The following is a 71530-nucleotide window of genomic DNA, read 5'->3' as shown; positions in this document are numbered from 1 at the left end:
AATGCACGCTGAAGTGAGCACCAAAAAAACCTCACCAAAGAGAGACATTTGATATGTGGAGCTAGAAAGGCCCAATTCCACTGAGTGGCCGTGTCAGAATAGAGTTAGACAATTATGTGTGACGCTGCCGAGCACTGAACGGGAGCAACGCTTTGAGCTCTGAGGTGAGGCCACTAGGTCGCTCTGCATCGCAGTCAGCCCTTTATCATGATTAGAACACATCTGTCATATTAGCAGGGAATTATGCAGCGTTACAGTCCTACAGTTTAACAAGGCAGAGCAGGGGGCAACCATGCCTACTGTTACTGTCAACGACTGTATCAAAACCCTGGCATTGTGTGGGGTCAGACCCTACCCCTCCTGTGAAGTCAAGCATAAGTCAACCAGCGCTGTAATGTTGTTTGAAATGCACCACCGCCACCGTGATGCAGGTAGATCTGTGATTTAGAAACGCTAACAGCAACCGTGTCGCCGTTTGCTCGCCTCTTGTCGTGCCAAGGCAAGTTAGCTTTATTTACCTATGAATGGTGATGGTCATTGCGGGGAGCTAATGCGAAAAGCATCAGGAGCAATATGTGTGTGCAGCACACACACACACACACACACACACACAAGAACAGGAACACTTGGGAAAGCGCGTAGAGTGATGTGGCACCACAGCCGTCCCAGCTTGTCTGTCTTAGCCAGCAGAAACAGGTGTAAGCTGTGAAAGTGCTTGATGAACGTTCTCTTTAGTGCCGGTGACTGACTGCCCTTATTCAAACAGTAGACAGCTCCTCTGGCTAAGTACTCTGGAAGCAGATACTGTACATGGCTCACGCAGGCATGCAGTGCAACAAGGCACACACACACACACACACACACAGACACACACACACACACACACACACAGACACACACACACACACACACACACAGACAGATACAAAACGTGCGTGCAAATAAAGACACAAGGACATTTTTAGCATGCTTTACATAAATCAAACAACGCCCAGTTTTGCTCCACTTTGATAAGAGGACGCACCCTGCGTACACGATCGCTGATTGATTTGGTTTGTTGATGATAAGAGACATGAGTGCCCCACCTGTAGCCTCCCCCGTGGTCGTGTATGTGTGGGCGTGTATGTGTGTATATGAGATGCATCCATTCTGATAATTATTACACTGCAAGGATGAATAGGCTCCGAGAGGATACAGCCTCGCACGTGGCAACTTAATCAAGCCGCGCAAGGACAAAAATAGGATTAAATGGGGAGAGAGAAAAGACGTCTCTCTTTTCATGATCTATGAATAGAGTCTGAAACAAAAGGACAGCAGTGGATGGAAGGCCTGCGTGATAAAGACAGACTGTTCCCCTTGGGGCTGAAGGGATGACTGACAGAAGCACAGGGTCGCAATCTGACTTCCCCCTTGACGGAGGAAATAAAGAGTCACATTTAAACAAAGAGCTCGCAGCCTTCATCTTTTGCTGTCCGAAGTTGAGATGCGTAAGAGGAAAATATGCACATAACCGCCAAAAAGCATAGGCAAACACATCAGCAAACGTCCACTTTCCCAGCAGTGCTTCCTTTATTACTTTTGGGTTATTGCTTTTTCCTTTCCTGGCCGGTCTCTGACCTCCCTCTCCACTGAACTTTTATACCGGTTCCTTTTGATCTTTCTTTCATGCTACATGAAGTTATATCCGGAGTACTCAAAGACAAGTTTCCACATGAAAAGTATCTACAAGCATTAATGTCTGCCGAGCTACCTGTACGTGTATCGATGAAATGATAAACGTGATGTGAATGGGAGATGATGAGGGCTTCTTAAAAATGGTCATTGGTGTGGGAAGCTGCACGTCTGATGGCCTCTTGTAACCTTTTAGTTGACACCCCGCCACGTGTCCCTAAGAAACCAATTACTCCCTTGTCTGATGCTTTTCCACAGCTCGATATGCCAACTTTTATCCAAGCAGGCTTTGGTCTAAAGTGGTAGTTATTCTCTCTTTAACTATTTATTTCTCTATTTCTTCTCTTTAATCTTAAATCTCATACATAACAAAATATACGTTTTTTTGCAGACTTTTGTGCTGACTAATGTAATATCCTTTCAAGCACAATTGAATTCATGGAAATAATAGGCAATTAGAAAACACTGAGAAGGTTTGTCAAGTGCAGTAATGTGAACGTAATGTGCATTTGTGTTTGGGGGCAGTGAAGCAACTAAAAAACAACTAACATAGTAACATAACTGGTTCACATGGTCCAGCAGGACATCATGCACAACAGACAGGAGACTACCTGCACAGTATCATCCTGAATACAATAAATACATTATGCATTCTCACGCAATGTGTATTCATGCAGCATGTTATGTAATGCGGTGCAACTCGGCTGCGCTTCATTAATCACAGTTAAAACAAATTCGGTACTGATACAAAGAAAGGGTTTGTCCGGTAGTATTTAACACCAGATACAGAGCTGCACATGACGAAAAGAATACTGTACACACACCAACTTGTGTTGCCTTCAGAAGCTTCTCGTGGTCTGCAGCACGAATCCCTTTGAGAGAAAGAGTCTTCTTGTTCTGCCTTGATGCAACTGAGCTTTTCACTGGGGAAGAACTGTGTGCCTTCTTAACTGTGGTTGTCACAAATTTCACAATTTTGAAGCAGCCAGCAGCGTGTTGTCTGACGGGACAGTCTCTGTAGGTGTGTGGATGATTTTGATACTTATCTGTATAACTTACGTTTTTTATATTTTTTAAGCAGGTGTTTGAAAGAGTTTAAACAGCTGTTGTTGTCCTTTTTAAGGCAACTTGACAGGATTTAATTTCTTCAAGACAATGACTGTATCCTTCCCTGAAAGAGAGGTGGAATAAAATCCTTCATCACACTATGAATTATTTCATCTCAAGATATGGAAACAGATCGTGATGCAATACATTTTCTGGGAAATCAATTGAGAAATTATACTTCATCACGAAACAAATCCTATGTTGCAGTAAAACAGCAATATTGCCCACCAAGGCCTAATAGAGTACACACAGAGATGTTAAAGGCGCAGTATAAACTGTATGGCAAAATCTATAACCAAAGACAAATGTAATAATCTGACGGTATATATTCTTACCCAACCCTCACCTGAAAAAGAATGGTGCCATTTGCTTCACATTTGGTGAAAAATAACAATTGCAGACCATATAATTACATTTTTTTAACCCTCTGACTTCACTGACACTCAACCACCAGATCTTACACAAAGCAGTCATATATTAATGCTGTATGAATGGATGAACTATTAGTAATGACACACAACATCATAGTAATGGGATTCAACTTGTTAAGTCCTCTCGTTTCTCATTCATTCTTTGTTATGTCTCTCTTTTCAGAAGTATTAAACGTAGTTAAGATAATTCTCACATTTATAGAAATAAACCTGCTTCTTATTCAAATACCTCCTGCTTCTTTCCCCTGGAGGTCACGATACGATATTAAACCACTTGAAAATGAATACAGCGATTAACAGACTAATTAACTGTATTAATATGTAAAACAACATATCATTTGCATCATGACATATTCTCAGAGTCATTTGTACCAAATAGGTATTATATTTCTACTTCCAAACCACTAGAAGTACTTTGTGTGTCACTTTGGCAGAGTAACCGGTGCAACAGCCCCAAACCAACATTTCAATCTGTGGGCCGACTCATGCTTCATCAAACTTTAATCACTCCCGAGTGGTGTCGTCCTCTAATCGAACACACTCGGGCCTCTGCTCAGTTTGTCACTGAGGAGATGGGCAAAGTAGGAATGTGATGGTTTACCCTTTTTAAAATGAAATGTTACTACATATTGCAAACAGTTTAAATGATATGACATGATTGGTAAATTTCCTTTTGCCTCTTATGCCATAAACAGCAACATATAGTGTGTTGTTCCAGTCCACATTATAAAACATGGCACAAGAGCTACCTGGGAAAAGACAACTAAATAAATTGTAAATTAGCAATACATGAGATTGCAGTATTTTGTTGTAGTGTGTAGCATGCTGTTTTTCCAATTCCTGACTTAGTACATTTAACCATTAACCACGAACTGAGTCTTCAACTTTACATGGAGGAGAAATGTAGAGAACTTGGTTGTTGCAATGACGATGACTCAGCGGTTTGTTCCGTAGCTTCATAGCAAGAACCCGACTCGACCAGCTGGGGCCTCGCTGTGTGGAGTTTGAGTGCTCTCCTCTTATCTGCGTGGTTTCTTCCTGTTGCTCCTTTTTTCTTTAACAGTCCAATAACACGCAGGTCTTGTGAATTGGAGACTCTTAATTTCCTGTTGTGGGTGTGAACGTGAGTGTGAATGTGTTTGTCTATATGTGTTAGCCCTGCGATAGACTGGTGGTCTGTGCAGAGTCTACAACATCTATAGGCTGCAGCTCCCAGCGACTCTGAAAAGCATTATACACAAGAAGGATTGGTGGATGTTACATGTCAATATTTGTGATTTGATTTTGTCTTAATGAGATGCTGGAGACGAAGGAGCTTAAGGGTCACATCACTCAAACATGTCGAATAAAAGCATCGTGTCATCGACACATTTGCCAGTTAAATTAGAGAATGAATGTCTGAAGAAATGTTTTGTGTTTCTTACCTGAAATGATACCGAAATCATGGATGAGACATTATAAATCTGAAACGAGCAAGACACACTAAATGCTCCTCTTACTTATTACTACCAGCTCTAAAAACTACTTTTTGAATTGCTGACGCTTCAGCAAATTATTCTTCCTTTTAACAAGTATCAAAACCAAAATTACTTATTAAACAGCTTATTTCATTTACTGTCAAGATTAAGCAGCACTTCAATGATGTAATTGGTCTTATTTCTAGTTAACATATACAGTTTTTTATATGTTTTGCATAAAAATATTTACAGAAACTTAAATAACAGCCATCACATAAATTGTAGTGAAGAAAACAAAGTACAGTATTTCCTTTGGTAATACAGCGGAATATAATTGTAAATTAGCAAAGGTTAATATAAGCTCAATTCTATAGTTACCCTCCACTCATGGTTGAATGTAATATTTTTCTTGTTTTTTTATGTTTTGCCAATGTGTAAGATAATTTAACGTTGGTTGGCTGGCATTACATCTTATCATACTCATCTTAGTTTCACAATGATTTGGATTAAATTGTATTCAGGAACATCACAAGTCATGATATTTAAAATTGATACCAAAAGAACTTACATAAATGGAGCTGCGTTTAAAAGAGCCGTATTGTTTCATTATCAGTCTTCTCTCAAAAATACTGAAGATTGGTTCCAACATTTCGATTGAGATAGTTTGAGTGCAGAAAACCGGCCAGTTTGAATTGGAGTGGTGTGCAACCACAGTGCGGTGAGTGGGTTTCCTGTGGCTACTTGATCTGGAATGGCAGTGTAATCTATTTGGATGGCTGCTAATTGTGTATCACTCTTAATTGCAAATTGATGAGTGCTTAGGACACAAAGACACACAATCGACACACACGTGCCTCCCCAAACCAAGAAAACCCAGCTTCCTGCCTGCTTCCTAGCCTGCTTCCTCAGGCTACACCAAGGAAAATGAACCAAATGGCCACTTGTGACCATGTAGCGGCATCGTACGGTGTCAACAATCACGTCTGCGTTATGCAAAAAGTGGGTAAACAACAGACTGAGGGACACAAATTGGCTCAACACCAGCTGTCTAATTAGCTTTGTGCTGCTCTTGAAAAGCAAACAAACAGGGAAAGCAGGGACGGTCGGAAAGCCGGCCAGGCATCGCTTCTAAGTGTTCTGTTCCCCCCAAATCAGACGGGGCGCTCCAGTCCTGCTTGCACAGAGAGAGAGAGGGAGGTTTTAAATAAGACACAGCGATTAGATCATACGTTAAGTCCCCAGAAGGCCTTCGCTCGGTTATTTTGGAAACACTGTAAAGACCCACAAGAGGCTCGGGTAGAATTTACATTTTAATGAAGCCTTAGCTGATTGCTATTACGTGGAGTTCCTCACAACTGCCTAGTTCAAGCTTATACGCGAAGCACACAAGAAAGCGTATATATATACACACATACGCACCCAAAACACTAGCCTGGTGTATATGTGTCCCACACAGGCCCCACTAATTTAACACACTCCTGCTGAGAGGTTGTAGCAGAAACAAATTGTCCTGCAAACATAGGGAGGGAGCAGAAGGGACACCCAGGGGTGAATTACATGAAAAAAACACACTCTCTCCCAGTACGATGTGGCTGGAGAGAAAAAAACATTTGCAACACTTTTCCTACATTCGAAAATGTACGAAATAGAGGCTTTTTGTATTATATAGGACATGAGTTGACTCAGTTAGAAACAGGTAGGGGAAAAAGGAATGAGGTCGTCTTTTATGCGGTAGCATCACAGTGACAGGCACGGGGATGAGGAGCAGGAGCACCTTGACGGGTGTTACTGACAAATTTTGCTCGGCGAAAGGCAACACGTATCATGTCAGAATCGTCAGGACTCGTCACTTCACTGTCATTTAGCACCAGCCTGTGTGGGAGTGAAGACAAATCCACATTCCTGCGTCGTTATTATCAGGCACACTGCAGTCGGAGGAGTGAGTAATGATAAGTCACATACAGTGGTGGCTGCTATTCACGAGTCCTTCACTAAAAAAAAAAAAAATCTGTCATTAATGGCTTTTCCGGTGAGTGGCATCAAACACACCATAAAGCCAGTTTCCTATACACTTCTTTAAAAATGATCAGTTCCTCCCTTGTAAATGGCATGGGCTCCTGGCCCCTCCAGAATAGACGACATCTTATCTGCAGCTCCCCTCTTATCGCTCAGCCCCAGTGGAAACTATTGCCAGGTAGCAGGTAGCAGGTATTTTTTTAAACAAAGAATGACATTATGCTGTTGAAATGGAGAGCCTCTTTCTTTTCATGCCCTCTGTTTTTTCCCTCACTTTCCCTGTCTTGCGTTATAGCATCCAGTGTTCATTGTCCTGTTAAACAAAAGGAAGGGCTGATGCAACAGTCTGTGGCCAGGCTTCTCTCTCTGGAACAACATTAACACAGCAGACACTGACTCTGCACTTGCTGTGGGGTAACACTGCTTGAGCAAACAAAACGCACACGCCAGCCATGCTACCTCGGTCACAGACAAAGCCTGGTGATGAAAGGATCCTGCAGCTTGTTAAAGGGATAAGTGTATCCTGCAAAATGCAGCTCCTTTTTTTTTGTGTACTTTTTGACTTTTAGAAGACTGCTGCAAGAGGGATCAGAACATAATTAAACCTGGATGTAAGAACCTCTTTCATACCAATTTGTGACACAATTTGTTTTATAAAATCCAAGCCCAGTGTTGCCAACTATTTTTAAATGAAAGTAGCGAACAGCACCAGTTCCAATAGTCTCAGCACCGACAGCCCATCTTTTCGGGCCTCCCTCCAAAGCCACTTTCCCAAAATGATTATTGTGAACGTAAACACATCCTAATGAATGTAAACTCTCGCGCAATGAGTACACAGGCAGAGTGCGATCACGCCGGCTGGTACGCTGTCCAATCGCCTTGTACAGTTCTAGATCATGAGTTATTGATTGCTGTCGGGATGTGAAGAGAATTTCAACTAATTTAACTGAAACTGTTTCTAAAATGCATTACCCACGCTCGCTTTAACAATGGCTATATCTGGGTTCATGTTTATATTAATGGTTGTTACACAGAAACCACAAAAAGTGTTTCCAGGTAAGTCACAGTATTAGACTTTGTAATTTCTGCAAAATAACCTTGAAGCAAATGGGAATGTTTGGAACATAAGTAATGATGAATTTTCTTGTGATTTTAAAGGTATTACGCTTAGTATTGTGAAAACATCAACCTATCTTACCTCATTATTATTAGACTGATACAACCATTTAATCGATAGCAGGTTACCATATTGTTACCAAACATAATATTACTGAAAGGTGCAGTGTGTAGGATTTGGCGGCATCCAGCAGTGTGGTTCCAGATTGCGGAGTACAAAACCGTGGTACCGCTCAGAGGTCATCATTATCATAATAACACGACTTTAGGAGCAACGAAAGTCAGACGGCGGTTTGCGGTACCACAGTTTCGAACTCTTTGGCTTATGTTAACGCAGTTTCACAAGCATGTCGGAGAACTACGGTGGCCTTCAGGCAACATAAAAACGCAAAAATGCTCTCTCTAGAGCCAGTGTTTTTGTTAGGAACGTGGCGGATTCCGTGAAGAAGACCCGCTCCTATGTAGATATGAAGAGCTCATTATAAGCTAATGAAAACACAACCATTCTTAGTGTCAAGTGATTATACACTAATGGAAACATAATTTTGAATATATTCAAATTCTGGTAATAGATCCCCCGAAAGGCTACACACTGTACCTTTGACAGTTTTGCCTCGTTGTCATCTTTGAATGTGTTTCCCCATTATTACATTGTTTTTGATCCCTCATTACCCTGTAACATAAATTTCCGTCTAATGTATGTAAGATATGCCCATTGTTACCTGGTCATTACTTTGGAAAATTACATGGCATTACTTAATTTATAACTCTTAATTATGAAACTATTACCCGACTATTACCATGTTATTATGGAGCTGTTATGTAAAGTGCTGCAATCCATTTTGAACACTAGTAATCATAGAATGAGAAGCGATACTCTCAGAGGATGAAGGCCACTTCTTGAATAAATGAGTCAGAAGGTATTTGCATGGCTGAATTGACTGAGAGACATTGAATTGACCTTACATTACAGGGCCACGTCTCTCCTTTCTCCTCTCCCACATGGAACATTAATGCTCCTTTTCTTTCACCGTCTTCCTCTCCTCCCCTCTCCCGTTCTCATTTTCTCCTCCGCTCTCCGTACGGCTCACTCCTTCTCCCTCACCGTCAGACGTTATCTCAAAGACCAGATCACCATGGCAACAATTAGTCACATCGTCATCGCCCACACTCGTATTTGATGGCTGTTTTTATTTTGGAGGGTTTTTCGTCGATGCACCCGCACCTCACTCACTGGCAGAGCTCCAAGTAACCTGTTCTGAAGGAACAATGTTGCCATCTGTTGGATCCGTGTGTTTGCACACAGCGACTGACATTGAAAAACATCCAACATTCCTGTGATGACTCATGACAGGCAATCACATGCCAATTAAGACCTTCGGCTCCAACCGAGAGCCGTGTGGTTCAATTGTATTTTAAAAGTTTGAGACACACTGAAACCACGGAAACCACCCTTTTTAAAAAGGTCAACAAACACCGCAGCATTTCATCTCTTTGTACATAAAAGGAATAGAAAGTAGTTCTCTAGTGTCTGATATGAAATGCAGCCATACACTCATAATAGCTGTACGGTACAAGCCTCAAGTAAAAGTAGAGTATAAGTAGTTTGATGGCAGCTTAGTTTATTAAACATGGAAAATATTTGGGCTTGTGACCAGGACTTACATTTATTCATCAGCCATATTGTATACCTCTAAATGGAAAGAGTGCTCTCTTGCAGCAGGGTACCAGCTAATGTGAGAGATAATGTATTGGCTGAGATTTTGGCTGAGTGCTACGCTTGAAAGCTTGGATCTGTTTTTGCTCTCTGGGGGTGATAATTAAGTTTTTCTTTTTTTCCCCTAAGTCTTACTGTTAAGTGATGTAATATCTCATAGTCACTAATAATTTTCCATGTGGGACAGATCATTGCTCTCATTATTTACTCTGCTCGCTCAAATCCTTGCCAAGAATCAGATGTTAAAATGTTTACCTCGATGATCAGTTTTTCTTCTTCGGAGAGTGCAAAGAAAGATATTCCAAGTACAGGAAGAGCAACAGAGCCAGTTCAGTGTGAGATAATGCATTATTAGAGGTAAATGAACTCAGGTCTGCTTGAGGCATTTTTTTGCACAGCCACCATCAGTAGGGACCCTTTCTAAGACACAAGCCCGAGGCGACATGTTAATTATTATTCTATAGAGCTGTTTAGCGAGATATCTAATTCAACATCTTTATAGTCCGATTTACAATATGGCTTGTCCTCTAAAGATAAATAACTGGCCAGACAATGGCACACGGTGGTCTGTGTTTGCATTCAGGTCTCCACCAAGAAGAGACAGCAGCTTTCCAGCTCTTGGACTGTAGAGCTCTGCTATATGGCTCGCCAGACACTGGGAAATAAAAGAGACAATTGGCCTGCAGATGCTCAGTGGTCTTCTGCAAATGGAGTGAGTGCTGTCTTCATCAGCTCTGCAGCAGCGGAGGAGCTACAGTTTCACGGTACGACTGAATTTCAGTAAAGCTTTCACGTAAAAGTATGTTTTTACAGTTCAAATTATATAAACCAGACATATTTTTGGGCACGCTAAAGGACAGATTCCTAAACGGGTGAGATGCACAGATATAGAATGAAAAGCACATATTTCTTCAATATCTATACAAATGAAATGTCTCTTCTAGATTCTATATCTTTCAGTTCAAAGCACACTCAGCTATTCCTCTTGGATTGCATTGGGATTCAGCCCGAGCCCTTATAAAATAAAAAAGGTTGTAGAATGTTTTCCATTTCATTTACTATCAAGTACACACTGCATTTTTAAAGTTTCCTCACCAAAGTGTTGCTATATTCGGCTCCATATTGTAACACCCCACCATGAGGTAAATGATCTCCCAAAAAAGCCTTGGCTCAAAACTCTGACAGAAAATTTGTGCATTTTCTGCTTTGCAAATTATTGCAAGCACCTCGTTTCCTTTCATTATTTATTCATTGGGAGCAAATGTTTTTCTCTGGCTTGTTCCCCTTCAGAGGAGACAGATACAGGAACTCTAGTACAAAACATAAATAAAGTAAAATAAAAAAGAGCTTCAGAAACACTTTTGTCATGTTGCACACCATACCGTCCCTGCAAATGCCAGATTGAAAGCATTATCTTGACACAGAGGGATAAGAATAGTTTCTGACTTGTTTTTCAATTATTGCTGAGTTTTCCGTGTGAGGCAAAAAGCCTCTGCTTTTTTTTTTTTTCAAGCAGATTTGCATAAAGTTTTATGGAGATTACCGGCACATAAATGCTTCGACTGTTGATCCCCTGCCAGTCAGTGTTATTCAGGGAATCGGGCTCAGATATCTTCAAATATCCTGAATATCAGTACAACATTAAACAACTCAGTGGAAAACACATCAAGGCAGCTTTGAGTTCAGACTGATTTAGCACCCCATAGGTTACAAACATTCATTACTGCGCCTGTTTTTCAAAAAGTATTGAACTGACACTGATCTTTAGGAATATGTTTTCAAAAATCTGTCGAAAATATTGTTTATGTGCTCTTAATGAGCTCTTGGATGAATTTAAATTCTTTAGAACATTCGCTTTCGCCAATTATCTACAGTAACTCCTCGCACTGCAGACCTTACACAACCCCATTTAATTAAGCTGGATCGAGATCTTAACATAGACCGACTGCATTCATTGTTTAAGCCTTTCCCGAACTTTTAAATGTCTGTTGTACGAGACGTCCTCAAGACTGCATTGATCCTCTCTGGTACATTAACCTATCAAATGCAGTAGGCACTGTGCATTATGATTAAGCACATGGAAAACACCCACGTTCCTCACTCAGAGGTCAGAGAGAGGCAGCTACAGTAAACCACAAGGCCCAGCATGGAGTTAATATCGATGAGATGGAGTTCATGCTATGCCATATCTATCAAGGAGCATAGATACCCTGATTAAGTGTGTCCAGCAGTGTCTTGGGGGCCATTAAGCTTATGGTACATCTGGACTATAAAGGTGGGTCTGAGGTATTGCTAGGGACACATGGTTATACGAGGAAGGGGCGCGGACTAGGAAATATCCAGCCATTGAAGTGCGGTGTAATTAAAGTGCAGGGGGGGGGGGGGGGGGGGGCGCTTGTGGCGCTGGCGGGCTCCTTGCCACGTTTCCCATTGACTTTCAACCGGACGAGGAAGGTCACCAGCAAGGTGTTTAGAGCAATCTCCACAAATTGTTGGACTGAGGCTTGATAATCTCCAAGGCTTTAATGGATCTCAGATCTGTTTACCAAGTGAGTGCACCTCACAAAGTCATTTGGCAATTGTTTTACCCTCTAACACAATAATAGAACTGGAATTGGCTTTTTGATCAATGACATCAGTGGTTAAGTTGAAATATTTAATAAGCACGACAACCTTGAGCCTCATAGAATTACTGTGTGCGTTTACGTGTGCGTGTTTGTGTGTGTCTGCGAATTATAGAGAGATAGGTGTGTCCACTGTACTGTACGAACTGTACCGAGGAATTCTAACTTTCACACGGGAGACATTCGTTTTAATTGTATCTTCAATTTCTCATTAAATTCTTCTTCTTCAGTAGTTTGACCTATAGAATGTGTGAACATCTGTCTACATTAATAATAAAGTGCGTAATGAGATAATGTGTCTTTCCTTTGCTGTATGTTTTATTCCAAACTCCCCCAGACAGCTGATCATTGCATGCAAAGTAACTATAATTAGAGAACTCAACTGCTGAGTGTACAGTAGTTTAAAATAGTGAGGAGAGTATGGAGAGTGTTCTGTTCTGTCTTGTCATGTGAAAGAATTATTGAATTTTCGCCGAGCAAAGGAAGCAGTGAGTTCGAGGAGAAAAGGGACCCTGGTCTCTCTGCTCTGAGGGCTGTAATGTTTCCTCTGGTCTACTCTCAGGCATTAATGGTTGAATGGATAGGATTGGACATGCCTGAAGACTCAACCAGCCCTCTAGATTTGCTCCAGGCCAATCTCAACAGCCTGCATCTTAAGCTCAAATAAGCACTGTGGTCACTGCCCTCCCAATAATTTGAACAACTCCCATGTGTAAAGACCCCTCTCTCATTTGTAGCTCATTTAGTTATGCTAAAGGTCTGCTTCGACAGAGACGAACCAAAAGAGAAAGTGGGAGACAGAGGGAGAGGGAGATGACTATCACACAAGCAGCCTTTAATTATTTCCCTTTTTACAGCAACAACTCTGGCAACAAAGATTAGATTCTAATATTAATATTCTAATTCTAATATACTAATATGATTTGTGGAGCCAATAATTAATAGTTACAGAAGATTATTACCTATAAGAATGCTGGAGTTCAGACTCTTAGGCTGACAAAGGGAGAGGGGGACGGAGAAATATGGTTTCATAAGTCTTTAACAAGAAGTACTTATGACTTGTTACGCCGCATTGCAGTTGTAAAATATCCATCCTTTTGAGCCATTTATGACATGATTCTTTTTTTTTTTTTCTTATACCATTTCTTTGTCAACTTAATTTCTCTGCAGGAATATCCATAATTCACAGTGATTTTCCCGGCCTCCTTGTCTTTCTCATGTGAAAAAGTTTGGAGATGGATTCCCCCCCTAAGTTTCACGAAAAAGTGTCAGATTCTCAGGCGAACAATGAGAACACTATTACAAGACTTGGCACAGAAAAGCCTCAAAGGCCTTGGCACAAAAGCCTGTACAAATCGAGAAGATAGAAGTGCAAACTCATTAGCTTACCAGGTTTCCAATCACAGCATTTTTTTATAAGCTGGATGTCTCAGTCTGCAGAGCTCTCATCTGATGAGAGCCATTTTGCAGGACTTCAAAGGATTCAGTCCTGGCTTAGAACTTGTGGCTGATGTTTCCTGCACTGATGTCTTTTGTCACGACATACATGGTGCGATGTGTTTCACCTTAAGTACTCCTCTGTTCTTGTTAATAAATGTCATTGCCATCACCAGAGCACGACATCCTGCTTTCTTCTTTCCTTTCGGTGGGCACAGAAAATGCTGCATTGTTATATATGGCCACTTGTTGTTCTGAGACTGTTTGGTGCTTTTGCGACAGTGTGACAAACTTCCTTCACCACCCTTTCTTTAAGCACTTTTGAGTGTGTGAATCTATCCGTGCCCCATCCAATACAGAGCTAAAAAACAGCCAAGATATTTCCCAAATGGCTTGCAATGCAGCACAGAAACAACACTTGACTCTCTGTTTAAGGGCAGAGCCAATTGGAAACCCGTATGAATCAGCCAGTTTGATCTGGCTTTTAACATGCACTTACTGCGTGGCACATTTCAAAGGGCCAAATCTGAAAGAGCAAAATGTTTTTAAGCTTTGTGAACAGGTAGAGAGTGCTTTATATGTGACATGAAAATACCTGTGACACCACACAACAAAGCAACGTCTGATGACACACAAATCACAAATCCTCCTGTACAATATGCTATTTGTGATACAAGCAAGGCCCTTGTAAACACGTTTGACATATCAAATGTAAGCTCCCTTGATATTTGCGCTGCTCCTTGTTTGCTTTCTGTTAACCCAGCTGGTCCTCTTTGCTCTTGCCGTATCAAGTATTTAATCTTCGGTTTGAATATTATGATTGCATTCAATCCTGGATTCATTTACGTAAGTGACTGGATTCAAAACTGGAGCCGTACGCACATACATTCATTGCACCCCGGCTATCAATGTGCTCCACTTTTAATCGTCCCCCTGGGTACACCATATGGGAGATGTTGAAAGACATACTGCTGTCATTCGTGATTCTGTTTTTTTTTTGTTTTTTTTTGCAATGTGCTGCCTTGCACAATGATGGTGTAGGTAAGATATTACCCTATTATCCCATTAAGGTTCGTACCTCGGAATCTGCAGCGTTCATTTTCAGACAGCTCGTCTCCTGCACCATTTTCGTCCTGCTCTGCGAGATGCTCCTCTGTGATGCTGCACTACCATCTGCTGGGGAGCCAAAAGGCAGAGTCGGTCGCATCACATGCTCGACTCTCCTTCGTCCTCCTTCTCTCTCTCTTTCTCTCTCTCTCTCTTTCTATCTCTACAACAGAGATTGATTTCTCTTTCTGTCACTGATGACATTGTACGACTGCTGTGTTTAAATTAGCGGCAGTCTGATAAAAGAACATAAATGAATCAAATCTCCCTGGACTTAAAATATTACAATTCATTAACAAAACACATTGAAGTGCTGTAGCTGTTACAAAAGCCCCATTGCTGTGGCTTAAAGTTGACAATGACCTGTGACAGCTCCCATTTACTATTAGGCAGTTGTCTGGCAGCGGACTAGAGGAGAGTGCTTGACTCTGTGCACAGCAGAGACAGCCAATAGCCACAGCTGTTTGACTCGTCTAAAAGACAGCACAACACATTATGTAATGCAATTATGCATCAACATTAATAGCAGGCAATTGTGCAGGCAACCAGCCAGCTGGGACGGGTTTATATAACTGCCAACAAAGAAGGCTAACCTTTTCCTGTAAGGAGCAAGTTTGCAGACGTACACACACACACACACACACATGCAGCCACACAAAATCCATAAGTTATCCTTCTGTTCCTGCGCTCTGCCCTGAGACAGTTTAACAAATTGCCATGACATAATTGTTATATTGCTTCCAGTATGTCACATTGTTAATCTGTATAGCTTGGCTTACATTCCGGTGCTGTATATCGAGTTCAATCGTTGGTGAAAGTGCTCTCACACAGATTCATTGAATTAAGCCCGCATGCATAAAGAAGATGGAGAATAGCTTTGGGCACTTTGTATGTACAATTTGCATAATGCCTTTAATTTTAGTGCATCCGCTATTATACCCAAAGGATAGTTCAATCAGCAGACTGTAGACTTGCCCACCGTGTGTGTAATGTACACAGTGGGTAAAGGAACACTTAGACAAATGTGTTAACAACAAGTGTTACATAAATTAACTCGCATTATTAAAAGCGCTGGTGTATTCTTAAGAGAAATGGAGAGGTCACAGCGACATACTGTACGACAAATACAGATGGTTGTTGTAAACAAATAGAGCACAAATCCTCTATAGCCGTAAACGGGGCACATTACGACATCCACCCTGAGATTAGGCTACAGTGTGTGCAGTGAAAATGCATCTTGAATGTGAGATGAAAGCGAATCTTAATTTTCCATTTTGGATGTCGATGCTAAACTTGCTGGTGGCACACATGCATAGAGACACAGAGAGCTTGCTACAGGCTCAAGGTGATGACAGCAGCATCCTGCTACGTCCAATACCGGCTACACTCAACCTCCAGAAGTGTGTCATAGACAAGTAAATATTTCATTATGTGCACCCGTGCACACATTAAACTGAATCGATGCAGGCATGTCTTGGGTTGATATGTACCCTGGTTAGTGCTGTGAATAGTAATCACACCTTAGGTGTAGACAAACAGTCTCTGCTGCCACCTAGAGGTGCCGAGGGCTACTTTACTTTGCTGGTTTGTTCATCGTTGTCTCTATTATGTTTTCTGCTCAAAGACCTGCTACAAGCCCCCCCCCCCCCCCCCCCCCCCCCCCCCCCCTCCTTTTTTCATACAGTTTATGGCAGACTAAAATATATTAATGCATTCTGATACGGTAAATGTACCCAATCACTCATGATAGCATTTAAGAGGGAGTGATTTGAAGTCCCTCGCCGGCAGGGTTTTTATTTTCACTCGGCTCCAGAAGGCAGATGCAGTGTGTGTGCACATGCCGCGGGAAAATGACTTGCAATCTAAACAGCTGTAAATTTCAGCTGTGGCGCGGCCTGACCTGTGTCAAGATTTTACAACTCAGATTGATTGGAATTATATAATGCTCGCTGTGACTGGCCGACTCCACTCAGTGGATCTGTAAAAGGAGAAGCATTGTGCTGGAGCTCGGGGTGTAAAGACGTCATGATAGATAAAGGCGGGTTCACTGGGGGCTGAAAGGACCACTGCCGGCTGAGGCTGAGAAATCTGACTGTGCTAGCGGTTTTGGAACTGCACACAGGGAACATTTTATTTTATTCCCCAGAATATAACGCATGGTGAATCACCTTTATTTCTGGCCCGCCGCTGGTTCTGTAGAGCTTGCACAGTTTACTTCAGATATGCTGTCATTAACACCGACATGAGCAGCCACACTCATCTGCTGTGGACCACTAAGTGTTTCTTCTTCAAAAAAAAAAAAAGAGGAGAAAATGGCAGTTAAGAAGCAGCATTATTACATTTTCGTGATTTTGTTTTAAGATGTGCTCAGGACAAGTTGTTGTCTTTGAAGTGTGCAGGTTAATGTAGTGTAGTGACGGGGTATCTGTTAAAGTAATTGGAAAACCAAGTCCTCAAAGGCTAAACAACGGGCTCTTATAGCAAACAGCAGGCTCCTCTGATTCACGTAGGTCAACCTGCTGAGAGGAGGCTTTGCAAGGTGCTGTTCATTAAAATGCTGTTAACTGGATGGAATTTTTCACTGAGGAGAGCCAATCAGGACCAAGTCCAATCAGGTCCCAGTCCAACTGTGACGTGTTTACTGGAATTAGTGTCCCATAAATCTAACTTTTTTATAAACTTTAGCCATTAAAACTATAACTATTAATTGCTTATGATTACCTCTTGCCAAATTATTTATAAACAGTATCTAAAAAAGGTAAACAAGAAAATTATGGTTTTAAGGGTTCAAACTGTGCAGTCTTTCCATCAAGCAACCACATAGGCTTAAGTATGTCAGTTTGAACGTCCTTTCAGAACTATATTAAACTCAGTATTTCATTTACAAAACTATAACCATTGATAAGAGATCATACAACAAATTGAATGGGACTTGAAAATGACAAAATGATTCATACACCTCCGTTTATTGATTCAAAAAAAAGCTATTGAGTGAAAAGGAATCTGGGATTTAATGAATGGTGAATCGCAAAACTATAACTCATGATTGCGTTAGAAGCATATGTTCGCTTATTAGCACGCTTAACGTGGCATAACTTTCAATCAAATCTTTTTGTCCAACATTCACAGCATGGATTGTATTTTGGGTTAACACTCAGAAATCCTACTTTGTGTTTATGAAGTTACATGATGGAGTCTTCTTGTTGTGTGTCTTTTCATGTATCTTTAGCCGAGTCACAGTTCTTAGATTTCGGTATCCATTTCAATATACTTACTCCCAATCATTAGTTACCTCGCCCACAGAAGTGAAATCTATCGGACTGACACTGGTCTGACTGTGGCAGCTCACATCACAGCAAGAAAAGCCTGAACCTGAAAATCCTTCTTGAGAGAATTATTGTAACTGGAAACCAATCCGATGAGTCACTATGAAATAGCTGGAAAAGTACTTTAGTGAAATCAGGATCTAAATAGAAAAGGGAAATGTTGCTTTACTTATAATGCAGTCGGTGACATTATGTGATTCACTGCTGTAGATCTTTGTCCACCCTCTGAGCTTTACAAACATTCTAGCTTGTCTTGATTAATAAAAGACATAAAATAAAACAAGGCAGAGTAACTGGGGCAAATGAAATGGTGGCATACTTATGGAATGTTTTATAATCATGGGTTATTCCTTACGATCAACAAGGTGGTGGTATATTGAAATGGCTATTGAAACAGATTAACATTATTTAGCACATTTCATTAAAAACTCAAACGAGTTCTGGCCAGACACTTCATCACTAAGGCCACTATACTGGATCTACTCCAGTTTGCATATAAGAGGCTGAGTCGACCCTCTGCTCACTCTGCTTGCATTTACTGAACAGCTTTGGGATACTAAAGGATATGCCTGAGGATTTTAGCTCAACTTTTAACCAAATGAAAATACATATTCTCCTGAAAAGGCTCATTGATCTCAACGTCAATACGTGGTTAGTTCTCTGGATGAGAGACTTTCTTTCCTGCTGTCCACGAAGGCTTCCGACAAGGCTATGTTCTTTCCCCTGCGCTATTCTCTCTCTTGTTACGAGAAATATTTTAGATTGTTTAAGTGTGCTGATGACATGATCTCAGTTTCCTTCTACAGAGAACAGACCTATTAGCTGAAGCTGTCTATCTGGCCCACACCAAGGCACATTAACTATGATGTTGCAGTAGCCAGCTAGAAATCAATGCGGCCAAGACAAAAAATAAAGTTTCTGGACTAAATAAGATCTGAAAACAGAGCCAGTTGCACTTGTTTGCCAAAATGCTGAAACTGTGGAAAACTTGAAATACCTCGGTACAGTTCTGCACTTCCAGGTGAGCTTCTATAGGACATTTTCAAGGGATGCTCACAGCAACATTATCTTTTTAGGAAACTTACCTTCAGCCAGTTTGAGCTCTTGTGCTAAGGGAGGTGCTAAAAAGTCCCTCTGGCAACTAAATGTTTATTTAATGAGTCCTTCATCCAATGTGCCATCAATATTCTTAACTTAGCAATGTGACAGAGAAGATTTAAGCCACAGACATTCACACAAACTGTTTTAACGTGTAATATGACCAGGTCTATGTCTTTGTTTCGCTAACTAGTTGTTATATAGTTATAATAGTTGTTTTTTATGTTGCTATTTCTTGTATTTGGTGAGCAAAGGGCACATTTCCACCCTGACAATAAAGATATATTCTATTTTATTGAGTTTGCTTCACATTAAAATGCATGTGCAAACATCCACCCACTCATTTTGTCCAGGAACTCTACCAGAATTGGGTTTAATGGAGAGTAATGTTGTCGTTGCTCTAACTAATGAGATGAATTTGGTACGGCTGCTTTAAATATTTTGAACACAAGATGCTAAGATGGAGGTACTGCAAGTTTACTAACAACCAATGAAAGGGTGTCTCTGTTATTATATGAACATAATGATGTGGTCTCGTGAACAGCTCTTGCAATTTCAAATGCAATTTCAGTAAAAGAATGGTGGAGATGCAAAATGTTTGGCATGCTATTCTCACAAAACACCACAAGAGGGCAGATGCAGCTAACAGGTTCAAACAGTCAGTGAGGAAACCAAGATATTGAATGTATCCACTGTACCTGTTCGTTGAAAGCAGCTTTAGAAGACAACTTTAACTGCATGTTAAGTTTCTTCTTCAGTGTTTTGATGGAAGACATTAATAACCCCTCATGAATTGCATCCTGTCCTGCAGGGCCGTGGGATTTTGGCTTCAGCAAATCAGCACTGTGGACAGAGACAAACTTCAGTTCAGGACCCTGGACAGTGCCTGACTGGGACTCAACGTTAGATGGAGCTTTCTACTTTCTTACTGCTCAAAGCACAGATACGATTCAGCTCACAAATCACACATAATATCTAATGGATGGTAGGATGATAAATGAGGCCATGATGATTGTAAACTCTATGTTGCTCTACAAACCCACAAAGTCATGTGAAAACACATCTTCAAAGTGTATTTCCTCTTCGCAGCAAAACTAATACATGAGAGGTGGATGTTATAGTTTGGGGTTGTACAGATAAGCAGTCATTTTCTTTGTAGAACAGAACGGTGGTCATACTTTACTGGGTTACCTCCTCGCAGTACATGGCGCACAATGGCCACAGCCTGCTTACTCATGCACGCAGAGACCCGATGAGACAGGACAGGGCAATTTCAAGGAGGGTTAGTTATCTGGGATTTCCTCAAACTGGAGGGGGAGTTAGGGGAAGAAGGAGGATTTCGTAAATGCTCGCCCACTACAGCGAGGACCGCGTCACTATGTACGTCAGACAGGGAGTTAAAAAGTAGGTGGTAGTTGGTCGAGGTTGCAAATCAGCTCCATGAAACGTAGTATACAGCACCAGCATTATTAACACAAGTCATTGATTATTAGTGTTCTCTGGGTCTGCTAGAAAGCATCATAACCTGATGGACTGCTCGATATTCAACCATGATTCGATCTGAGGTCATCCTCTGCTCTGATTGGCTGAGATACGTCCGCTGCGGACGTAATTTAGCAAGCCTAAAGACAAAGTCACGAGCTTGTGACCGCATAGGGTTGAATTTCAATTAAGGACTAATACTCGGCGTGGAATATATAGGCTACAAACATTAAATAACCCTTCTGGTATTGTTGAATTGTTCGAGGATTAGAATTTTTTTTAATTTCTATGAAAAACAAACGGAATAACAGACTGAATAACAAACAGTTCAATGAATAACATATCAAATAATACCCTAAGCCATGGTATAAGACTAAGAAATAAGGAATATATATATGACATCCCCCTCCCCCATTTCTTACTCAAAATGGTATCACCCTCCCGATCACACTCCTGTGCTACGCATGTCAGTAATGGCACACTACACAGAGGTGGGATAATTGATTTTAAACGTTTTCCAACTCACGAGAGTCTATAGTTACTCTGAAAGACGACTGCTAATCGGGGCAGTTAAAAATAATGATCAAAAAATAAAAATATGACATTATACTTATATAGGATGGGGGTTGCATGTCTTCACGAAAGGCAATACAGATGGTGCCATTTTTAGTGCAATATGGGGTGGCGGTAGCTCAAGAAACCATTAAATGTAGATCAAGTAGTCTAAATAAAAAATATTGTTTTATTATTATGTCATCTAATCAAATGTTAACAGATGGGTGACAGTTCCACCCAGAGGACATATTATTGTAGCCTACTATATGACAGTTGAATTGTGTCAATATAACATAATATTCAGAGAGTCACTTTACAGTCAATGGGGCTAACTTCTGCAACAGAAAAGGTAGAAAAGTCCCTTTCCTTGCTGTACAAGTTGACACCTCGGCGTGATCAGTAGTGGAAGGAACCATGGCGGAGAGAGGGGGGGTTGGGGGGGGGGGGGGGAGGTTATAGTCTGAGCCGAGCTGTGAAGGGGGCCGTCCCTGTTGGTGGAGATCAGCCCGAGGAAGGCCCACCTAGTCATCATTTGAAGATATCTCCCATTCAGACGATAGTGTGACTCGACTGTGCGACGGAATCATAAGGGGACAAGTCGACGGCTATTTGTAAATAGGTAACGACTCTTTCTCTTTTCATGCATGCCTACATTAGTATCACCGTTTTTAAGCCTATAGAGGTCACCACCATTTGAGGACCATGCATGTGAGCGTCGTCATCGGAAGACACTGGTTTGCACCGTGCGCTTAAAACAACTGGGCTCCTGACTAACATTCCTTTATATGTTCATTGTCCAGCTTTTCTTAGCATATTGTTTTATCAATTTGTGTCGCGAAATGTAATGTGACGATAATGTTACAAGCCGGGCACCGATGCAAACGTGGGAAACAGTCGACATCGTGAAATGATATGCATGTGGGAATTAAAGCTTTGACCTGCAACACCCAGGGCGGGACTCGCACGGATCGGTGTGAAATGCAATAACACGATTCGAGCTGTTGGTGTGCAGCCTTGTCTTGTTTTATTTAAATGTTTCCCTGCGTGTGATCGGACAGGCTCAGATTGCATCCACTTAACTCCACGCTTAAATCGCAATGTGTGTGGATATGACGGTGTAGATCGTGCTTCCCTTCCCCCAGCAACGTTTTTGTAGCTCCTGCAATACATTTCCTTCCAGTATCATTTAACGTACAGTCCCTCATTTAAAACGGGCTGCTCCCTTTCTTTCCTCAGCCGCAGCCCTACCATCTCGCTGCCACACAGAGAGTAGCGTTACAGGCGAGCAATAATTAATGAGCGCCTCCACAATTAACCATTTCATTGAGATCTGTTTGCCTGTGAATATTTCATGCTTTGACGAGGATGTGCAAAGGGGGTTGAATGCATGAGTGAACAGCGGGTTTTTACTACAGCCTGACGGCTGGAGCGCAGCTGTCAGGATCTACCACAGGAGGCGGTGCTGCCTTCTTGTACTGTAACGTATAATGGACTCTCATTCATAGAGGTTTTGTAGAAATCGATAGAAATGAAATACTTAAAAGCATGGTTATCATCATGAGCTATTAAATGCCACACGGGCATATAAATAAGATGTGTACATACACAGTGACAGCAGTGATGGAGACTGACAAGCAGGTATGGTCCATCTCTCCACAGTTACTCGGCCAAGATGGATGTGTTTATGAAGGGTTTGTCTAAAGCGAAAGAGGGGATGGCAGTGGCCGCGGAGAGGACCAAGGAGGGAGTTGCGGTTGCAGCTGAAAAGACTAAAGAAGGAGTTATGTTTGTAGGTAAGATGATCACACATCTGTTTCCAGGTTATTTGACATGCAACCACTGGCACGTTGAGACTGCTAATGTTCCTCCAATACAGTATGCATGAGCAGCGACAAATCAGCAGAAAGAATGTTTTATAAATCAGCCCCTGCAGCATCCACGTTATGTCCTGAAACAAATGGTTGAATTACACAATAACTTCTTTCATTGGTACAATAAATAGCATAATCCTCCTTCCCTCAGACGTGTAAGCAACCAGCCACCACCACCATCATGTTACAGTTAAATGGCAATATCACACCCTCGTGCATGATTCCCACTGTATAACTACTGTAGTTTTATTGGACTCAATGTGGGGTGTAAGTTAAAATGACTGATATGTTAAAAGTGTACGGCATGATAAGTAACTGAATGCACTCCTCAAAATCCAGAGTATCTTTTTATGACAGCTGTAATTAAATAAATAAATCCGTCTGACAGTTGATCAATATCTGTGTTTTATTTAAGCAGGCTGATGCAGTATATTAAAAAATAATTTTAGCCAATGTATTATTAAACTATCCAGTATTGACGAGTTGTTTTAAAGAAGATGCACTGGGATAAGGAGTTGTTTTGACGTGTGTGATGTAATACGAAGCTCTGAATGTCCTTGTGCCCTTTCGCCTGACTTGACTGGGCTTCAGGCAGAAGATGGGAGTGGGGGTGGGGGTGGGGCAGCAGGATGGTGGGAGCAGCTCTTGCCACATGTCAGTGCATTGGACGGCAGCAGATTGTAAAACAGTCTCAGCCAGCGGTCACCTCCTGGAGACAAACAGACTAAAGGCCTCTGCTTCTGTGCAGTTTAATTTGTAATGGACACCATTGCAGCTATTTGCACAGATCGGTGCCTCTGTTGCACGAGTTCAAAGTGTAATTTCCAAATGTGTGCCTTTAGATTATTGGCCCAATCCATTTCACTTTCTTTAGATCATTATTCAAATTAAAACATGTGACATGAAGGTGGATGGACACCTGGAAAAAGGTTAGCAAGCAGCTGGTCAAAGGAACATTAGAAACTGACAAATTGTCGTCTCGATATCTTTGATCATCTTGTGTTCATAATGAAACATTGAAAAACACCAACTTTCACAGTTGTCATATTCCAGCTTTACGCTTCACTTGTAAAGGCAGTGCTATGCATCATTTAATTATCTGTGTTGCTGGTCAATCATTTAGGGTTATTCTTTAATGGTGTCAAATCGTTGTGAAATAATGGAATTCCAATATCGCGATAGCCAGTGCTAACCGGTTCTATTGTGTAAATAATTAATACTAAGCTCGATGAATTCAAATGTTAAGGACATGATGGCAACCATATTTTAGAGAACCTAGTTTGAGTTGTATACTTTGGTTTTAATATGTCTAGGGCTGCAACTAACTATACCTTTCATTAACAATTCATCTGAATATTATTTCATTCATTATTTGATAAATCATTTGGTCGATAAAATGTCAGAAAATAGTGAAAAGTGCTCATCACACTTTCCTGAGACTGCTTGTTTTGTCCAACCCACAGTCCAAAGCCGAAAGACTTACCGTTTACAGTTCCATAAGATAAAGAAAAGCAGAACATTCCCACGATTAAGAGGCTGGCAGTAGATCGTGTTTGGCATTTCTTCTTGAAAAATTCAAGTCATTTACCACAGAATTAATTCTGATGATCATCAGTTGTTTCATTGTATTTAAAGTGATACAAGCTGTGTGTCTATACTGACGAACCCCTTGTCATTTGTGATCAATCACTTCTTCCACATTGGCCAGCTATGCTTGGAGCTTACAAGCGTAGCTTACAGTTGGTCTGTTAGGGGTAAATGTGGGGGGGAGGACCAGATGACTCACGGGACTCGGGGCTGGTCACGGGCCCTGGAACCTGCCAGCCATTACAGATATTTATTTTCTCAGTTGTTGAGCTGTTCTCAGAGGGCCCAAACTTCCAGTGACACTCCTGCTGGTATAGCTCTACAGTCACCAGTCCGTACCATCGATTCAGTGACGTTGGGTATTCCACGACAAGTTGTCCGACGTGTCTGCATTTAGATGGAACCCGTTCATATTTAGAACCGTGTCCCTGTCACTCATCACCAGAACCAAACATGTCAATCTGCAGTCAAAACACGTGCGTGCTCCTTTTTTCGCCTTCTCCGTGCTGTGTCTCATCATGCCTTTTTGCCTGTGGTACACGGAAAGAGAAAGGAGCGTGTCCATGTCATGTGGCATCTCTGTGCTCCTGCATGCTGCTTGTTGAGCAGAGCGGTGCCCTAGAAAGCTGCGTATGATTCGCTTGAAGGCCCCTCTTGGAGGAGGGGTGAGAGTGATCTGATAGGCCTAGGGCCCACCTTTTGACAGCTGCTGCAGACCGCCCGCCCAGCTGAGCTGAGCAGACAGCCTGCTGTACTAGATACCATTTAATGTCACAACTAACAGCCAGTATTCATAGAGCATTAACAGCATGCACCCTACCACAACAGTCTCAATATATCTCTTACTAACATTTGCTAAACCGTAGCTACAGCCTGAATTTGCATTACAAAATAATAACACTTTCAGTAATCTATTACTATTTATTTGATGCTAATGTGTACTATCAATATTTAGGTGACAAAAATATATTTCACACCCAAGAACTATAGACTTAATCTGGTATTTTATAACCATCAAGGTGACTTAAATGTATTTTTACTTATTATTTTCATTTGTATTTCATTTTCAACACTTAATGAGCTTGAAATGGATTTTCAAAAAAGATTATCAAATCATGTATTGTATTACTGAATATGCAGTGTGGTAGCTGCACTTACCTAGAGCAACTGCTGAAATGGAGGCACATCTTAGATGTATGTTTTGCTTTGAGACTCTCCTTTTGTAGTGCCGGGTCTGTACTTTATCATCATTTCATCTCTCCTCAGTGGGCTTTTAAAGGCCCTCAGGGACCAATAAGGCATGCGACTGCTGCACAGTCGAGAGGATGACGCCGCTTGAGTGATCGGGACCAGTGGGCACTGTGTGATACTCCAAAATAGCTGGATGGAGTAAGGGTAGATGGATGAGATTTGCCAAAGGTCAGAGAATTGATAGGTGGGTTTGGCTTTAAGTCGGCCACAAAGTTTAATAACTCCTCACAATAAAAGTACCAAGCAACCCAAGTTCTGCAGCCATGATTGTTCTACATTACCTACGTTACCCATTACCTACATTACCTCTGGAGCTGTGAATTAAACGACTACATTTAAATTGCGTCAGTGGTATGAAAAATGAGAGGATATACAGGCCAACACAATCTCAGATAGTGTCCCTAAAAGGCAAAATATCAAATGGTACCTGAAGTAACATTTCTAACAAATTCATTTTTTGGTTAATTCAGGTAACAAGGCCAAAGACGGCGTGGGCTCAGGTGAGTTTTCTCTTTGCTTGTCAAACGCAAACTTCATTATTGACACAGTTGGTTAAAAGCTCAGTTTCATTACTGTGACCAGCCACTTACTGCTAACTGGGAAATGGCAAATTCATTGTGGTGATGGGGGAGGGTTTGTGTGTTGAAGGGGTCAAAGTGTAAGTGGTCATCATGTACAATATTCAATTGAGAAACAAAAGAGGCCAGACACGATGTGCATGCTTTTAATCTGTCTGCTGAATCGGTTGAGATAATGTTCGTGTGTGTGTGTGTGTGTGTGTGTGTGTGTGTGTGTGTGTGTGTGTGTGTGTGTGTGTGTGTGTGTGTGTGTGTGTGTGTGTGTGTGTGTGTGTGTGTGTGTGTGTGTGTGTGTGTGTGTGTGTGTGTGTGTGTGTGTGTGTGTATGATGTTTGTGTGTCTCTGCAGTGGCTGAGAAGACCACTGGAGCCGTCGGGAACATTGTCGCTGCCACTGGCCTGGGGAAAAAGGACGAATTCCCTGCTGACATGAATGTATGTACACTGTTGCAGTCGCCATCAGCTCCCTGACAGCACACACAGTGAGGTGTAACACACTGGTTTCTTAAGTACGGTCCTGTTACTAGACAAAGTGTGGCAGTGTTCACGCACACATACAGGAAATCAGTAGCCCGTAATTGTGAAATGACATCAGAGGTGATTGTATATGTATTTATGGTCAGTATTGCATTTGTTTGTTTTATTAGTTTTGGGTATATACAACCAGAATCTACAGATGTTTTTTTTTTTATACATTTTAATAGATTTAAAAATTGCTTGTTAAAGATATCACATTTCTAATGGTGTAAAACTCTGGAAAACAGCAAAACCCCAACGTTTAAGTCGATGGAACCAGTGAGCGTTTGGCAGTTTGTTTGATGAAACTCTGTCACATCTCTCAAATCGTTCAAATTTTTGTTGTTGATCGACTATTCAATTAATTGAGTTATTGCTTCATCAATAGCTTGAATATTTAGTTTAAATATAGTTTTGGAAATTCATAAGATACAGATATCACAAAGATTTGGAAAAAAATTAAGCAGCAGCAACTGATGGATTGCCCCTTTTAATAGCATGCATATAATGAAATGACTGCAAACTGCCTTGTATACGATATGCATATTTTATACAGCAGCTAATTGTTATTCTGGTTTGAGCCTACTTAACTGACCTTTGTTCCAGATACAAGAATCACTTACAGTTGGCAACTTGCCGTAAGTTATGTTCATTAAAGTCTGGATGGGATTGTGGTTGTAGCGGAGCCAGATTTTAGAGCAGGGATAAACACGGGCTGATGAATTTGCGTGTCACTTCAACATGGACTTACTGGTCCGCATCTGTTTTATTCCTCTGCTGTCAGCACAGACGTTTGCTGCCACCAAAGGAAACATGATCACGTTTTTGTACTTAAGTTTAAAAACACGTTTCTCAATGCTTAACGCTGGCTCCACAGCGTGATTCTGCTTTCCTCAACATTCACGCTGCACGGGTGACCTGCTGGTTGATGACAGCTTTTATACAGTTAAAATCGTAAGAAATGCAATTAGCGTCAAGGCTTTGTTTTACTCTTGTTTTATTGGAGGACGCTTGAGGGTTCCCGAGGGTGAGTTGTTGTTCCACACTGTCCGCTCTGCACACGGAGCTGCCTTCAGTCTATAAAATACAGCTTCAATTCAAACAAGTTTTTTTTCACAGAAGTGGAACAGATTTGACTTGGAAAAATCTACGCATAGTCATGCTTGAAAATTTGAGTGATACACATTCTATTGATTGTTTTCCGCTTGTTAAACAACCTGGTCGTGCGCCGTAAGCACGGCGACATTTCGTCTTTCGCTGTCAGTGACACAGGGAGGTCCTTGTACTGTCCTTCATCCCTCAGAGTTGGACGCTTTCCACTGACTCACTAATCTAGTAAATCTGACAGCCTGCTCTAATAGGCTTCTCGGAGGCACTATCTGAGTGATAAAACTACTCATTCCAACACCCTGACAACAGATTGTTAAACTGTTGACACTCTTATCACATGTGCCGATCTGCTGTTCAGCTCTAGCTTGTGCTGGGCTGTACATCCTCTCTGTGACGAAATTCTGTACTTAAAATTGCACTCACTGATCCATTCGTACAATCTTTTTAAGAGAAGCGTATGCTGAATTGTCTTAACATTGAGGCTTCTCTTGTGCTGGAGTCGAGACTGAATTCAAATGTGACCAATCAGACACAAGACGTAGCTTTCTCTTCTGCTGTAATCCCACGAACACCCTTTTTCATGTTCACTTTTTCTCAGTCAATGATCCGTCTGATTAGGTGTGACTTTATGGTGGTTTCCCATTGTGCAGCATTTAAAGCCGTGCTCATCATGTCGGTCGGCTTACAGCAATAACACCGGCTTGATACGGTACACAGGATTACGGTCTGTTCGTCTCTGGCCTAATTGACTTGATTAGTGCTGTGTTTAAAAATAAATGTGTGCTGACCCACTAGCTTTGTTTTAAGGGCTCAAAGTAGGAGCTGCATTAAAGATGGCGCGCTGCCTGCATCAGAAAGCTCTCAGGAGGAGTGTCAAGATATCAATCAATAGCAGCGTCACTTCAAATAGAAAAAGATAAGACTGGTGGTGTTCTATGTTTTTCTTGTAAATGAAAACTAACAATGAATTAGCTATACTAACAAGCATGTCCTTTTATCCAATTTCCTAGTCCTCTGTGCCTCCATTGTTGTCCAAAAATTATTAAAATCCCCTCATTGAGCCACATGGTTGCATTTGGTGACATGTTCCTTTATTATAATTAATTTAAATAGTCTCCTGTGTGCTGGGAGACGGGCGTCGTCAGTTTTTGTCTTTTCTTGCCCCCAATTGTTTTGCCTCTCTATTACCAATACATCAGAGTCTGAGAACTTCAGTTTTCTGAACAAGGAATAACAAGCGAACGTGGCTAAGAGTCACCATCATGCTAGCAGCTCAGTGAGACGGTACTTGGGTACAGCGGTGTTTGTTTGAGCTCAATGTCATTCGCATGCTAACAATGTCAATGCTAACGGAAACATCTTTAGCTCCTGCATTAGCGTATTATCGGTTGACATTGGTTGGTACTAGCTCATGGAAGTACATGTCGTATTTTGTTTTACATAAAGAAACGATAATTGGATTTTGATCAAAGAATACAAAGAAAAGCAATTTGTGTTGCATACATTGTTAAATGGTTGCACAATATGAGCGGACATGCGATCTAAAAGGGTTCAGAAGGCCTTTTTCATTTCATCTCAACTGCCGGTGCAATGTTCATCATGCTTAGTTTATCATGTTTGCATTTGCTATTTTGCACTAAACACAGCTGAGGTTGATAGAAAACCATAAACTGTTGTTCTGAAGGTATTTCCACCATCATCTTTGAACTATCTGGATGAAAGAATATTCTGTCCCCTGCAAGTAAAACTACTGTGACTGTCCAAAGATGGTGGTCGAAAAAATGACAGATTTCCTGCTCAACTTGTGCGACGTGAACCAAATTTAACAATAGCCATGTTTGATTTTTACGTTCGTTATGATCATTTTGGTGCAGTAGCTTTGGAGGGAGGCCTGAAGGGACGCGCGCTGTCAGTGTTTGCGGACTTTGAAAGTTTCTTGCTAGATACACACATAGTACTGCTACTATCTACTATCATTACCAGCACTGGACTGGGTTTTTCAGTTGGATAATTAAAAAAACAAATCTAGCGTACTCTTGCTGGTTTCTCCAATGCTACCAAGAAATATATATATATAATGTTTATATGCTCATCGTCCTACTCTTTGTGTGTCTGCAGCCTGAGGAGTACGGGCAGGAGGCCATGGAGGGCCAGGGAGAGGCAATGCTGCAGCCAGAAGGGGAGACATACGAGTCCCAGCAGGTAATCAGCCTACACGACACAAAGCGTCTCTGTCTCCGTCTCTGCCTTACAATAAAGAATCTCATGTCTCTGTGTCGAAGTAAGATTTCATTGTAAATTGCTTTTTGTAGGTTTTTTACAAAAAGCCTGTAAAAGAAACTGTAAAGTCATAGACTGCAGTCACGTTACAGTAGATGGAGGCTCGTTGGTATTCACCAGCTCTTCATGGTTACACATTTTAGCTGTATTGCATTTCAATAGCACTCCACACTTGCCCCCCTCACTTCTGTCCCACACAATCATTACAGCGCACTCACGATGAGGTAATTCTTCTTTTTTCTGGAAATGAAAACAGAGGGCTTAACAAGCCAATTGCCACATAGCGAGTACAGTTAATATAGCACCACCTACCTACATTGAGCATTGGGAGTGTGTGTATGTATGTGTGTGTGTGCATGCATGTGTGGGGGAAGGATGGGAGTCTGACACCGATGGTTATTTTTGGAATGTGGCTGTTAGGGGCGCGACAAACTGCAGAATCTATTGCTTTGAAACCAGATTTTAAATAGCTAAGAGTAAATACAAATAGCACACAATGTATATAATGTGGAAAAGATCACTTCACTAGTATATATCATGATTTAAAGTTCTGCTATGTTTTTAGCCAGAAAACTATTATATTCTCAGAGAATATTCAGAATCAGCTTCAGTTGGAGGAAGATTTAATTTTGCTAGTGATGTTCAATTTATTCAATGCGTTTAGTTGGATTTTCTTTTCCTTAGTGGATTATTGCATTCATCAGTTAAAGGTATAACACCGAGATATTCCCCGAGATGTAAATTAAAAGTGAATTTCTCAGAGGCAGTAGCTTGTGTCATCCATGTCCTCCTCCATCTCCTGCTCCTCTCCTCCGCATCGCTTCCCCTCCCCCATCCTCTGCTACACCAGCGATATGTGAGCTCTGTCTGAATGGGTGTGGTGATGACGCTCTCTGCCTCTGTGCATTGTGGGTAATGTCAGGGTCTCCCTGCAGTGCTGTGAATATGGACCACGAGTGCTACAGAGTGAACCAAGCCCTCTTAGGGAGGATATGTGAATAAAAATCCATCTCATCCAGTATCACTCCTGGTTTTTATGAACACCTTCGATGTCCTAAGACTATTGCATATTCCCGTAGGCTGTATTGTTTTTTTGTTTTTATGATCATGTGTGTGAAGGAGGCGTGTTCAGGGTTAAAAGGATGCTGGGAATGTGCTCACGACACATCCTTGAAGCTTGTGAAGGATTTTGCCGCCCTCTGCAGGCTGAAGAGAGAGAGAGACCAGCAGAGGAGCTTCTATGATAGAGTGACATCATTACCTTCAGCAGACCGCAATCATGTGTTACCATGAGCCCTCTGTCATATGTATTCTTCTATGAATTGATTTCAGTCATATTTGATGCGATCAAAGTCTATGCGATCAAAGTCTTACTGTTGAATTTAACCCTCGAGCTTCTCTGTGCTACGGATTTGATCTGCCTGTCTCTTAAAAATCGATTTTTCTTTTCCCAGGGGAGCCGGGACTACGAGCCAGAAGCGTAAAATCACCAGTCAAAGCCACCAACCAACCAGCAGCACAATAATATTTCTAATAATAAAAAGGACAAATGCTGAAAGTATCACTATTATACCCCCGTTGCAAAAAAAATCAACAAAAAAGACAAGCATTCCCACTGAAAAATGTTCTTCCTTCAAGACAAATCTTTTAATATTATATATTGTAAATGTCATGTTATTAATGTGATGTGTTGGGTGTAGGTAATTATTGAGACGTAAGAATTGTCCCCTCTGTCTCATTTCCTTGACTCCCTCCCAATGAAATGAGACCAGAGCCGGGGCTTGTGACTTCGTACGTGCGTGTATCTGTATTTAGAAATGTGCAATAGATGTTCGTCATCTTCCAATGAGACATTGGGAGTGGAAAAAATAAATATGTCCGGTTGCAAGCAGATATGAAAACAATAATATCCTCCTAAGTGTCGACAATGCCTGTTTGTGGGTTCTTTCTTTTTTTGTTTTGCATTTCTTTGGAAGTTTCTTTGAACTTTTTTGAAGTAAGAGTTTTTTTACATTGTATCTTTATATTTGCTTGTGAAATCATTCCAGTAAATCTGTAATCTCTGAAATTGACAGAGTATACGTGTGTGTGTGTGTGTGTGTGTGTGTGTGTGCGTGCGTGTGTGTATACTGAAGATTTGAACAAGTTAAAGTCAATATATTATGTCTTGAAATCATAATGGTTGTCATATCAATATGTGCTTTCAATTGCGGGACTTGTCAATATACAGGTTTATGTGTTAAGCCAGACATACATTCCTCTGTAAATAAAGATTAAAAAAAGAAACCACTTGGTAGTGTTGTTTGATGATGTTTAAACTCACTTTTGGCATTGAGCACTCATTACATTTTAAACCTTTTGTAACCAATTCTGTTTGTTTTTTTCCTGCCTGTTCTCTCTATTTAATAACGCCCTCGCGTGTTTCCCTTTTCTGCTCACTCTTGTCTGGGGGCTTGATTACAGGATGTGTAAAATCTGCTGAGCGGGCTCTGGCCCTTGGCTGAACGCTGCCATAGTTGGGATGCCAGTCTGATCGGGCCTCTTTGTGCGGGTTTTGTTTGGGTTAATCCAGCTGGATTGTGCAGGCTCGTTGGTGTCGGGCTCAAACGGAGGGTATAAACAGTCTCTCCCGCCTCTGTCGGCTCAGACGGATGCGTGGACGCTGCAGGGACAAAGACTGGAGCCATGGCCTCGTTCAAGAAGTCCTTTGAGAGCCTGAAAGGCACGAGCCACTCGGCCGCGAAGGGAGTCACAGACACTGCAGGTACGATAGCTGTGAGATGACACGGGGCCTATGTAAGGTCCTGTAAAGGCTTTTATTCCCATAATGGTTTGTCTTTCTTCGTTGAAAAAGAGCAACTTGATAAATAAAACTTTTTTTATTTTTCACAAATGTTTAAAATAGTCTTTCACTTGTGAACGACTGAGATGGTCAAAGTTTAGCTCATTTACCAAAGTTGAAGAGTTTAAAAGCTGGTCAGTCGCTGTAAGTCTCTGTCGTGTGTTTTTCAGTGCAGGCAGCTCAAGAAGCTGTGCAGCAGGTGGCAGACTCCTCCAAAGAAACGGCCAACACAGGTACAGTGCCCACTTCTCAGTCTTTGAAGCATTATGATGGTCAAGTAGATATAGTACTCTGAGCAGACAGGAGTTAGAGCGCAGTGGCAAGCTGTCAGAGGATGAAAAACACGAGATTAAAGCTGAGCTCCTGATATGATTTATTATTTGACAACACTGTGTAACACAGGACTATAGCAATACACATTCACTCATATTTAGCTTGATTGAAAGTGTTTTTCCTCAAAACGTTACAGGAATAGAACAGTTAATGGAATGTATTGAATAGCTTTTTATATACACATAAATATATGCTTATCACTCATAAGTTTGCATGTAAGATGGTAACACAAGTTTGATACTCTCAATCAAACTCTGCACAACAATGTCTTCAGCCCAATAGTGATGATGTGGTGCTTAACTTACTGAATATTTCTCCTCTGCCTCACTGTGACTCTTTGAAGCTGCTCAAGAAGCTGGCAGACAGACTCAGGCAGCCATAGGAAAAGCTGCGGACAAGACCACAGACGCCATCAAGGGGTTTGGACAGAAATTGGAGACCAAATGATCCCTAATAAAAATGAACAGTTTTAGCCGAAACACTGGAGCCAACTTGTCTCATCATCCATTTTAGACAAGCGATAATGTTTCGATGGAAGTATGTCGGCATCAGAAAACCTGGGGAAAAAAAACACCGCTTATTTTCCAAAAGAAATCTTTATTAACTTTTGTCTTGTTATTTCTTATTTTCCTCTCACCTTTTTGCGTTTCTGTTTCTTGCTTTGTTATTGATTTCACTTCATGTGACTATTTTGGGAAATAAAAGCAGATACCAACGTGTTTGTCAGGTTTTTAAGATGCGATGTCCTGCCACACACGCAGTAGAGATAACACTGTTCGTAGCTGCAGAGGCGCTCTGTCTGTGCTGCAGCCTGTTTTTTTTTGCTCACTAACGATTCACCACGGTTATTATTACCAACACGTTGCTGAAAAGATGGCCTTTGGCAGGCTGATGGCTCCTGATGAGAATATGATCAGCGCCGTCTATACCTCGGCAGCACACCTCCCTGCATCGCACTACGTGGTTGCTAGGCAACAGCACTCTGTGGCGGCCAGGGATTGGTGGAGACCTTTGAATTAATGCCGAGACTATACTTCTGTCAGTACGCAGTGTTCTGTGCAAGCTGCAGCCTACCATTACAGTACAATCATAATAAAAAGGGAAGATTCCTAAAATGAGATAAATGTAAACATCCTTAGCACCGCAGAGTTACTCCAGGGAAAGAAAGTGATCGAGGCTCGAGAGCAATACGTGTTGCAAAGTGGAGAGGTTGAAGGGAGGAATGAGAAGGAAAGACATGGTGGTTTACAAGTGTGTGTTTGTGTGGGAGGCGCAGCTCTTCTTCCCCCAAGCTTCTTCAGCCGATATCCCCCGCTGTCTTTCGTGTGCTTTCACTGTTGCAGCAGAAAACTCACATTTACTAATATTTCAGAAATTGCCTGCACAAAGACCAGAGTGTGCAATGCTTTTCTGGTCCTCTAATAAGCCTGCGATAATCTGCCTCCGCAAATGTCAATTGGTTGTGGTTTACAGGATGTGCCTTTTTGATCTTTCAGCCTTCTTTTTATTACGATTGTGCATTCTTAACACTGAGAGTGGTCAAACAAATGTGCCCTTCAGTCACATAAGTTGCTGTCTTACCTAATGTAACAATCCACAATTAAGAAAAACAATCCCTTCTCCTCTCTGTTGCATACTCCACCTTCCTTCTAGAAGCCCTCACACCGATCATCTGTAGTAAAATTAAAGCTTTTATCTCCAATTTTTTGCCTTCTTCAAAGCCAGTTGACTAATTCACAGGTTTATCTCTCTGCACAACGTTTGCCATTGTGTTGCTATGAAAATCTGTGGTTAATTACTATGATTTACTGATGATTAGAGAGCTGAAGAGAGGTTTTGTCATTACATTACCACATCACTGCCAGAACCCGACCGTGGTTTCCAGGGAAACTGGAAAATGTGAAGCTTTTCAACAGACACAGCCACAGCTTAAAGAGAGAGGATTGCCTAAGATAGATTCTTCTAGAGACAAACCTGTAGCCACTGCTATCACCATATATCATCAGGAGAGACATACAGACAGATGTGCCTCTCGATCAACGGAGAGACTTTGCAACGTTTGACCCAAATGCGAGTGAGAGTTATGGCGAGACTTCAGTCTGACTTGGACTGCTGAGGTATGTCTGTTACTCGTGATTTCCTGCAGTTTGTTTGATCCTGTTTATTTTCATAGCCAAAATTTGACAAGTGCTTTGGGTTCCTGTGCATGTATTGGCTGTGTGGATAAATCTTTAGGGTAGAAAGGTGCAATCTAACGGTAAAATGCAAAAGAATCTGTAATTTAAAATGCAGTCTAATCATGTGTTTAATAATAGTAAATATCCCAGATATTACAGTGCCCTACAATACAAAATAAGCATGTGAATAATGTCCATCAAATAGTAGCAATGCTGTAACTTGGTTACACGTCGGTGTTTGCATTCCTGACGTCGATATCGTATGACAGAATATTTTTAGCACATTCTATGCTTCGATGTTGTTGTTATAGTTACTGATTACGATTTGCACAGTGTGTCAGTGCTGTGTTGTGCCCTGCAGGTACTTCAACAACTTTAATGCAGAGGAAAAATGGGAAGTCTGAAGGACGAGATGAGAGGTCTCAGGGAGGACGGCAAGCCGTGTGAGAAGACAGATGATGGAGAGCGTCCAGGCGGCTCATATGGTAGCGCTGAGCCTGACGGACCTCAGATAAACACGAAGCAAGAGTCAACAGCTCCTCAGCCAAAACTTCAGATGAATGCCAGCTACGTTCAAGAGCGAGACCAGAATGAAGAATCCAAAGATCAAGCGCTTTCAGGAGGGGGTTGTGGTAAAGACTCTACGCAGACTGAAGCCATCCTTCTGACACGACAGCCTGAAGATGACAAAACAACAGCAGCACATAACAACACGACAGTCTCCAATAAGTTCCCGAGTGATGGAGACGGAGAAACTCAGGGGGAGACAACTAAGAATAAAAGCGTAGGTCATGGCAGAGAAAAAGGGGAAGACATTGAGAATATATTGGTGCTTGTGCCAGCAACCCCAGGACCCTCAGACCCACTTACCCCAGCTCCGTCCGGCCAGCACCACATGCGCACACAGGTCAGCCTGGAGGTGGTCCAGTGTCGCTCTGCAGCCACCAGCCCCATGACGCCTCCTGAGGGTGGCCAGTCCTTCTTCTTCCCAAGCTCTTTCGGGAAGTTCGGAGCTGTGGGTGCTGACACTAAAGACGCAGAGCTACAGGTGGGTCAGCAGGTGGAGTTCTGCTCTGTGGCCACGTCTCCCATGACCCCAAAGACGCCCTCGACCACGGCTTTCCCGGAGCTTAGCGGGAGAGAGCCGGTGCAGAAGCAGGATGAAGTGAAAAAGAGTGAGATGCAGAGGGAGCGTGGCCAACAAGAGAAGACAAAAAGTCAAGAAGCGACTAAGTCAGAGATAACTGGAACTTTGAAATGTACCACATCAAAGGAGCAAAGCGAGTGCTTCAGCTCAAATGCATCTCCACAGAGCTCATGCAATGCTGCCGGGTTAACAGTTTCACAAGTAACTCTGGAGGATAGTAATCAGCAGCGTAAGCAACAGAGGATGGGAAGTATGGATCAAGACATTACAATCCTGGTGACCCACTATGGCAACAATGAGGAGGAAGGGGAAGAGAAGGCTGAGTCATCCTTTTATACCCTTGAGACAGAGATGGTCAAAATAGATGAATATGAGGAACTAAGAGAGAACAACGGTGATGCAAAGAGGGCGGATGGAAAGGAGAATGTCTCCACAGAAACTGTTGCCCCTGACGTACAGGAGATCTCAATCGCAAACCCTCCACAAAGGAAAACAGAGAAATCTTCTGTTTCTGCTTGCGGCAAAGCAAAAACAGACGTGAATTCAGAAGTGAAAGACAACAAAGGTGCAGGCGGTGAGTTGAGAGAAGTGACAAAGCCTCCTGTCCCTGAGTCTCCAGCTCCCTTCGGCTGCCACAGCATCCGCACGCAGGTGAGCCTGGAAGTGGTGCAGTGCCAGTCTGCAGCTACCAGCCCCATGATCCCTCCTGAGGGCGACCAAGCCTTCTACTTCCCCAGCTCTTTGGGGAGATGTGGAGGTGTAGGCACAGAGACTATAGATGCTGAGCTGAAGGTGGGTCAGCAGATAGAGTTTCGGTCTGTCGCTACAGCACCTATGACCCCGAGAACGCCCACCATCACAGTTTTTCCTGAGATCGGGAAGGATGCACGCACAGAGGAGAAGATAGTGGAGGAGGAAGACGTTAGAAAGGAGCAGGTGGTGGAGGACAAAAAGGAGGAGAAAGTAACTGAAGAGAAAAAGGTGGAGGCAGCTGAAGACGACACAAAGGAGGCAATAAATTGTCAGGAGAAAGAGGAGGAGCCGGTGCAGGAGGTGAGCTGGGATGAAAAGGGGATGACATGGGAGGTGTACGGGGCGGTGGTGGAAGTGGCTGTGCTGGGCTCAGCCATCCAGAAACACCTGGAGAAGCAGGTGAAGAAGCAGAAGCCCTCAATGCCTCCCCCTCCTCCGCTCAACCCCTCAGCCATGCCCCTCTCTCCAGAGTCCATCCAGGGGGGTTCTGGTTCTGGTTCTGGTTCCGGTTCCGGTTCAGGTAAGGGCCGTTCAGGGAAAAGGGGAGATCGGGATGGAGAGGTGAGCCGACGCAGAAGAAACCCTTTCCGTCAGCTAATGGAGAACATGCAGCAGCCACATTGTTGCTCCAGAGCTCACAGCGCTGAGTGACACAAGAATCCTGTGGAGAAAACAACAGCTGTTTAGAAGGAAACAAGAAAACCTGTGCGATAATCATTTTAGAAAAAAATCACGTGAAGAATGTGTCAGTTATACGCTGATTTACTTCAAGACGTGACATTGTGTTGGATGTGTGAGAAGCAGATCGCCTCCTCACACCAGACAAAAAAAAAAAGCACAAAAGCATTTAACATAACACTTCAATCATGGAGCATTGAGAATCAGCCAAACAAGATGGGGTTTTCTTTTTTTTCTTGGAGTTCCATATTTTCATGTTTTGAAAAAGGAGAGGTGTATCAATGCCTTGGATAGCTCTTCTCCTTTAATGTTTTTCAATCAGACCACTCAACTGTCTGCTTAGTCGTTTTAGCTGTTGCTGCTTTTTTAAATGCACCTCGGACGATATGAAGCCATGGCAATCCTTCCCCCTGGTTGCTCACAAGCTTAACACAGCTACGACAGAGAGAGATGACAGTGACAGTTGTTGATTGTAATTTACAGTATGTACTTGTGGTCAGTCGTTGCAACCTGCGGGTAATTTTGTTGCAAGTGTATAGAAGTTAAAATGGATGTAAATGTTGCTTTGGTGTGCCTGTGTGAGGAGTCCCGACCAGTAGAGCAAGCTTTTGTATGTCTTATATTATGCTTTTAGATTTGGCACAATTTTGATTTAATTGTATAATGACGAGCACAATCGACAGCTGATATGAGGGTATTTTCAGTCATTACTTACTGACTTGACTTACTGTATTATAATGCCATGATTAGTGATTCAGTTGTGAATTATGTGATGAATTATTTTGAATGTGCTTTAATTCAGAGGTTGTTACAGTGTCAGTGACGTTGGTGTTCATACGTTAAATTCATAAAAGTGGGATCAAATCCACATTTGGCAAAATTGATTTTATTCAGATTGCACTTACATTACATTCATTTCGATGTCAGGAAACGGTGAAACAATCTTTTCTATCCACTGCTTGCACGAAGTCACAAAGTCACATTGCATGAGGTTTTATTCCAGCATGAGAATCTCAAACTCAAAGCAAACACTGACTAATTAAACAGGCATAAGGTTAAGCCTTTTGGCTGACGTGCAGTCACAAAAAAGGAATTAATTTATGCATTGACATTGAGCAATATTTTACTCTTTTTGGAATGTCTTTCTGGTAGCATCAGCTGCAAAAAAAAATAGCATTGTGTGTTGACATAGCGTATATATTACAGTTTATTTCAAAGCAAACCATCTTTTAGCTGCCGCTAAATATATTAACAAAAAATAAAGTGATTCACATGTGCAACAAACAATTCTTTTGTTTGCTTTCCCTTTGCTTCTGTCTCGTTTTTCATCGTCTAGCTACAATTATATGAGGATTTTTTTAAAAGAAGAGTTTGACATTTGGGGGGGGGGGGGGGGGGGGATATGCTTTTTTCCGAGAGACGGTTTTTGTGTCGTTGCACTAAATGTGAAGCCACAGCCAGCAGGCAATTAGCCAACTTTAGCCTAAAGACTGGAAACAGCCAGCTGAGCTTCTGGGGTGCTGTAAGGCTGTTTTTCAGGCTAGCTGGAGGATGAGCATATTTCCCAAAATCTCAAACTATTCCTTTAACTGTTTGACAAACAAAACTGTCTATTAAATAACCAAACCAGATTTCACAATATCGATACACTATGTGGTATCGTTATATTGTTTTCACAGAGTAACATCTCCAATTTTGGTTTTCTTTATTGTTATTCCTTGAATTTAATGTTTTGACATAGCAAATTCATGCATTATATTAATAACTCATTACAATTGGTCACAACAGAAAGCTTTGGAGACACAAAGACTTCATCCAACACCGTCAATGTGTTTGACTGATTACAGAGAAGCAACATGATGTCCATCCGAGGCCATCATTATATCCATCACAGGTCTGTAGTGCTGAATGCAGGGTTATTAAAAGCAATGTGACAATTGTCGGAGCCTTTCTTTTGGCCCCGCTGGGCCAGGGCTGCACCCAGAGGCTCAATGTACTCCAGTGGCCCGTTGTCATCATCCTCCTCCTCCTGGATGCTCATCTAATGAGGAGCAGACACGTATTTAAATAAGGCCGTATTCTAATTAATACAAATGAAGATGGACTTTAAAATGCCAACTCACCATGTTAGGTTTATCATAACTGCTGGAGTTCAGGCTGTTGTGGGAAAAAGAAAAACAAAGTGATCAAAGTTATCTCCATATGCATGAATTTCATAAAGAGAGTTTTGTTTTTCTTCCTGAAATCCATGTTAAGGTTTTTGATGTAAATAAAGGCCACATGCCAACGTTGGAGAGCCAGTCCTCCATCATAACACGCTGTCATGAGCACGCTGTGACAAAATGTTCAGCTGGAAACATTCCCAGTTTATCAACCAGCACGGCGACAGAGTGGAGCGCGAGGTCGTGTGTCACTGTGAGCCACCACCTTGTGATGGAGCAAATAGCTGCTATCAACAGATGGTGCAGACAGTCACAGAGAGGTTTTCTTTACCTGACTTTGTCCACGTCTGAGCTCTCCTCGTCCATGTCCAGGATCATGGTTGTGTCGATGTTGAGGTTGAGAACCGGATTCGCCCTGTTCATTAATAATGACATACATAGGAAGACAAACACGTGTCATATTTCAAGTCATTTATTCATTCGTTTATCTCGTTAATGCTGTTGTCTCCTCACCCCTCCATGGTGTACTTGTTGGTTCCCGGCACCACAGGACCACTTTTCTGGTTGCCTGAAGTCACCATGGCTGCAGAGTTCATGGCTTTAGCGGCCTTCAGCTTCCTGCTGTAGCTGTAGCGTGAAGTGAGTTGATTTGTGAACAGACATAGTACCTCTCAGAGATGTTTTTTGATAAATGCTTCTTAAGAAACTTCACCGGGATAAACTTTGGTTAATAGTTAATTGTCCCGTTCTATCCTGTCCCTAACTTTATTCCAAATCCCTCTTCTTACTTTCTGCGAGTGCACATCAGTGAAGTGGTGAGCACGGCCATCACGATGACGAGGCCGGCCACCATCCCGAACAGGGCGTACTTCACAGGGTCAGTGTCTGTTTCGATCACAGGAGCCTTACCCTGGAGCACAAGTAAGAAATCTCTTTAGTATACTCCTGTCTGTGGACCTATGAGGTTTCATTTAACACATACTGTAATGAAACAAACATGAGAACCGTCAGTTCACTGACAATTCTTCTGCAATAGACTCCTCATAACATTCTGATTATTATTATTTGTACATTATAGTAAAATGTAGTTAATTATGGTAATGATTAATACAATTGTAGGGATTATTTCGGTATTCAAACCAGAAATCCGTCACCCTGGCTTGGTTAGGTTAAACAAATCTCAGACACGAATTAAAGTACAACAATAATACTGTATTGTGATAATAAAACTAAATGAATGTATGACTATATCACACTTCACACTAATTGTCATTCATGTTAGCTTCCAATGAGGCTCAATATGTTGTAGTTTTGATTCATATTGTACGTTTACAACAATCAATGTTTATTATATATGGAGGTTTGTACCCTCTGCGTTGTAAGTCAGATACAAACAAGGTAATAAATCTGTTGCAGTTAACAGTAGTGGTACAGATTTCTCACTGTGCTGTATAAAAGGAAATCTCTTCCAGTTCAGTGGAAAGTTATGCATCAACAACGGGAAAGGAAGTTATGGAAATCTACTACGGCAATTAACAAGAGGAAAGTAAGGCTGCTTGAATTAAGTTGAAGAAAGTACAACATGACAGAAAAGAGACTCTAAAACTGCTCATACTCACAATGTCCGCAAGGCCAAGCTCTATAAGTACAAGAGAGTGTTGAGGATCAGAGATCATCTTTTCCACTTCATTAGAGGTAAGAGCAGTCCCGTTGGAGTAGACAAAATATGCCACTATGATGGTGTTACCTGAAACCCTGAGAGAAAAACACAACTCACTTATACACCTAAAATAGCGACCCCAAATGAACAATTACAATTATCAGCAAATAATTTGTCCTCGACAATATGGCTGTTTACAGGGACACTGGCACCACCTAGTGGACAGCAGTATATGCATTCAACTAAAGAGTTGAAGATGATCTGAGTTCCTGTTGGCACCAGCCACTAATTGGTCGTCTTTGTCTGTATTCACAGACCGCATCATTTAATTGTATGTATGGTGATTCAAGCTTAGAGGTGATAAGAAAAGAGAGCTTGCCTGGATGCTTGAGCAGTGTCAGACCTGATGGAAGCGATTTCTACAGCAGCCCTGGTTGCAGCAGTAAGAGCTCTGGAAATTCAGAGATCAGAGAAAATGCCAAGTCCCCGATGTAAAACATGACAAATGTAAGTGTCAAATAAATGAAATATTGAGAAAATCTTTAATTCAGTGTCATCTGATTCAAATTTGACAAAAGCACAATATAGCACGGAGAAATATACCTGATGATTTCATTGATGTTTTCTTCAACAACAGTTTGGGGTCTTGTAAATGTAAGCTCCACTTGATATGATTCATCAACTGCGAAAATCTGCAAAATAATAAGAAGTAGGAAATCAGGCTGAAGTCATACTGTCCGTCTGATATGAATGACAATCCAGCTGCATGGTTTGAGTCACTCACCTCCAGTACAGTGCTGGTGGAGAGGTCGCCGGTGTCAGTTGCACTTACTGTTACCAAATACTTCCCTTTCAGTGATATGTCAAGTGCCTCGCTAGTTCTGTGGAATGTGGAGGAAATCAGTCCAGCCATGGGCAGATTGTCAGACAATGGCCCCCTTGGCACAGACATGTACAAGCCCAGCCCACCCCTCACACACCAAGACACCCAGAGATACAGATACACATGGTCGTAATATTGTCTCTTTTTTGTCATTATCAGTCTCTTTGTAGTTGTCTTTGCAGTGATCTATCTAGTCCTTTTGTGTCTCTTTGTCGTCCATCTTCTAGACACTCTGTGACTCTTTGTAGCCTTTGTGGTTGTCTTGATGGCAATTTTGTGTCTCTTTCTAGTTATTTTGTGTGTCTTTGTAGTTGTCCATCTAGTTATTTTGTGTCTCTTTGTAGTTGTCCATCTGCCAACTTTGTAGTTCCCTTTGTGGCTGTCTTGTGTCTCTTTGTATTCATTTTGTGTCTCTTTGAGTTTTTTGTAGTTGTTTGCATCTCTGTTGTCGCAATATGTCTCTTTATAGTTCTTTGGTTGTTGTCGTTGTTGTCGTATTGTCTCTTTTTGTTCACTTTGCATGTCTTTGTAATTGTTTTGCGTCTCTGTGGTTTTGAAGTCACGTTTAAGTCACTTTGAAGTCACTTTGAGTCTCTTTGTAGTTGTTTTTAGTCTCTTTCTTGTCATTTTGCGCTTCTTTGTAGTTGTTTTATTAACTTTCCAACAATAAATATTAACAGTCCTTTCAAAGAGAGGCTCTGGTCCAGGTTCCATTTAGACATAAAAATGAGTGCAGCGGTAAACACAAAAGCTTGTGAGAAAAGCACAAATAATTATTTAGAGCAGAATGAGATATGGCACTATGATGCTGATGAATGACTTTGTACTCACTGAATAATTCCAATATATATGTCCTTTTGCTGTGTGGTGACGGCCTCGAACAGAATCCTCGTGTCACTTGTTTGATTGTTGCTGTCTCTGAATTGGACTGCGGTTACTTTAAAGTCAATCTGCCTATTTATCCCAGAGTCACGGTCTGTAGCCTGAGAGCAGAGAGAGATACCAGCGGGAATGTCAAGACTTCATGTCACATATCTCATTTACAAGCTGAAATCATGTCAGTTATTTGTTTTTCATTACTCACAGTGACTCCTGCTACCGATGTCCCCTTGCTTGCACTTTCTGACACCACAACTGAAATCCAAAGAAAAAAAATATGTATTGAACTTTATAATGTTGATAAAAAAATCAAAATAAAGTTTATTCGTTTAAATTACTTTGTCCATTGACTATGACTAATGCTTTTTGTTGAGCGGGACAGCTTGAAGTTTAGTTTAAAGGGTCACAAAGCCAAACAAAGGCTGCTAAAATAAAATAAAATTACAGCAGAATCTCAAATATACACTCACCAAATACAGAATCTGAGAAAATGAATTGGGGAGCATTGTCGTTGATGTCTTCAATGTTGATCACCATTTGTCCTGAAATATTGCAAAAGAAAAAAAATGAAGTAAAATGACGTGAGATGTGCGTGCAGGTCTGTAAATGATTTCTTTTTTAAATGCTTTTACTGCTTTTGTTATCTGTACAACAACCCAGTGCTAACCTGCTGTGACGCTGTTGTTCTCTCCTTTCTCCGTGTACTCGTCCACCACCTGAGCCTCCATCAGCACCTGGTCACATTCTTCATAATCCACTGTGTGCCCCGGGTTGACTCTGACTTCCCCCGTTGGATCCAGAATAAACCAGCTGCAGGGTGTCAGAGAACCGTTGCATCTGCATTTGATGGATTCCAGCTCGTAGACCAGTGAGTGGTTTCCATCTTTGTCCTGCGCTGTAAAGCTCCCAACAGCCCCGCTACTGGCGATGTTCTCCTTCACTGTCACTGGGTCTGATGGCTTGAACTCGGGCCTTTCATCGTTCACGTCCAACACGTCCACGTCCACCGTCACTACGGCTTTCTTCTGTTCCAGATCTGTTGCCTCTACCTGCAGTCGGAATTGCTTGCGAGCACTCTCGTAGTCCAGCTCAATGTCGGGGTCCACGGTGATGTTTCCCCTGTAACCCTGCTCCTCTGCGAAGGTGCGAATGATGAAGCTGCCAAAGCTTCCTTCAATAATGCTGAAAGAAATGCGCTCAAACTCTGCTGTTTGGTCCAAATCTTCCGCCTGAACAGAACCCACAAAGGCACCTGATTGGATAGAAAATATAATTAGAATCCAGCCACACACTTATGAACACTTGAAAGTGCTTTGCAAAGTTAAATACCGACCTTTTTGTCCTTCTTTGACAGAGAATTTGTAAGAGGAGGCTTTAAATTGTGGTGTGTTGTCATTGACATCCTGGGATGCATCAAAAGAAAAGACGGAAGGTTATCATCTTTGCCAGGAGTGGCAGCTTCAGTAGCAACACAGCACCGATACTTTGCTACAACCTGTTGAAGATTTACCTCTACAGTGATGATAACGGTGACCATGGTGGATAATGGTGGTGTACCCTTGTCAGTAGCAGTTACATTGAGCTCAATCATCCCATTCAGCTTCGGGTCCAGGGCCTCACGATCAAGCTCACCCATGTTTGTTAACACACCGGTGTCAGAGTCGATGGTGAAGTTATCACTGTACTTGCTTGGTACGATTCCAAACACTATTTGACTGTTTTTGGTATCAGAGTCATCTGCATCAGTTGCCTGTCCAAGTGAGAAACATTAGAAGAAATGGTTAAGAAACTACATTAGTTACTAAATATTGCAATTACACTACATTGCCAAAAGACTTGTGGACACCCATATGTGACTGTTGGACATCTTCTTTTTGGACCCGGCTGCGTGCATTGTCTTGTTGAAGCAGTAGAGGCGCCTCCCTAAACTGTTGCCACTATATTGGAAGAATGCTTTTGTCGAAGATATCATTATATGCTGTAGCATAAAAGGGATCTCCATTGATTTTACACATCAACTCTGTGAGTCTGTTTACAGGTGTTTTGGAGTAAAAGTTGTATTTAGCTTTCTGTGTCCCCAGAGGGAGCTGCGCGAAATCTGGTAAATTGCCTCAAATGATGTCTCGTGATTCAGCATCAGTTGGGGCTGAAGACTACAAGACTGAAAATAAAAAGATCTTGGGGTGTGGAGTTAGGGAGAAGTGAGCTTACCAGACCTCTGTCGCCCGCTCCTCAACTCTTCTTGAGGCAACATTAGCTGCTACTAACAAAACACAATTGCATCTTCCACCAAACTGTTGCAATTAAGTTGCATTGCGGGTAATGTAAGCCCCAGGTTTTAACAAGGAAGAAGGTTTTGAAATTAGAAAGAAAATATCTTTGTGAACTGTCAACAACATGAGTTTGACAAAGTTATAGTGTGAAGTGTAAAGTGCTACATTGGTGGAGTGCTTTCTTACGACGTCTCTTAAATGGAAATAGGGGGCTGTAGGCCAAAATAGTACACAGTTTTGGGTTCCTAGCTTTCTCCTAAAGTAAAGACAGTAAAGTAATTTTCATTTTCCATTATGTTACAATCTCTGGGACCGAGGTTTATAACGATACGGAGAATAACAATATATCATTAATCCTGTGAAGTATAGCACCGACACTTAAGAGTTGGATGTATTAACTGTTCTCTTATTGTCTCACAGTTACCTCTATCCGAAGTTCAAGCTTTTCACCCTCTTTAACAAACTCCCGGTAAGTGTCTCTGTTGATGATCGGGGCGTGGTCGTTGATGTCAGTCACAGTGATCTCCAGCACTGTGCTGCCGGGCTTGCCGTCTGTGTCTCTGGCCTGCAGAGTGGCTGAATACAGAGATCTGAACTCACGGTCCACCAGAGTTGCGTTTTTCACGTAAACTGCGCCGTTATGTGGCTCCACATCAAAATACAGTAGTCTGAAACACAGATACAGACTTTTCAGTGGTGTTGTCTCAGTTAGCATCACAGCAACAGCTGCACAGTGGCTGTATTCAAATTAGCAGACTAACTGGTTTGCCGTACATGCTGTCTGGAAGGAGCTTGTAGGTTATGTTGCCTTGATCCATCGTATCAGGATCGTATGCCTGGGGGGGAAAAAAACATTGTGTGCTCCTCAAGTGCTACGTGTTTGTTACATGCAAGTTAAGACTGTCTGAGTAAGACTCCAGATAGTAAAGGACTTACAGTTAAGGTGTCCAATATTGTCCCAACAGGAGAGTGCTCAGCAACATTCAACTCATACGTGTTCTGCATGAACGTAGGGCTGTTGTCATTGGCATCCTTGATGTTAATAGTAACTGTTGCAGTGGACTGGAAGGTGTTATTTTCTCCATCTATGGCAATGACCTGCACCATAACACAAGCATGGGAAGCAGCTCAGACTGGGAAAGTGCTTTAAAAATCACAAATATGATAACCAAAAGATGAAAAATGTCACAATTGTTATGATCATAGACTCAAATTTAATTGTTCTCACTTGCAGAACCATTTGCTGTATTTTTTCAAAATCCAGTTTTTGGGGATCCTTGACCTGCAGCTGAACGACGCTGTCTGACGTTGTAAATTGCGGTTGCACAGAAAACACGTCTGAGTGATTTCCCTCCAGGGTTAGAGAAGTTTTGACCATCTGTGAAAAGCGATGAAAGAATATTTCTTAATTCACTCATTTCACTTTAGTTGAAGAATGTCCCCTTTTTGGGTGATTTTTTTTCTCTCACCTTATCCAGATCTTTGACAGTCATGTTGATAAAAACAGAGCCCAACATGTGCTCAACAACCTCTCCTGTGAAGTGACTCTCCATCACACACTTATCTCCACATTTGTAAAACTGCGGCATGTTGTCATTGACGTCGATGATGTTGATCTGTACTCCTGCTGTGGTGCTGGCTTGGAACCCGTGGATGTTTGCTTTAGACTCAGTAGCCTAAAATAGAAAAAAAACTAAATATGTCACAGTCTCAACATTTGCAAAAAATGAATTAATTAAATAAGGTTCTCAATGATAATCTTCTGTTATGTTTCACAGACTGCAGCAGGCATCTTTCTTTGATTGGGTGCTCATGGGCTGTGATTGAGAGAAGGCTGTTTCTAACATAAGTGAAGTTAATATGCATAATGTTCAAGAACAAAGATCTTCTACTTCTCACAACCCTCCCTCACAAACCGCTTGTATTCTTTCTGGCCTCCTTGTCTCTCATTAAGGAGCCACAGGAGGGAGGATGAAGCCATGAAGCCTTATTAAGACGCTGAATGTAAATAATTCAAACATTCATGGTATTAAGTGTTATAGCTGAAATAACAGGGATAAAAAATGTTTTATTTTTTTTTAAGTGTTGCTCTGGAAATATATGCAAGACGGATACAAAGTAAATTTACATACAGCGGAAGGAATTGGTGTATTACTCAAAAAAAACAACTGTACCTTTACAGTCAGGGTAACAATGTCAACAATAACTTCTCTGTCAATATGCGACAGTACAGATATGACGCCATCAGTTTCTGAGATTTCAAACAGGCCCTCTGCTGTGGAATCTGTCAAACAATGTGGAAGAAACATTTCTTACTCACTCGGTACAAAGAAGAAATTGTTCTAGCTGAGCTTGATCGAGCTTACTTTGAATGCTGTAGATTATATCATCATTGACTCCCGTGTCCTGGTCTAGGGCAGTCACTTTAAACACAGAATGGCCCTGGCAAAGAAACAAAAAAGATTTTAACATCCACACACAACTCAAAGCAGGCTTACTGCCTGTAGATTTGAATAAATCACAACGAGATTTGCACCAGCTTTGTCACACAAAATGTCTAAAGATATACATCAATCCTGGGCTTACACAAGAACACGCAGCTTCATCACAATGAAAAGCAGACGTAACACAAAGGAAAATGTGCAACAACTGAATGGAATGCACTGGACGACATATTGGTTGTAATTCATCTCCTTTCTAATTTCTCTTTGAAAATTAACATCAGTCCAGTTAAGTCACATTTTCCAACGCAGCGCTCAGAATAAAATGCATCAGCACTTACCACAGGAGCGTTCTCTTCAACTCTCCCTACGTAGGGAATACTAATGAACTGTGGGTCGAGGTCTGGGACATCCGTAACCGTAATGAAGGAAAAAGCGATGCTTGAGAAGTAATTGGTTGTATCATGACAACAATTGCCTCCGCCATCCTGTTGCAAACAAGCAAACAAGGTTGTCAAAATTCTAAAATGTTATTACCACTTTTTTTTACCACAATAATAATTCTAGATTAGTAAAGTGATGTATAAAAATTCAGACAACATTTAATTATCATCATTATTTGTCTTGTTCAAATATAAAAAAAATTGTATTGCAATGAAATAATGAATCACTTCAGAGATCAGTTTTGCCTTAGATTCACAACAGAGCAGAACCCCTTTTTACTCCTTAAACCTTTCATGTCATGGTTAAGGTAAATGTACAAATGTACAAATGTAGTGGGGAAAAACAATTGAATCCAAGTATGTCATTTTGAAAAATATGCTTCTTCAGTATCTTGCCCACAGTTAATAAATGAGAAGATTGACACCACTCCCTGACATGAGAGTGGCATCAATATTCTCACCTAACTCTCAGCAAGAACACAAATAAGCACATTTCCCAAAATGTCTAACTATTGTTTTACATGCATGGTACTTACAGTTGCGTTAATCTTCAGCCGATAGAACGTGCTCAATGCAGTGTAATTCAGTTGTCCATTTAATCTCACTTCCCCAGTTATGGGTACAATTCTAAAAAGACTGACTCCATCATTTGGAGTAACCTAGAAAATACCATATAAATTACACTTCAATAAAGCAGAATATGATATGAATCAATTACATGATTTACAAAAGAAGCTTACTTCATCAATGCTGTATCGAACAACACCACTATTTCCAGTGTCTGCATCAGTGGCCATTGCCCTAAAAAGAGTCGCATTTACAGTGGTGTTCTGATAAATTGGAAGGGGATAAAAACAAAGACAGAAAAACAAACGACAATTCAACACACAAATATCTCTCAGCATTATCAACTATGTAAGCTAATTTTGACATCATGATGGATTGGCAGTTTGATGCCAGAAAAGATAAACTGATGAACAAATAGGTAAGAGAACCAATACGTTTGACTTACTTCTGGGACCTCAATGTCATATGGACTGTTCTGGAATATGGGTCGGTTGTCATTGGCCTCTCCCAATATTATAGTTAATTTTTCTGGTGTCTGAAAAACATTGCATGGTGAACTCTGAATATAATGAACAAACTGATATAAATGGATCATTAACATTAACTGAAACTTACTATATTGGAACCATCACCGACAAGAACTCCAAGTTCCATTGTACTACCAAACACCTAGAATAAAGAAAATAAGACAGAAATAAGACAGAATCCAAATGAAACCATTGAAGAATCGAAGGATCTCTAAATCCACCACGCCACATACCTCTCTATCCAGTGTCATGCTGACTGATACACGCCCGGTGTTCCTCTCAACTGTGAAGTAATCCTCATTGGGCGCAGTGAGTGAATACGTCAATGGGTCATTTTCTGCGTCTGTTGCGCTTATAGTAAACACGTGGGTACCTGTGAAAACAACATTGGTGGAACATAAATAAATGTGTGCAGTATTTGTATAATGCAAAAGTGAAACAAAAAACGGTTTTCAAAAATTCACACACACATAGTATATACTGTACCTATGGGGGCGTCTTCACACACATCATGAACAACAGAGTTGATTGTAGGACTGGTATTTGCTGTAGAAAACATACAGTATAAGTAAAATGTCACATAGTAAAGACATAATGACAAAATTGCAATAAAATTAACTAAATACTCACCATTACTTAAGCCAATAAGGCACAACACCATCATGACTCCTGTGATCCCCTCCATGTCTGCAAATAAAAAGAATGAGCAATCTGATAAGAGCTGATACAATTAGTCAATTAAACAACAAATTAGATATACTGTGTTAACACTTAATACTATTGAATAGTTGTTGCATCCACTCAACAATTAATTATAATAACATTATTTCAGTCTGGCCCAAAGATTTGGACCGGCCTTCTTGCCGTCCATAGAGCCATGCTGCTAAAAATAGTGATCAACTCAGCTTCCAACTTGTCAAATGTGAGGCTTCTGATACTTTTTTTCTGATTTATTATCTTTGTAAATGAATTCTTTTTAGTTTTTTGACTTCTGGTTGGACTAAACAAGCAATCTGAAGACTTCACATTGTGATGGGCATTTTTCACAATTTTCTGGCTGAATTATTCATCGATTAATTGAAACAATAATCAGCAGATTAAGGAATTATTATAAAGCAAAAAGAAAAAATAGATTATTCTGATGTAACCTTCAGAATTCAGACATTTAAGTTATTTATGTGCCTCAATCATGGGTTGAAATCTAACAGCATATTGCATATGGCCGCACCCACGTTAACAATATCATAGCAGGTTTTTTTACCACCTGTTGTGATATGACTGAGCAGTGTCTCATAACATGTTGTACGGTTTCATGACAGAGAGAACAGAGCAGCATCAACTTTCTGCCCTGTGTGATTTCCTCTTTAATATTGATACAGTTGGAGGTAATTAGACAAGACCCGCTTTGCGTTAAATTATGTTAAATTGGAGAATTTAATTACATAATGTTTTTCAATGTAAGCAAGAAGTTCTACATTAGAAACATTTGAATATAACATGAGCAACACGAGGGAACAAAAACCCCTTAATCTCATCGAGATGAAGTTCATCTTCAACAGACAACAACAACAAGAAGTAGGTCATTTTACAGTACCCCTAGGTTACCTTAAGTTCTTCTTCTATTTCGTTAAAGACAGAAACAAAATGGAATCTGCATTTCCGGTAAGGTTTTGTATGTTATAAGCAATGATCAATCAATATTATGAGAATACACTGATTGTTAATGCTAGGACTTCGGTGGATGAATCACTTTGATACTTCCATGCTTCTGAGAATTGTTTAATTTAAATATGTATCTATGAAAAGACAAGTATAGGCTATAAATGTAAGCTAAAGTTATAGAGTACAGTACAACATAGTTTACTATGTCAGATTGAAGAGAGCAGCACCATTAACCATGCTATATGGTAACTAAAAACATCGCGCTAACATTTAAAAAGGTAAACCTAATTATGAAACGTAGCAATCAGACTTACCAGCCGACATTCACAGAGGAGGTTCTCCTTTATGTCTGGATGAGACCTTTGGCTCTTGTTCCTCCTTGTGAATATTGCCTTGCAGTTGTAAATATAAATGATTAACACGAGCACGAAGTGCACAGCCAATAACACAGCAGTAAACCTTCGTGTGTATGTTTCTGGAAAAAAAAAGCACCCAAAAGCATTGCACTGAAGTGAAATGGATGTATTAAACAGAAACATCCACCTGTTGTTTGCTCTGACTACATTATGGTTGTTCAAGCCTGGGTAGTAATGAGAGACAGGAACAGGCGTAGTTCTCAGCCCATCATTGGATGGCCAGTCCTCAGTAATTCATGGCAGCATGCCATACTGGGTCATCAGAACCCAGGGGCTCTTTTTGAATGGGGGATTATGTTGTCATGGCCACAACAGCAGTCTCTTCGCTTCCATTGCGACAACCAGGGGCCTTTCTCAAACATGTCTCATCAGAACCAATCAGTGGACCAATGCCTTTTTCAGAAAGCAGAGATCCATGTACCTCCCTAACGAGCTCTTCTCAGTCAGCCCCCCCTGCTTGCCCTCCTAATTAAAGGCTGTTACACAAAAGATTATCTTCTCTTCTACACACTGGATTCATTCATTATCAGACCTTTGCCTCAAAACAAAACCACGGCACCACTCCTCTTTACCCCGACAGACAACATTTAACAGTGTTGTTTTAAAATGGAGTCTTCAGAATGAAGGTATATGAAAACCCACTTCTGTTCTCCTTGCTACTGATTGTAACATATTCAGCTGTCATACTAACTGCTCTTAAGAGAGAAAATTGCCTTTATTTTAGAATGGACGGACATTTTTTTAACAACTGAGTCATGCTAGCAGCTCTGTGAGGCTTAGAAACAGTAGGACTTTGAGCTAAAAGCTAATTAACCACATACACACAGTGACAATGGCAATGCTAACATGCAGATTTCTAGCAGGTATGATGTTCACCATGTTCAACATTAGTTTAATGTGCTAGCATGCTAGCACTAGGTAGCTGGCACTAAACACTAAGTACAGTCTGATGGGAATGCCGTACATATTTGGTATTTGGTCAAAAAACAAAGTATTGGACAAAATGAAATTGAACCTGATTACTAACTGCTGGAGGTAATGGGATTATTAAAGTTATTACAATTCATCTTAAGGGTGACATGCCTATACCAATACTGCTAGCATAGCTAAAAACAGGATTGCAATGCTAATCTGTCGAATGGACCTGTAATGTGTTTTAAGTCAGAAGATGAAGCTTAGTGTGTATGATGAGAAGCATTCAGTTAGTTGAACAGAATATGTGACCTTTTACAAAGATGTATGCAACCAAAGGCAGCCTATGTGTGGAATATTATCGTTCACAAACTCATAATCAACATCAGTCTGGGCATTGATAACAGATATCCCAGAAATCTGATTCACATTCTAAACTGATTAAACTTTGGTTTAGGATTTACAGTACTAAACACAACGCTTCCACTCCCTGCAATAAAGTTATTTAAATAGAGAGGGACATCACCAAAGCAATTCCAGTAAACAGAAACTTGAATGAATAACTGAATGATCCAAGGGTCAGTCAGGGTGTTGTCATTCCACGTAGACAAGACTTATATAAGATAAATAATGATGCACACTGACTCATGAATTAAGAAACTGAATTTTTTGATGAGAACAACAGTTATAGTTATATTGGGCCAATACATAGGCATGTTGAAATGACTCTTTCCTTTTTCCTTCCAGTACACATAGGCATTATCCTTGTTTGATATAGTGCTGATGAACTATATCAGTCTACTGCCATATTATCCACTTCCTGCGGATTGAGGATAATTGTCTCTCTGGCTTTTTGGGGGAATACTTGTGCCTCAGTGTATATCTTTTTTTATTTTTATTCTTTTTTTTACTTGATAGTGTTAATGCCAAAATGTGATAAACAACTGCTCACACAAATGTAAATAAATCACAAGTCTATGCACTGCATTAAGATCTAGCATGGGTTAAAAGCAGTGTTAACTCACCAGTCATCACTACTGGGGGAATGATGCTCACTAATGGCTCTATGTCTTTTAGTAGGTCTGAAAAATAAAGGAAGTCCTGTGTATAAAAAAACAATAACTATGGACTTGGCACTCATAATAATCCTGCATAGTATCTAAACTCAACATAACCGGCTACGTGGACATTACTGAGGAGCAGTTGTGAAAAGTAACAAAGTAGTTTTGAAGTACTTTACTGTACTGTAATGCCCTGCTACTTTACACTACAACAAAAAATATGATCAAGATAATATGATACATTACGAGTTCAACTTCCTAATAAATAGGTCAACTTAGCTCTACCATTAACATTGTAATGCTGTTTATAATTTACAATGTGTACAATAATAAGCCAATTACATAATAACACGCAGGAAGGGGCCATTCTGCATAATGAGTACTTTTACCTTTGATACTTTAAACCAGTCAATTAAATAAAAAAGAGCCCTCTTGGATGCCCCTATGGCGGATAAAACAGGATGAAGTGCCCTCTGGGGTGCCCTTTATTAACTTTCTGCACACTGGTGCTCCACCGCATGCAGCTGCGCACTGATATTTTGTCCCTGCTCCGCCACTGGCTTCTGTATTTTTCCTTCCGTCAAATGTTTTAATCCATTGCCTTTATTTTACACTGTGGCGATACTACTTTAACTAAAATAAAGGTTCTGAATCCTTTTTTTTCTTCTTTTTCTCTGCCAGATTAGAAACAACGCTTTCCATAGGAGACGCTGAACTTTCGAGACAAACTGGTACACCTTTATTCAGACCATTACGGTAGAAATGGCAGCATTGCGTGTGCTCTCCGCTCCTGAAATACGCAGAAATGGGGGTGTCACAGGGAATCGCAGAAACTCAAAGCAACCGTGTGACTGGATTAACATTTCCGAAACCAAACAGTGGGGATTACGGAAATAATCTCTCGGGTCACAGAACTATAAACCCGCACAACATACAGACAACATGCATTGATAACACGAGAGTCTAACGTTGAACACCTTTTTTTTACAGCAGTGGTGAAATCCACGGAATGTTCCACACGGGAACAGCTGACCGTGGGATGCCGCACTTAGCCTAACGAGATGTGAACATTACAAGGAAAATATCAGTGATCAGATGTTTTCACATTAACAATCAGGTAACTACATTGCTCCTCCCGTTATCGCTTTGTCTCGGTTGATTCTTGGAGGTTTACAATGCGTGTTTACGGGAGACGGGCAGACGGGCTGTTCGGGCTGTCATCCTGCTGAACCTCCAGCCCCTCCTTGTTTTGCTGCTACCGAGTGCGATGTTGTAATGTTTACATTTAGTCAACGTTGCATACCAATGTTGCTATCCCTAACCAGCGGTTGCATCCATGTGCTTTGCACTGGAGCTTTCAAAACAGACAAGACATTATTTATTAACTCTTACTGGAGAGAACGGGCCTGATAGGTAGCTTATACAGCCCAATAAAGCTCGGTTATCCTCGACTGAAGCATCACATCAAGTATGTTGCAGCTCCATTCGCTACAAAAACATATAGCTTAGAGATGTTGTACAATAGCTGATGATGGGTGTTTCTAACTTGATCATGCAAGTGCAATATTACATAACCGGCAAGAGTGTGTTGGTAACTGTGGCCTCCAGTGAGAGTCAAAACAGGCTGTGAGCCACAGTAGAGTTTTAGACCAACATTTTTAGACTTTGCAAAGACAGCGCTCATGCAAAAGAGACACTTAGTGTAGCCTATGTTTTAAGTGGGCTAAAGCTAATTAATTCAAATGCAATTTTACTTTTGGTCGACATTGCTAAATTGATCACTTCTGTTTTTGTTTTTGAAGTGAGACAGGTTGCCACAAGAGAGATGCTTAAGTTGAGAAATCCCCCAAAACTTTTCAGGTCAGTAATGGTCAAGTGGTTAAATATTACGTTTCTCATTTGAAAAGAGTTCAACCGGTGGACAACTTTTATTTTATTTTGTACTAATAGTGACTGGCACTGGTGGAATAAGTATTCAATCATTTACTTAAGTAGCATATAAGAAATATAACATCACAAGTCAAAGTCCTGACTTTTATTTGAGCAAATGTACAGATGTATTTGCAACATAATGCACTTACAAGTAAAAGTACTCATTGTGCAGCATGGCCCATGTTATTGTTGCTGAATATTACTGGATCATTAATACTAATGCACGTAAGCACTTTAGTGAATATATGTTGAGGAGAAGCTTCGATTTCAATTGCTTGCTTTGTAGGTACTGCTTCATAGTTTAATCTATAGCAAAGCATCAATGTATCAAATGAAAATAAAGTAGAAGCACCTCAAAATTATGCCAATTTACAACCCCAGTAAATGTACCTGCTGACTTTACATCACTGGTGACTATTAGGCATGTTTCAAACTGCACTATAAATCTGTCTGTGCTGTAGGTGGCAAGATGCAATAACAAAAACAAAAAAAGGTCAGAGTATTTATTCGGTCTGACATTGGGCTTACTATTCGGGTGAGGGGTATTTAAAGCATGTTTAAGTGTTTGGTGACCCTGGGACCTCTCAGGGAGCTCTTTTGTTTGGAAGCTACAAGTAACAACAGGAACTGCTTGTTTTGATACATTGTAGCAAAGACTCTCTGGATGTCTGCTGTCTGTGTTTGCTACGCTCTGATTGGTCATTCACAAAATGAGGCGTGGTTTCGTCATAACAATGCATTCAAGGAACACACACGCGCCAAGTAATGTTTACTGTCGTTGTGTAGCAGACGTTTTCTTCTCATATAATTAACGGTATTTCCTGCTCCGGTAACGTTAAATGCTGCCCTTAATGGACAGGCCATTCTGCGGTTTCTGGAATAAAACGGATTCTCTATGCAGCAGCTGGAAGCTTGTGTTAGCTGACGAGCGTTAGCAAGCTAATAGCAGCTCGGCTCGACATTGTCAAAAATCCGTCGGGGAAACAAACAACGGTCGACTGACAGTCAGCTAACGGTGCTTTCTATCGGGTGATAGTAGTCGGTTAGGTGCAAGGATAACCTGATGGGACACGCCATTTCGGAGGCTGAAACATCTCCCGTCGCTCCTTCTCATCGAGCAAGCAAACTAGCAAAGAAAGTAAGACGTGGTCTGTTGTTGGCCAACTCACATAGCGTAACGTTAAACCTGTCCTCACAATGCTGGTCTCTGTCTGTGATGTGTCACATGAGTAGAATATGTCAGTGATAACTGTGCACGCGTCCTAAACATGTATTAGCATTCTGGCTAAATAGCTTTGCCAACAGCAATTATCTGCAGCTGGTGAGTCTTTGCTATGTTGGGACAAAGCGTTAGCCTAGCTTGGCTAAAGTTAGCTGCTCTCCTTCACCAAGGGGACGTCAAATGATCCCGGACAGTAAGGAACCGACGGTTGCCACGATGATAATGTGCTGTCTGTTTCGCAGTTATGTGTGCTGAGTTTAGCGTGGTATTGGTAAGACACGGTGTAACGGCACAGGGGCCTTCTATGTTGCATGTTAGCGAGCGGTCCCGCTTGCCTTTCACATCTTTTGTTGTTGCTTTGTCTGTTGAGCACATGGCTCTCCGTGTTTTTGTTCAGGCAGGCTACAGCGACCCATATACAGTATATTCTGCCCCCGACTATACCGCATTAATTACACTGCCACTTTAACAATGTACAATAGTTCCACTATATTTTAGCATTTTGGTGAAACCCAATACATGTAAACTCTTTGTAATTCCCTAAAATTAAAAATGCAACTATGGAATTTGTACAACTACACTGATGTACGCTTGTGACTTTCTTTCTTTAATTTAATTTTTTTTAAATTTATTATACTATATTGATCCCGGAAGGGGAAATTTGTCTCTGCATTTGACCCATCCCTGTATATAGGGAGCAGTGGGCTGCCAATGACAGGCGCCCGGGGAGCCGGGGGTTCAGTGTCTTGCTCAGGGACACTTCGACACGTGACACGTCCCAGTCAAGGATCGAACCGTTGACCCTGCGGTTACCTTTGCGGTTACCTATCTTTCTGTATTATAAATTACATTAATTTGGGTTCAAAACAATCAGAATTTGATAACTTTAGTTCGGCACCTGTAGTGGACATCTTGCTTTTATGTGTCATATAATTTGTGTAAAAACACTGTCGTGTGTTTTTAAAAATGTAATGACTTTTTCAAGTATATAAATAAAGCAGCAATGAAAGTGCTACTGGGACATTGGAGCAAGTGAATATTAATTTTAGTTTAAGTAAAATTAAGTCTTTAAAAACACCCAGCAGTCATTAAAATGAGGACAACTGTCATCTCACGAGACAAGACGTGAAAAAAGATATCCAGATAAATAACAAGAAGCCTTGAATGTGCCTATAGTTATTTAAGTATAGGCCATTTCCAATAAATATAAGAAAGGTAGCAGTGAAATAAACCCATCCCTGAAGAAAAACATGTGCTTCACTAAAATATGAAGTCACAAACGTTTTCTCAAATCATCCATATCTACTTCTTACATTTCAAATTCTAGGGGATTTACGTTCTGATGGTTTGAGATTAAACCTAAACTGTAAAGTAGAGTTGTCAGGGGTCCAGATACCTTGAGTGTTCCTCATAGAAATTACCAATTTAATATTATTATTTGACCCCTTATTTTATTTGCACATAATTGTATAATTCAGATTCAGTGACATCATAACTAATCCCATTGGGGTGTATCAGGCCTGAAAGTCTGTACATGTTTTATATAGTGTGTAAAAATGTGACTGTAAAATTTCCACATGATAGCTGGTATGTGCTTGTTGTAAAGAGTAAACTTAGCTACCATTAGTATTTTTTGTAACTGTGTACTCGGTTGCTAGATGAATGATTTAAATAAGCTCTGTCTGTAGCATAAGAAGCCGGGTTGTGATTTTGTGAATTGTTGTGTTTTTTTGCAGGCTTAAGACTATCGGAGGCAACATACGAGTGCCTCCACTGTACAGTTTGCGTTCCCAGAGTGTGACTCGTCTGCACGACGTCACCAATGCGACCATGGGAAATAGCAGTAAATAGGCTGCCACCAACAGCCCCCTTAAATCCAAGGAGGTTCCTTGGAGAGCCCTGCAACACCCCGGTGCAGCTCAGGAGAAGGTACCAACTTTGCCTTGTCTTTCCATAAGACCCCTTTCTTATTAAAAAGTCACTTTTCATTTATTTAGTCGTATCTCACTTTAAAGTATGTAAACTGACATTGGGATACTTCTAACATCAACCAAATGGCAGTTTTGTGTGTGACCCATGTTGCCTTACCTACAGACAAAAAACTCAAAATGCACCTTTTATTTTTCCAAAATGTAATTTACCATTAAGTAAACAGAATATTGTTACATGCCACATGTTTAGCAGCCTCTATCCAGCAAAACTACACTCTGACTTATTTAAATAAGGTTGATTTTTTTTTTAAGCACCATAAGCCCATGTCAACATAAACTTAATAAAAACTCAAAAGTATGACTTGCTTGTTTTCTCAAAAGTTAAAGATTCCAAATGAAAAAAACAAACACATTGCAATATTGTGTTTATTAAGAGTATGCTACCTTCTGAGCGGGCCCACTGCTTATTGGTGACATATACCCCTATTACTTAACATTGGTGCATTATCAATCCAATAATATCAGAAATGTGCAACTAGTGTAATTTGAATGTACAATGTATTGAACTGTCTCGGTCCATTTCTTTCTTCTGTGTGATGTTACAGCCCACCAGTGAGACGCCAGTGGGGGAGACGAGACAGGCCTGTACTGCACACTTCTCTGGTCCAGGATGAGAACTTCCATCATCTGCTTTTCTCCCAACATCACCAACAGGTTCCTTTAGATGAGTCCAGACAGTACAGCCGCACCAGCACACCACCACGCATGCTTCACCCTGCTGCTCACCTTCCCCAGCAGAGCGCCATCATGGTGGATCTACATGACCAGGTAACTGAACGAGGACAACCCGATGGGTAAAGTTGTTGATTCGTTGTCTGACCAAACGTACTCCTCAGTAATGTTCATGTTTACTATGAAACATGCCAGGTGTCGAGTTCTGTTTCAGGCTGATTGTGAGTCACCCCCCCTCCCCCATTTCTTTTCTTGAAAGATGCACCAGGGATCCGTTCCAATATCATACACTGTTACAACGGTGACGACCCACGGATTTCCTATCCACACCGGGCAGCCCCTTCCGGGGTGCAACACTCAGCAGCTCCCAGCATGCTCGGTAATGTTCAGCGGACAGCTCTCTCTGCTCTGCTGCCTTCCTCCTCCTGTGAGTTTGAAAAGGAAGAGCCCAAATGTCAGTGGCATCCATGTAGCACTCCATACCAGCCATGCAATCTGTCACTGTTCATGACTAACAAATGTCTGCTGCTGTTACTCTGCAGGAATTTGTGGTTTAGTCTTGATGCTAGCACAAGTATTAGAAACGGTTAAGCAACATAGAATACCATTCTGCTGTGTATGTGTGGAAACAAACAGAACAATTATTAGTGTCGTGCCAATACTGTCAGTGCTGTGGTTTTATGTTAACGCATCGCTTCTGTTCGCTACACGCTTACAACATGCTTTCATTATAATCGCCTTTCTGCTCATGTAAGGAGCAATTTTGCTTTAGTTAGGTGGAAACTTTTTCACAGTGTAGTTTAGATGATAATATAATTAAGGGGATAAAATACTTATAATAATTTCTCTCTGCTCTTGTGTTGTTGTTGTTTTTCTCTCTGCAGCTCATACAGGCATGTACCATGCAGCACATGCCAGTGTCTTATCAAGCCTTTCCACCCCTGATCTCCAGCGAACATTTTGTATTGCACCCGACCCCATCGGTACCCCCCCACCAGCCACCGCACCTTACTCCTTTGAGCCAGTTTGTCCCTTTACAGCCTCAGCACCCACGCATGGTGAGTAGTCCACAGCATACACGTGCTCATTAATGAAAACACAGCACAGTGGATGTTGAACGTAATCAGTAGTTTGTTGATTTGCATACATATATGTTTGATCTAACCGTAACCATCTTCTGTGCCTCTTTTTTCTCCTCTCAGCCTCTACAGAGGGTAGACAATGAAGTTGACCTAAGAGGGGACCAGCACCCATTAGGGACTTTCTCCTACCCTCCCTCTCATCACCCACCAGCGCTGCCTCCTTCTCTGCCCCTACAGTATCTTCCTCAAGAGCCTCTGCATCAGGAGCTTCCCTTTGGCGTGGTAAGACGGCCTCTCAGACATTTCCAGGGAAATTGACAGTACACTTATGACTTCATGGGTTTAGCATGAGCTGCTTCACACCTGTTAAAACAACACTTTCACAGTTGGAGGCACACAGGGCATCTGCAGGTCTTGACAAGTCTTCAAGAGCTTTGTACTTTGTACTTTAATTTATGAAAGTCTTAGGGTTAGGTTTTGCTAAAAGCACAAACTGTGCAAACAAAAGCCACAGTGCTGACAGAGCCAACCGTGTAGATCTGAGGGTGATCTGAAGGGTGGATCCTTTGCTTCCATGATGACCGCGTGGGTCGGGCGGCATTAGAAACTGTAATTGCCTTTGCCCAAGGCAGAGTAGCGATTAGTTAGCCAGTGGGGGACACACATTGGGACTCACATGCGCTAACATACACGTGTAGCCAGACCGGCTCCGTCAACAAAGTTTAGAGAAGTCCTGATAACAACACACACAGAGGGAGTGTGACTTCATTCCCTGCTCAGTTAGACATTACTCCACTATATCTTTACAGAGCTAATAGTTATATGCTGCTAAATTAATGCTCTCTGCACCATTTATATTACCTTGAATTAATTCATAATTTTTAAGTGACTAATCTAGCCATCCATTTTATGCCAGTTATCCACATTCAAATGGTCCAAGTTAATTGGAAAAAAATAAATAATATCATTAGAAATGATTGTTAGATTCTTCCGGAAAGTACTGAAAGAAGAGGGAAAAGTGACCTTTTTGGTTTTTCCCATCATACTTTGGCTGGGATGATTGTGAAACAGGCATTAAATAGCATTTCCTGTGGTATTTAAAAGGTCTTAAATTTCACTGCAAAAACAAAGAATGCAACTGCCTCCTCATACTGCTGGCCACTGAGCAGTCTGCAGCAGTCTGGGTTTATCTAACTTGCTCAAAAGCACCAAGGTGGTAGTTGGTGGGACAAGTGTTTCATACCTAAGAAGGTGCATATAAGCAGGGGGTACTAGTGTGAGTAAAAGTCAACTGAAATAGATGTCTAACTATTAACTAATACCATGAATTGCTGTATTCCATTGCAGTATTTGCAAAAATAGATCTCTGTGTGTCACTCCTCAGCCATATCCCCACATGCTGCCCCGGCGAGTGAGTGGACAGAGATACCGGTTGCAGCAACCTCTACCCCCTCCTCCTCCCCCTCCATCTTACTACCCAGGCTTCCTTCCTTACTTCCTGTAAGTACCTGCCGTGCAAATCACCCTGTTTGTGAAGTATAGCAGTTTTAATCATGTGGTTATTTACTTGCATGTAAAATTGATTTTACGAAGGTGCTGGCCTCAGCAATCAAGTATTGTACAATGCTGTGTCAACACTGCAGCTCAGTTTAAGCTCAGGCTTAATAATATACATTCTGGCTTTTGCATCTCTGCTTTTTAAGCAGGATAGAAACGATGAACTCTCGTTCCCCCTCAGTGCTGGTGTTTGCAGATCATGTGCCGCTTCACAGTGAAGTTGCAGTGATTGTGTTAATGCTCCACAAGTTGTGTTTCTCTCTGTGTCCAGGTCAATGCTTCCTGTGCCTCCAACAGCAGTGGGCCCAGCCATCAGTCTAGACCTGGATGTGGATGATGTGGAGATGGAGAACTATGAGGTTAGTGCGGTGTTGGTTTTAGCAGCTATTTTTCCGACAAAAATGCTCTTTAGTTTTAGTCACATTTTAGTCATTATTATCCTTTTTTATCCTAACTTTTTAGTCTAGTTTTAGTCACTAAAAAGCCACAACAGTTTAGTCAACCTATAGTCATTACTTTGAGTCAAAATGTTTTCTCTCTTAATTCTGTCAGCTATTTTATATTTATTTAGTCTTAGTCCTGTGTCAAATGTCCTTTTTCATCAGATTATATTAACTTGTATCGATGCTACACTAGATTAAATTAATATTTCAGTCAATCTATTCTAGCCAAAACAATGATATTGTAATTTAAGTCAAATTTATTTCACTTTATCATTAGCTAATGACAAACACAGGTTGAACAATTAAGAAAGCAGCTTTGTAGGGACGGGCATTTCAAGAAGAATACTATTCGATCATTCTACGAAAATCTTAAACACAATGTGTAGAGCCGCCGCATTTTCAAATCTAACTCGATGAGTTAAGCGTTTACTTCGACCAAATAATTGGAACAGTGGAAAGAAGACTGTTTTGGTCAAAGATATTACATGTGTGATATGGTCACTGTTGATGTTTAATGAAGTGTGTGCTATCTCACCATTGTCATGTGAAAAAGGTCGTTGAAGAACATATTTTGTCATAGTTTTAGTTAATGAAATGAACACTGGCTTAGTTTGATGGTTTGTGGAATAGCAAATTAGATAATTTCTTTTTGCTAGATGCTATCTTTATGGTATTTTTTACACATCAGAACCCCCCCGTCTCACGCTCCCCCTCTCTCTCTCTCTCTCTCTCTCTCTCTCTCTCTCTCTCTCTCTCTCTCTCTCTGTGTGTGTGTAGGCATTACTGAATCTGGCAGAGAGGTTGGGTGAAGCTAAACCACGCGGACTCACTAAAGCCGATATAGAGCAACTTCCGTCCTACAGATTCAACTCAGAGAATCATCTATCTGAACAAACGCTGTGAGACTCTTCCTCATCTTGTGATTATTCACTCACTATCGATGCCTTTATTTCCTGTTAACTCGATCCTCTCTTCTCCTCAGGTGTGTTGTGTGCTTTAGTGACTTTGAGTGTAGGCAGCTACTTCGGGTATTACCTTGTAACCATGAATTCCACGCAAAGTGTGTGGATAAATGGTTAAAGGTAAGTTCGTGCCAGTTTTGATCATGAAACCATTTCATAGTGTTCTTATAGTTTTCTATGAATATTTTTGACACGCTGTGCTTAATATATTTACGCTTTTATGTTTACGCTTTACTTCCAGACCAATCGCACTTGTCCTATCTGCCGAGCCGATGCCTCGGAAGTACACCGAGAGGTGGAGTGAGAACTGTCTGAGTGCTGGACTGGAAAGCTGCACAAACCAGAGTCTCTCCCAAAACTGGGGACACCTGCCACCTAACCTGCGTCCACCAGTAAATATAGCTTACCAACCCACCACTCCTGCCCCTTCCACAACAATAAGCAATCCAGGATGGTTTTCTGGAGCCTGTTGTACCTCTGCTGTGCTTCATTGTCCAAGTCTCATGAAACCCACTGCCTATCGCAGCCTATAGCCAGAGTTCTGGGATCGCCGGCCAGTTCTTTCTCTGCCCCCCTCGTTGCAGATTCCAAAGATTTCCCCTACAATGCATTATTTGCTGCTTTTGTTTACAGGGTTTCATTTTTATTTAGTGGATTTGGTTGTGGAGTTCATGAAAAGTGGGAGTCCTGCATTGGAAGTGGTGAGTCGGAGGGTGATAGGCTGGACACCTTGTGCAATTAGCAGAAAAATAATAGGAATACTTCAACATGGGTATCTGTGTTTGGAGGCCATGCCTGACCATCATAGATGCATGTTTGTGTAGATGTTGGGCAAAGTGACTTGTTAATAATGTATGTTCTGCAATAACGTATTGATCATTTCAACAGTTTAACCCCTTATTTGTTTTTAGATTTGCAAATTCTATTGTGAAAGTGTGACTTGCTGTGTGTTAAACGCAGATTCTGTTCAGCCTGGTGTTTATGGACTGCAAAGTGACGGGACATGCAACTATGGGGTTTCTTCTTCCCCCAATTATCCTCTCTGGAACACGGATCTGTTCAAAAGCAGTCGTGGATTAATGGACTGCATCTTTTTTGAGGTCATCTGGCATAACTGCACAAGTGCTACATCCGCCCTCCACGTCAGCATTGTTCCTCTGGCAAGCGTGTATGCGTGTGTACATATTGTGTGTGTGTATGTTTGTCCTGTTGACAGAGCCAATGCATTGTGTAACCACTGGATACAGGGCAGCATGCTAGGATTTGCATGAACTGTGGATTCAGACTAGCAATATTTTAATCAAGCATTGCCACCAAAATTGTCGAATTTTAAGAAAAAGAAGAGACAAATAAGCATACTAAGAGAACTGCTTGCTTATTCAGAAAGCACCATGAGAGGAAGACTAGCATGTGGTTCCACCCCGACTGCTTTTAAGGAGGGGAATCCTCGTCTGGAGGCTGTGCTGATGCCATATAGCTCTGGAGGTCTGTGCAGAAAGCAATATGTGCAGTGAGTGGTGAGTTTTAAATGAACTTTCTTCCCCTTTTAGGAAGACTGGGATTTTTATTTCATTGTTTGTGAGCCAAATCCAATATACAGATATAGCCTACTGTTCAAGATTTCAGATCTGCCTTCGTATGACCTTGACAAGCACAAACCTATTACTAATCCTGAAAATACTTTCTCATTTCCACTTGTTTTAAAAGTATGCTGTTAAAAAAAAAAAAAAAAGTTTATTTATTTCTTTTATCTTCTAGAGAAAATACATTGAAGGAAACAGTCGGAGCACTAACATGTTTGTGTAACGTATGTGTTCTTATTTCTTCTACACTCGGTCAGGTCGTCGTCTTAGGCCACGGTGATGGTGTTGTAAAAGAGCAGCTGTGTGCATAGCTTCAGTGTGAATGCTTTTAGAAAACGTCTGAAGACAAGAAGAATGTTGAAAACCCTTGTTGAAGTCGCTGGTGTCACGCCACGATACTTTTAACGGTGTATCCCGCAGTGATCAGGACAGGGTTCACATATGACACAGAGCTGGAGTGTTCAGTAGTGTAGAGACACTGTTAGACTTCTAGTTCCTTGTTTGTGTTCACTCTAAAAAAAAAAAAAGAAGAAAAAACAGGATACGTTTTCGGGTGGGGGGGGGAAAGCAACAAATGGACTTTTGCTTTGAATTCACTCTTGTCTCTTAACTGCCCCACTAAGCACTAACAGGCAGTTGTAACCTTTTGCTTTTAGGCGTAAAGGGATCTTGCTTTTTCTTTACTTTAGTTTCTTAAGTGAATGTGAGTCTTTGATGTGTGTGCCCACCTTCAAGAGAAAAAAAGAAGCCATTTAATGAGTTAAACCCACAGCTTTGAGAATTAACATATGTGTACATATCTTTTCGCTGGCATATATTGTAAGTTAAAAAAAAAAATCACTCAGGGCCTCTCGGTATATAAAAACAAAGGAGAACAGTCCATTTAAGATGGAAAGGTTGCCATGAAAAAGGTATATCTGATTTTAGTGTGGTTGTTTTCCTCAGACCACAAATAATTTAATGTAATCAATTATAATATTCAGTTTTGTGGGAAATAGTAGATATTACATAATTTACAGACAGGCATGCAAGAAAATAAGATCAGTCAATATGTTATTAATATTCACTGAAAAGAAGCAATGTACACTGCAACTCATTACAAGTGTATACTTTTTGTTGTTTTACTCAAACCATATGGTTGACATAGCGGTTGTGATCCCTTTTTCTAAATGTGCCGTGGTGCACACTATGCTACCTAATTCACTCCTAAATCTACTTCAGAGGTGTTTTGCATGACATAAAAAAAAAAAAAGGAAGTTAAACAAGTTTGTTATGGTGGAGGATATCTCAAATTCTGGTGGAGACCTATTTAATGGTGCACAATATGCATGCTTGTCAACCAGATCCCAACTGATTTTTAGCTCTATTTTAGCTTCGGGGTTCTGGAGGTTTGGATCTTAACGCTCAGCTGATAACTGCCATGCATTGTACTGCACACATTTGTAATAGAACTGAATGACTACAAGATTTTATTGCGCTAACTTCATTTTATAGAGGAAAAAAAAAATGGTCTTGAATCCAGAATTCTTACATACGTTGTGTTACTGTTATTGCCCTAACGACTGAAAATGACATGCTCTGAAACTACTGTAGTTAATTGAAAGCCATAGTGAAACGGTGCTAGATGTTCTGCTTTTAGGTATGAAAACTCACTTGCGTGAATGCAATAGTTTGTCATGAATCCCATGTATTCTTAAAGCATGTTGTACTAATACCCCTAAACAATGTCAGTGAAAATCAATATAGTTTAAGGGATTTAAAAAAAAAAAAAAAAAAAAGAATAAAGTGTTGTCATACTTATTTCAGTGTAGTACTGTACCTGCCTATCAGGCTCTTGCTCTGTGTATCAATATCTTAAAATGTATTGTTCACATATAGATAACTTAATTGATGTTAATATTAGCACTCTTATTTTTGAATTAATATTTAATTGACGATATCCAGCTACCCTAATACATAAAAAGATAACTTCCCCTTAAGCCCGAGGTAATGAGGTAACTTTTAATGACAACTGAGAATAGAGTCTTGTAGTCTTTCTGTTAAGAGTTATTGAATAATCTCACAGCTTGTGTGGTGGAAAAATGTGTTCCAATAAGCAGCTAAAATTGATTTAGGATTTGTGATTGATTGCTCCGTAGATGCCATTTATTGTTTACCAATGACTTTTGCTGTGGTGGGATAGTGGTTTACTGTTCTTACTCTCCCTGGCCTCTAGGGGTCCTTGCCTGAACACCAGACTACCCACCCGCCAATAGAGCCAGGGGCATGTGTTCCGTGTTTAGGCAGATGTTTTGCTTTGGTACTTGCACATTTACAGTTACCTCATTTTTTCCATGTTTGTATTGGGGGGTGGGGGGGGAAAACAACTAATATATATTATATATAGGAAATGGTTCTTATTAAGGTTATCATTTTTCATTCCATTGGAATCATATTGTTTGTAGCATTTAACATAACTAGTTAGTGTATTATATATACATCTGTATACTGTTTGAAATTTTTAAGATTTGTACTTTTTTTAAATGAAAGTTGCTAGTTATGCTTTACCAAGTAGTGCAATCATTTTTTCTTAATTGTGGCTGATTTGAAAGGGTTGTTCACTAATAAATGTATAATGTATACCAATATTACAATTGTCTTATTTTACTTAAGTTATTAAAGGTTAGGTTTGACATGTGTGTGGAAAAAACATAAAAAGAATGTTGGCCCTACTCATCAAAATTTTGAAAAACCATAAAAATGTATTTCATAACAATTTCATGATATATTTACTGAAAAATGTCATGAAGTCATAGTTTACCATAACATAAATGTCAATAAAAAGACAGTATAATAACCCAAAATTGTGGTAGTATGGCGTAAATCTTTCATAAAAAAGTCATAGTTCAGTATGTCATAAAAAATCTCGAGGTCATATTATAGTATGCCATTAAATATTAACTATATTATATGTCATGAAAGAGTGATAGTTGTATGTCATAGAAATGGCGTAGTATAGTATTTGAAAATGTCACAGCATAGTATTTGTGGCATTCAAGTAGTAGTATGTCATAATATATCATGCCATAATTGTCGTAAAGAAAAACATTTTAGGATGGTAAGTCACGAATAAGTAATTTAATTAATGGTATAATTTTCAATAATTTTCATTGACAATGTCAAACTATACTGTCATAACACATTTCATTATATAGTATATCGGTAAGTTACAGGAAAATATGTTATAAAAATGTTTTCAACATACTATGACTCTCTTCGACATGCTATACTATGACTGTTTTTGAGTTTTACAACATGCTATACTATGACTAAGTTTTTTCGACATACTATACTATGACTGTTTTTGACTTTTTTCGACATACTATACTATGACTGTTTTTGAGTTTTACGACATGCTATACTATGACTGTTTTTGACATTTTTTTGACATACTATACTATGACTGTTTTTGACTTTTTTCGACATGCTATACTATGACTAAGTTTTTTCGACATGCTATACTATGACTGTTTTTGAGTTTTACAACATGCTATACTATGACTGAGTTTGACTTTTTTCGACATACTATACTATGACTGTTTTTGACTGTTTTCGACATGCTATACTGTGACTGAGTTTTTTTGATATGCTATACTATGAATGTTTGACTTTTTCGACATGCTATACCAGGGGTGGGCAAACTTTTTGGCTCGGGGGCCACATTGAGTTTTAAAATTTGACAGATGGGCCGGGCCAGTAGCAGATGAATGGAGTGTTTATGTGAACTAATATGAATTACAAGTAAAAGTAACTTGCATTTAATTTCAGTGGGAACAGTGTTGTTGGTCACCCTTTTTAACCAGTGCATCAACGTTTGGTGTTTGGTTGTGGTAATTCTCAGAACAGATCTGAGGTCTTCATCAGTTAACTGGGATCTTACACAGTATTTTTTTATCGCATTAATGCATATTTTATCGTGCACTTACTTATTAAGCAGTCATTTTTGACACAGTGTTTTTAGTGTAAAGGTTAATGACTGTGGTATTTTTAGCAGTTTGATTATTTGAAGGGATGATGCAAATATTTGACTTTCACATCTAACATTATCAGAGTTCTGCTCTGTAATGTCTTTCCTTGTCTCTCCCCTCTGTGTCATGGTGTGGGTACATCTCACTGGAGTCAGAAAACGTATCAGAATACCCTTATTTTATTGGCTAAACTGCATCACGTGGCGTGATTTACAACGCATTGGTCGGTGTTTTTCCTGCACCGCTGAACAAGTGCCGTACATGCTGGAAAGGAGCGTGAATAACTCCGCTGCATAAAGCAAAGGCCCGCGACCCACTGAAAATGGGTCCGCGAGGAACCACCAGTTGAGAATCACTGGTCTGCAGGATCGTGACGAGCGGTGAACAGCTGTTTGTGTGGCGTGTCTTCAGTCTCTTCCTGTTTCCTTCACCTACATTCCCCTCGGTCCTAAGCCCCTCCATGTACAGCTTCTTATCACCTCTTTGCACCAATGTACATTTATAACAAATACCACGCATATTACACGGTAATCAGCGTTGCATATGTGTCAAACTCTATCGGTGCATCTCCGGTCTGTCTTTGTTCATCCTGCATCGCTCTGTTCTGTTCTCTAATGTAACGTAACTGGAGCCACGGAGCCTCTCCCAGCTGTTAGCAGACTATTGTGCTAGCAGGCTCGCGAGTGAGCTGTACCCAGCATGCAGTTCGGCGGTGAAATTTTATAAATGTACAATTATTAGTGTTACAAATTGTTTATGTGTCACAGACTGTTGTGTGCTGTGGTGTTCTCTGTTAAAGAGCGTTAGTTGTGGGTTGTTAATTGTTGTGTTATAAAGTTGACTAGGGTTCCCTCTCAATACATATAAGACAACTAGCGCTGACCCCTGTGCAATAGCGGCAAAGAATACATTTAGCTGCCTGTTGAAAGCAGACAGCAGTTGTTTCGTCTATGCACCGGTATAATGGTGTGTGAAGAATTCATATCATACGGGAAATTAAAACCGGTATACTACCCAGCCCTAGTCTTTATTATAGTTCGGACAATGGTCTACCAATATTTGACGGGCCGGATTAAAAAACCCAACGGACCGTATCCGGCCCGCGGGCCGTAGTTTCCCATGCCTGTGCTATACTATGAATTTTTTGACATGCTATACTATGACCGTTTTTGACTTTTTTCGACATGCTATACTATGACTGTTTTTGACTTTTTTCGACATGCTATACTGTGACTTTTTTCGACATGCTATACTATGACTAAGTTTTTTCGACATGCTATACTATGACTGTTTTTGACTTTTTTCGATATGCTATACTATGACTGTTTTTGAGTTTTACGACATGCTATACAATGACTGTTTTTGAGTTTTACGACATGCTATACTATGACTGAGTTTTTTTGACATGCTATACTATGATTGTTTTCGACATGCTATACTTTGAATTTTTTGACTTTTTTTCGACATACTATACTATGAATTTTTCATGACTTTTTTCGACATGCTATACTATGACTGTTTTTGACTTTTTCGACATACTATACTATGACTGTTTTTGAGTTTTTTCGACATGCTATACTATGAATTTTTCATGACTTTTTTCGACATGCTATACTATGACTGTTTTTGACTTTTTCGACATACTATACTATGAATTTTTCATGACTTTTTTCGACATGCTATACTATGACTGTTTTTGAGTTTTACAACATGCTATACTATGACTGTTTTTGACTGTTTTCGACATACTATACTATGACTGTTTTTGACTTTTTTCGACATGCTATACAATGACTGTTTTTGAGTTTTACGACATGCTATACTATGACTGAGTTTTTTTTGACATGCTATACTATGACTGTTTTCGACATGCTATACTATGAATTTTTTGACATGCTATACTATGACTGTTTTCGACATGCTATAC

The 71530-nt window shown here is 40.8% G+C and overlaps 4 protein-coding genes across 7 annotated transcripts; 3 read left to right on the top strand and 1 right to left on the bottom strand.

Moving 5' to 3' along the window:
• Window positions 1-22810: 22810 nt before the first annotated feature.
• On the top strand, window positions 22811-31820 carry sncb (synuclein, beta). Its single transcript, XM_076103975.1, has 5 exons — window positions 22811-22937; window positions 26324-26353; window positions 26780-26865; window positions 30175-30258; window positions 31791-31820. Exons 1-5 carry the CDS (start codon window positions 22817-22819, stop codon window positions 31818-31820), a joined length of 351 nt encoding a protein of 116 aa, XP_075960090.1. The 5' UTR covers window positions 22811-22816.
• A 1201-nt stretch (window positions 31821-33021) lies between these two features.
• On the top strand, window positions 33022-33958 carry adirf (adipogenesis regulatory factor). The gene is made up of 3 exons (XM_076103429.1): window positions 33022-33100; window positions 33349-33411; window positions 33855-33958. Exons 1-3 carry the CDS (start codon window positions 33022-33024, stop codon window positions 33956-33958), a joined length of 246 nt encoding a protein of 81 aa, XP_075959544.1.
• A 6196-nt stretch (window positions 33959-40154) lies between these two features.
• Window positions 40155-54123, bottom strand: cdhr2 (cadherin related family member 2). Its single transcript, XM_076103797.1, has 32 exons — window positions 54117-54123; window positions 52092-52238; window positions 50732-50812; window positions 50588-50647; window positions 50335-50474; window positions 50190-50243; window positions 50020-50109; window positions 49748-49837; window positions 49544-49666; window positions 48906-49052; window positions 48490-48565; window positions 48298-48407; window positions 47593-47799; window positions 47352-47501; window positions 47060-47221; window positions 46898-46959; window positions 46548-46791; window positions 45361-45600; window positions 45184-45253; window positions 44518-45102; window positions 44321-44392; window positions 44056-44105; window positions 43803-43954; window positions 42873-42969; window positions 42692-42780; window positions 42468-42539; window positions 42048-42183; window positions 41217-41338; window positions 40942-41055; window positions 40760-40843; window positions 40390-40423; window positions 40155-40307 (listed from the first exon to the last, which is right to left on the bottom strand). Exons 1-32 carry the CDS (start codon window positions 54121-54123, stop codon window positions 40155-40157), a joined length of 4020 nt encoding a protein of 1339 aa, XP_075959912.1.
• A 1070-nt stretch (window positions 54124-55193) lies between these two features.
• Window positions 55194-68223, top strand: rnf44 (ring finger protein 44). 4 transcript variants are annotated; one of them, XR_012957332.1, is made up of 12 exons: window positions 56802-57222; window positions 59043-59235; window positions 59843-60065; window positions 60229-60396; window positions 60854-61027; window positions 61172-61333; window positions 62436-62551; window positions 62880-62967; window positions 63829-63950; window positions 64034-64133; window positions 64255-64714; window positions 64974-68223. XR_012957332.1 is itself a non-coding variant. In XM_076103130.1 (11 exons), exons 2-11 carry the CDS (start codon window positions 59129-59131, stop codon window positions 64315-64317), a joined length of 1323 nt encoding a protein of 440 aa, XP_075959245.1. In that variant the 5' UTR covers window positions 55194-55269; window positions 59043-59128; the 3' UTR covers window positions 64318-68223. The 4 variants fall into 4 exon arrangements, 3 of the variants coding, with proteins under 3 accessions (XP_075959245.1, XP_075959244.1, XP_075959246.1); XM_076103130.1 differs by lacking the exon at window positions 56802-57222 and adding an exon at window positions 55194-55269 and having other exon boundaries at window positions 64255-68223; XM_076103129.1 differs by having other exon boundaries at window positions 64255-68223.
• Window positions 68224-71530: the final 3307 nt, after the last annotated feature.

Source organism: Anarhichas minor, unplaced genomic scaffold (genome assembly GCF_050575085.1).
Source record: "Anarhichas minor isolate MPS153535 unplaced genomic scaffold, ASM5057508v1 ptg000028l, whole genome shotgun sequence".
NCBI classification, from domain to species: domain Eukaryota; kingdom Metazoa; phylum Chordata; class Actinopteri; order Perciformes; family Anarhichadidae; genus Anarhichas; species Anarhichas minor.
Note: the sequence above shows the minus strand (reverse complement) of the source record. Positions and strands in the feature narration are given on the sequence as shown.

Excerpts from the sequence above, each read along its gene's own strand:
- cdhr2 (XM_076103797.1), bottom strand. Across the intron at positions 47,222-47,351 it reads TACAGCAAATGGTTCTGCAA|GTCATTGCCATAGATGGAGA; the intron begins GTGAGAACAATT and ends GTTATGGTGCAG. Across the intron at positions 45,103-45,183 it reads TGTCAAAGAAGGACAAAAAG|GTGCCTTTGTGGGTTCTGTT; the intron begins GTCGGTATTTAA and ends CTATCCAATCAG.
- sncb (XM_076103975.1), top strand. The coding sequence starts at position 22,817 with ATGGATGTGTTTATGAAGGGTTTGTCTAAAGCGAAAGAGGGGATGGCA. Across the intron at positions 22,938-26,323 it reads AGAAGGAGTTATGTTTGTAG|GTAACAAGGCCAAAGACGGC; the intron begins GTAAGATGATCA and ends TGGTTAATTCAG. Across the intron at positions 26,354-26,779 it reads CAAAGACGGCGTGGGCTCAG|TGGCTGAGAAGACCACTGGA; the intron begins GTGAGTTTTCTC and ends GTGTCTCTGCAG.
- rnf44 (XM_076103130.1), top strand. The coding sequence starts at position 59,129 with ATGCGACCATGGGAAATAGCAGTAAATAGGCTGCCACCAACAGCCCCC. Across the intron at positions 61,334-62,435 it reads AGGAGCTTCCCTTTGGCGTG|CCATATCCCCACATGCTGCC; the intron begins GTAAGACGGCCT and ends GTCACTCCTCAG. Across the intron at positions 62,968-63,828 it reads TGGAGATGGAGAACTATGAG|GCATTACTGAATCTGGCAGA; the intron begins GTTAGTGCGGTG and ends GTGTGTGTGTAG.
- adirf (XM_076103429.1), top strand. The coding sequence starts at position 33,022 with ATGGCCTCGTTCAAGAAGTCCTTTGAGAGCCTGAAAGGCACGAGCCAC. Across the intron at positions 33,101-33,348 it reads GGGAGTCACAGACACTGCAG|TGCAGGCAGCTCAAGAAGCT; the intron begins GTACGATAGCTG and ends TGTGTTTTTCAG. Across the intron at positions 33,412-33,854 it reads CAAAGAAACGGCCAACACAG|CTGCTCAAGAAGCTGGCAGA; the intron begins GTACAGTGCCCA and ends GACTCTTTGAAG.